At 33.4% G+C, this 72,089-nt stretch overlaps 1 pseudogene; it reads left to right on the top strand.

Moving 5' to 3' along the window:
* The first annotated feature begins 16,323 nt into the window (after positions 1 to 16,323).
* Positions 16,324 to 66,663, top strand: LOC149566494 (nucleobase-ascorbate transporter 5-like; annotated as a pseudogene).
* Positions 66,664 to 72,089: the final 5,426 nt, after the last annotated feature.

Below are 72,089 nucleotides of genomic sequence, written 5' to 3'. Positions count from 1 at the left end.
AACTGACAAAATGGATAGGAGAAGCAAAAGAATTAAGATTTTAACTCCCCCAAGGACCCTATCTATTATATCAGTAAGCATATTTGAAATAGGAAAAAAAATCATTGTAAAAAGCAACGACATTGGCATAAGGGTAAAACCTCTGCCAGAACCTTGTCCACAATTGCACGGGCATATTTTCTCCATTCTCCTTAGTTCCTTCAATGAAGTCAGGACTAATGTACCTTATGTTCTTGTAAAGGATGATGTGCATCAACGATGGATAGTTGTGGAACTTGAAGTTTCCCATCTCTTCCCTCTAGGCAACAACAATTTCATTGTGCATCACATTGATTATGTGTGTCACAATGTTATACTCGACATTGTGGTGTGAGTCCTAGATGTCTAGAGCCATGATATAGATATAGCTAGGAGCATTCATTGTTCAATCCAGTCCACTTAACTTATTCACTCCAAAATATCTGCTGGAGAACTCCAGATGTATGAAATCTCTTACCTTCTTTGGTAGCTCACAATTATCCTTTTTGGCCTTGGAGATATCCCTTCACATAACCTTCCCACTAAAGAAATTTTTTAAATTTTTTTGAAAGCCTCATTCATTTTCTCCTACTTAATGGGCCTTTTCATTGGTCCTCCAAGGCTGAAGACTTTAATGAAAGTTTCTCGATCCAATTTGCACAATATGCCCATATCTTTCCTATGAAATCCATGGGTGGTAGGATTATAAGACTTTATCAAAGCTTTCACTAGGTCCACAGCAACCATTACTTCTAGCATGACTGATTTTACCAAGTTCTTGATCCAAGGGCTACAGATTGTTGGCTTCTCAAATCTGTTATTGTAGAAATACCAAAACAACTCATTTCCATTGGTTTCTAGTATAGTGACATCTCTACAGAAGCTACATGTATCCTTGGAAATGTGGGAATACATCATCTATGCATGTGAGGATCTTGGTAAGAAATAGACCCATTCCTCAACATACAACCTGGCCAACTTTGTCTTGTGTTGCTCGGTACCATGAGTAGCCTCTTCTACACTCACTTAAGAAATAATCTTTCCCTCATCCTATGCCTTCTTCTCTGAATTCAAAATCTTACAACACTATCTTTTCAACTAAAAACTCTGAAAGATATTTTGTGCTCAGTCTTCTTTGCTCAGAATTATGTAAATGCAGTAATTAGAAATCTATTGCATCATTTTTTTAATAGTAGTTGAGAAAAATAAATAATTAATGGTGTCTTTAAGTTAGTATGCACAAGAATTCTCAAAATCTCCAAAAGTGTCACAATCTGGGTTTATAGCGCTTGTACTCCCAGCTTTCAAAATCCTTTTGTGCTTTTTTAGACATTACCTATCTTTTTGATAATCATGAGGTTTCAACAATCACTTTAATATTAAACTCTTATGTTGCAACCATGCAAATACTACATACTACTAGTTGTTCATGGCTTCACAAGGCTTATTTACTATTCTATGCTTCTTCTTATGATCGTGTGAATCCTTTAGTCATTGCTTCATAGTCTATTTCCATTTTTAACCTCTTATCCTTGAGACCTAGTGATTAGTTTCGTAAAAGACTTATCACCACTTTACAACTTTCTTTCTGATTTATGCACTTAATTGTATGATTGGGTGATGACACAAATCTTAATATCTTTTTGACCATGTCGCATGATCACAACTCAGTTTTGTTTTTAACTCTTAAGGATCGTGACCATGCAAAACCCTTTATGCGTGAGTGGTTGCTTGGTCACTTCTCTTAATTCCTTCTATTACTTTAGATGCACAACCACACAATTAATTGAAAAGTTAGTAGATCTTAACTATTTTTCTCAGTCGCAACCATCTATTCAACTTAAAGCTTAAAGTGTGTGACTATGCAATCAAAGGATCCTTCAGAGGTTACAAATACTTTCACCAGGTTATTGCTTCATTTAACCATTTACCTCTTAACTGTGTGACTAAAAACCTTTTGTGTTCTTCTTAATAGCTTTTCTAGGTCGCAACTTAAGTTTATCATGTGCTTTCAAATTGTGTGACCATGCGATTGAATAATACTTTACTATGTCACCCAATCACAACTCCTATCCTCTGTTACCTCTTAAGCCTTGTGACCGTGTGATCGAGGAAGTCAATCATCTGCACCAACTATTTTGTGTAATCATTGTTATCTCAAAACATTATATCTCTAAGCCTCTAACCATGCAATTCACAACTAGTCGCTGAGTTTCTCCATTATCTTGACCTTTTGAATTTTAAGTAGTGAAACAACAATTGACACCTTTTAACCTTGTTCTCATAGTCACACCATAACTTGACTATTACATGACAAATCATATCTTCTTAGATGCCACCATGTGTCAAAACTTTGAAATATTATGAGAGTCATGACTAAGCACTAACCTCTTTTCGTGTGGTCCCAACTTGAAACTCTAACTTCATATTTGACTACACGACCACACAACTTCTACTTTCTTAGTTTTTTCACTCATTTACTATCTATTATGACCTTTTTTCACAAACCATTGCTACCAAGAGATCAAAGATATTTTTAACTATTTCATGCAATCGCAACATAAAGATGTCAAGAGCCAAAACATGTAACGACCATGCGATCACTTTGGTCACATGGTTGCACCTTGAGAAATTTTTAAAATCTATTAAAAGCATGGAAATACATTTTAAAATATAAGGAGGGCTTCTAATTGAAATAAGGACATGAATTATGAACTATGGTTTTTCTAGGGTAACTTTACACATCAAATTTTCAAACCCTAATTGCATAGAAGAAAATTGGATCATTGCAATGAGTTTTCAAGATTTAAAGCAAGGTAAAAATTCAAGCCAGCAGTTCAGACATATGATCTATATAAATTTATTCGAGCTAAGTTATACAAGTTCTCACACTTTTCCAATTGGAAATGTCTACTAAATGCATGCGTTATACTAATTTCTATCCAATTACTTAAGATATAAAATTATTTTAGAAAAAATAAACTTCAATAACTCTAACTCCTTTTCATGATATTTTTTAATAACATATAAACACCATTTTGTAGAGGTCAAAGTCAATCATATTCTCATATAAACTTTATACTGTTTTATTTATATATACTATATTGTAATAAAATATACTACAAGTACATATTTTAACACTAAAGCAGATGTTGATTTTGAGAAAGAAAATTGAGTAAATCAAATTAAAAAATTAAAAATCGTACAATGTATAATTTTTCTTTTGGTTAGACTAGATTTGTTTTGAAAAATGTGGTGGGAGATAAAAGCTATCAATTTTAGGCAAGTTGAAATTTGAATTGATATAAAAGAGAAAGTATAGGTCAAAAACCAATTTTTATATTTTATTGAGCTAGCTATATATGTCATTTATAAAATAATATGAGATCAAAGGGAAAAATATTTATTTCCATATAGTTTTATGGTGGGAACTAAACATCTATTTTTTAGCACTTTTAGCAACTAAAAAATCATCCTTAAAAATTAGAAAAAAAATGATAGTTTTTATTCCAAGTATTCGTGAAATATAATAATCCTAAACTTCATTCATTTCTACACATTTCATCAGTGTACTTCATTTTCAAATTCTAAATAATAATTTTCCACTCTTATGTCTTGAAGTTGAACAATCATACTTTTGTTACCCTTTATCTTTATAAAAGGATGACACAGGTTTTTATTTTTACACATTGATTCAAAGTCATGAATCTTTAGACCTCTTGGCTTGAACTTGATCCTTCTCTAGAATAATCATAATTCTTCTCATCATGATAATTTCTCCCAGGTCTACTAAAAATTCTTATTCTGCTTATTGTGCTACATTTTCAATTTGAAGCAAAGTAACCATGAGTTGTCCTCCTTGATTTCTTTTTTTCATATTAAAGTTTGAAAAGTAAAATTACTTTATCCTTCCTCTCCACACCTAAAACAAGGGAAATACCTTCTTTGGTCTTCTCATCCTTTCCACTTCCATAACATCTTCCTCTCTGAAACCCCTTCCCTCTTTCTTGGTTGTGAGGATCTTGTTGGTTGTTTTCTTGTTTTTCAAAACCATGAGATGAATCTCCCATGATATAATTTGAATCTCCTCAAAATGACGTCTATGTGTCCCTTTACCATCCTTTATTCCTCTAAATTATTACCTACTTTATTTTTATTTAGCCTTTTGAGCCAATTGATAAGCCCCCTCCATTTTGTTGATGTGATGCAAGATCAACTAATCTCAAATAGTGAATTTTAGGCCATTCATAGACTTATCTTCCCTATTCTCATCATTTTCTTCATGTTTAAAATACATGTATAACTTGTACAGTACATTTTTGTAATCTTCATACAAGACAAGGTCTCCTTCAAATTTTGAAACCTATGAAAGAGGGTTTATGAATAATTAATGTGAAATAATTTTTCCCTTCCCTTTTTCTCCATCTTATTCCATGCATTGATCTTTTTCTTTTCTTTCGGAGATGATCTCACTATGTCATTGCATATCCTTTAAGTTTTGTAAATGCATACTTCATTGTCTTTTCCTCTGTCATAGGCTTCAATTAAGAGAACTTTCTCATCTTAGGCAACTAGTATATCAAGTCCTCTCACTTAAGACTACCTCTATATTATAAAACATCCATATTTATTTTTTCCTTCCAAGTATCTAAGCATCCTTTCTTCTAAGTTTTTATCTTTCACTTGTTCCTCTTTAGGTTAAGTATCTTGATTATCACCTCTTTGATTGCCTCTTTGTCAGATTCTCTTTCTCCTCCTTCTATCCTTTGATTTTCTAATCATTTTGTAAGTTTTGCAACTTTTCTTTATATATTCTATATTTCACTCTATATTTGGATAACACCCCCTCTTCCTTTTCCTACGCCAACCATCTTCCTACTCTGATACCAAATGATACAACATAGATATATATTCAAATTTATTGAACTAGAATCATGAAATGACAATGCAAATTAATACTCTAATTATTTTCATTTTAGAAACCTCCTTCTACAATGTTCAACAAGCCCTAAAATAACTAAAAATCTCCCAAAAAGAAATTACCCTTTTGGCATATTTTCACAATTGTTGCATTTTTCCATTTATGATAACTTCTGAAATAAAGTTATAGAAACATGGATTCTTTCCTAAGGTTTATTGAAACCAACATAAGGAAAATTATCAGCTAATCTTCAAAATTATAATTGTAATTTCAAAGTTATTACAAGAAACTTAGTGCAAAAAATGAAGAAAAACACTAAAAGAGCTAAGTTTGGGGGTCTAAATGAACTTTTGGGCTCTTGAAAAAATATTTAAATGGTCACCAACAAATAATAGCTATGTTGAAAACCCACACATGTTATCCTAACAAAGCCACCAATGAAATTTTAGCAAATCTTACATTGGAGTCAAAAGTTACGGCCCTCGGAAGTTCCTACAATACCTTCACCCTAGAGTCCATTTCCTTTTGTTGCTTCCTTATAAACATGTCTATATCTTTCAAATCAATACTTTTGGAATTCATTAAATTTTTTAATAATTTAGTATGCCCCACCTTGATTTTCAAAAATATTAATAAGTCCATTTATTACTTATTCATCACAATACAATTAGTTTCTCGTTAATCTATTAAAATATTATAATACAACTCTTGGTCATTTGATTAAGTTATTTCTTGGTACAAGTTTTATATACAATATGAACTTAATGAAATTGTATTTTGTTTTGTGATCCCCCTTTCTCACCATTCATATTTACTTCAATATTCTACTTATTGATTTCTTGTATGTTGAACATATATTACTTATTTTTGTCTCCTCATCTAGTTCTCTTATTTGAATCTTCATGATGTCAGTTTCATTCTTTCATTATATTCAATTGCAACATCATACTATTATCAATATGCAATGTTTTCACTCCCTGGAACATTCATTTTTGTATCCATTTATAAAACTATAAAAACTTCACTATTAATACACATGGAAGTTCCCTCTTCTAAGTTACGTATAGAATCCAAAATAATAATGGTATACTATAATTTGTGTATAGACTTTTTTTTTTTTTCATTACTTATAACTCTTGAAAATGATTAATGTCAAGAGGCAATCTGCAATGACAGAAATGGTGGAGTATGATGGTGTGAACTATTAAGGTTAACTATTGCCTTTCTGGCTTAAATCAGACATCCATCTACACGTCAAAATTTTCATATATAACACAATATACTTTAAAAAATAACTTAATCAACACCATATAAAAATAAAGATAAAATTCACTAAAATTATAAATTTTAGACATAAATTAACAATTTTTTAAAGTTCAAATAATAAATTGGTATAGTAAATTAAATTTTAACTTATTTTTAATTGATACATATCTTTAGATAAATTAATTTAAGATATTTATACTACTTTATATATCAGTTTAAGCCTCACTTTTTCTTTGAGAATTACACACAGTAACAATAAATCGTTATAATTCTTGACATATCTAGTTTGAGCAAACTAATTGAAATGTTTGTCTTTGTTACGCTCATTATTATTTTTATATCTATTTGAATTTTACGTGTTATTTTATTTAGCTTAAGATATTATATATTGAATAGAGAATTTAACACCTTTCACATTATTGAAGAGGAAAAAAATTTAAGCTCAAAAAAACTCTGAAATTAAATCCTCTCCTTGGTTGCCTTCGTTCTATTACAAAATATGGAAAGTTTCGCTTGATCTGCATTAGTCATTGAAATGTTTCTTGCCATATTGTTTTTAAACACTACGCATGTATTAAAACAATAACAAAGATTTCCACTGATAATTAAACAAGTCGAAGTAATTATCGAGTTAAACTGAACAACATCCCTGGTAAAACTTCCTCGGTTGAATGCAATTAACTAGTATTTTCTTGATATTTTTCACCTCTGAGCTTTTGCAGTTGAGTAATAATAGTAAATTCTAGATAGTTTATGAATTCTGCCACCTAACTAACTTCACCTTGCCTAATGGTTGAATTTTTTATTTCAAATTATATAGAACAACTCTAAAAAAGTTTTTAAGATATAAATGGTATTGGTTTGGCCACTATAGGCCGGTGGGTGCCATGATTGATAAACAAAGTTTCTCACAGTTAAAATCCACACTTTTTGTTTAAAGAATAGGTTTGAATAATCAAGTTATCATCATATTTTCTTTTGTATTTTGTCTTCGATTCTTACCCGCCATGGTAGAAAAAAACAATGCCTTCAATCCTCAGGATAATGTACATTTGAATGAATCATGGTTTGATTTCAATTGAAAGACCAAAAGAGAGTTTGAATGAATACACGGTCAAACATTGGGAAGTGATAAGAATGAATAGAAATGTAAAAAGGATATCAGATACGGTTGATCAGCATGAATTTGGATGGCACATAAAACAATATCAGCCTATGCAGGAAACCGAGAGAATGTAATTGAAATTTTATTGAGATAAAGTAGTTTAATTAATGGGTGCGGGCGTCAATCCCACGTTTTAACAATGATCTCTTTTTTATGGATAGTTATCAAAGCGTCCATTGTGCTACTGTCTTTGATTTTGTGGGCTACTTTATCCTTCGCTGTTTCATGAACATGCAGTGTATAACATGACTATGGCCTTAGCTCTTTAATTTCTTTTGACAAATTAGCTCCCCATTTAAACTTTTCTCATGCTATTTTGTCTATATCTTGATCAAGAAGGTGAAACGGAAAGATAATGTTGCTAAAAAGATGAAAAGGAGGGCCCAATTGATACCAACCCTATTCTTGTCTCAAAATAATCTTTGGTGGACTCGCTAAGTATAAATTAGCCATTCCACTAATGTTCCTGTGACATTCATTTTTGGGTAGAACTATTGATATGGTGAAGGCAAACGGTCACTTGTTTCTTCCCTCTAATAAGCATGTCTCTTGGTTTCCTGAAACTTTTCATATGTAATACTATTGGAGCCTTTTTATATGCTGCTCCTGCTCATTTGTAATTACCTTTTATATATTAATTCAATACTAGCCTGGACGTAGCCACTATTGTTTTGAACCAAGATAAATCTGGTGTTGCGTATTTTCTTATTGCATCTATTTTATTTCTCTATTTAAATCCTTTCAATTGGTATTAGAGCACGAGATGTATAGATTGGGAAATTGGTGATGAATTTTTTCGAAAAGATGGAGGATATGAAAATAGAGAAATTTATAGGCAAGAATTACAACCTAGGGAAAGAGCAAATGTGCTCCTTGTTGGTTAAGCAAGACTTGGCTCTCGCAATTGAAGGAAAGTCTAAGAAACCGTCTATAATGTCTAGTGAAGATTGGGAAAAGATGGATGAGAAGGCGATGGCATCCATTTTTCTCTCGCTAGCGAAAAATGTCTTGTTCAATGTCTCAAACGAGAAGTCAATGAAAGAAGTTTGGGACAAACTTCAGAATATGTATCAAACAAAATCTTCATTATGAAAAAAATCTACAAACCAAAAATGAAGGAAGGGACTATGATGTAAAATCATATAAATGATTTGAATACCCTATTATGTCAAGAAAGCTCAGTTGGTATGACTCAAGATGACGAAGCCTAAGCCATCATCTTGTTATGTTTGTTACCTAACAGTTGGGATCTCGTAGTTACAGCTATAAGTACTTCAAACTCTATGAAGTCAAAGATGGCCTACAATAAAGTTGTTGCCACTTTATTAAGTGAAGACATGAGAAGGAGTAACAAAGACTCCTCATTTGGTGATGCTCTCACCATGGTTAGCACTGAGCGAAGGGGAAGAAGCCATCATAGAGGTAATAACCATAACAATCAAAGGAAATCCAAATCACCCAATTGTCCAAGGTCAAGAGGTAGGAATGGAGAATGTTGGTTTTGTGGTAAACCTGCCCACACAAAGAGAATTTGTCAAGCTTATAGGAAAGCACAAGAAAATGTGAGAAACATTGAAGCAAATACAACCTATGAGAAAGATGAAAGTGCTCTAGTTCTTTCTACAAGTGACTCAAAATCAGATTCTTGGGTGATAGATTATGGAGCTTCCTTCCATGCCACTTCATGTATGGATTGTTTCACAAATTTCCATGAAGGTCAATTTGGAGAGGTATTTCTTGGAGACAACAAATCCTATGAAATAGTTGGCAAAGGTGACATTTTGTTACAGCTTGAAGATGGAGGGCAATGGTTGTTAAAAGATGTTCACCATGTTCCCAAATTAAAGCGAAATCTGATTTCTATCAGTCAGCTCTTTGCACAAGGATATTATCCATTCTTATATCTAGATACTTGGAAAGTTACCAAGGGATCAAGAATCATTGCCAAGGGAAAAAAAGTTGGTAATCTTTACCTTCTTGAGAACCCTACTGAAATAGGGGCTGCTATGATAGTCATGGGCAGTGATGCAACAATTTGGCATCAAAGATTAGGCCACATGAGCAAAAAGGGCCTTGAGGTAATGCTCAAAAGGGATCAACTACCGAGTCTCCAATTAGTAAATTTGGAATTTTGTGAACATTGCCTTTACAAAAAGAAAAAGTAGGTCAACTTCTTGAAAGATGGACATAATCTCAAGAAAAAACCATTGGAACTTGTACACTCGGATGTCTTTGGTCCGGTTGAGGTAAGCTCTTTAGGAGGTGCAAATTTTTTTGTTACTTTCCTTGATGATTGTACTAGGAAAGTATATCCATATACATGATGGCAAATAAATCTAAAGTTTTTTCTAAGTTTAAAGTTTTCAAAGCTCTTGTTGAAAACCAAAGGGGCCATAAGATCAAATGTTTAAAAAAAGATAATGGAGGTGAGTTTTGTTCGCTAGAGTTCAAAAATTATTGTGTAGATAATGGTATTCATAGGGTGAAAGTTGTAACCTACACCCCTCAAAAAATTGGGGCAGTAGAAAGACTCAACATGACAATAATGGAGAAAGCTTGGTGTATGCTCTCAAATGCAAGTTTGGGAAAAGAATTTTGGGTTGAGGCATGTAATATAACCGTATATCTCATTAATCAAATTCCTTCTTCAAGGTTGAACATTGGAATTCCAGAAGAGGAATGGCAAGGTAGAAGAATTTCTTACTCTAATCTTAAAGTTTTTAGTTGTCAGGCTTTCGTGCATGTGCCCAAAGAAAAGAGAAGCAAGCTTGATCCTAAATCCAAGCCTTGCATATTCATAGGATATGGAGAGGATTAGTTTGGCTTTAGGCTTTGGAGTTTAACTAAAAAGAAGATCATTAGGAGTAAAGATATTATCTTTAATGAGAAGGTATTCCTTCATTCTAAAGATGAGACTCCTAATAGAGAATTCATTCCTTTATTTGATATGATGAGTAATGGCACCCACCCTCAGCATGGTAATATGCAGTTGTTGTATCCCACAAATAATCTCTCTCCTACATTAGTTCTTACTCTTGCCCCTATCTCTTCCTTAGAGAATACATGGCATACTAAACAAGAAGATTCCCTCTTCAACTCAGGAAATTATGACAATGAAAGTGTAAACTCAGAATGGTTTACTAACATAAATAAATCAAATGCTCAACCTATATATTCACAATCTCACATCTTTGAAACATAATGCTTTCACTGCCAAGGTAATTTTCTAGGACTAAGACACAATGGAATAGACAAAGATTCTCAGCAATTTGGTTGGGATTTGATAGGTTACCAAGAAGGTTCTCCAATCTCCTAGGCCCGCACTCTGCTTCATACAATCAAAATAATTCTGCACAATATGAGACAATGTGTATGGATAGCAATAGACATCTACAGTCAAAGAAACATGGAAATAAAGATGTGGATGAACATACATGGCATAGTCAGGACAATGAAGACTTTGTCTTTGAGGGAAGACAACTTCATTTTGAACATGTTAATTCGTAGGGAAATTTGGAACACAAACTGTAGATTGAATATGTTCATACATATGCGTAGGGTAATCACATTAATTCATAGGATATCAACGATGAGGGTGTGAGTAATCCACATGGTCTGAGTAATCTGTATGTTGCAAAAACTAGTCAATCCATAGGTAATTAGCAGGGTCTAAGTAATCTGCATGTTGCAAAAGCTAGTCAATGGATGCAGGTTGCACAAGTTAATATGCAAGAACCAAATTTTGTTGTCAATCAAGCAGCTTGTGGTGCCAGCATAGGACATAGTTTTGATGTCGACAAACTACCAATCAGCAGTATCAATTATCACAAGGAGAAATCAGACCATGACTTGGGCCATGTAGGGACAATTGCAAAGAAAAATGGGCATCCACTCGATGATTCCTCTTATCCCTATCATCACAGGTCTGAGATTAACATCGATGCCAGAGAACTCAGACATGATCATGAGTGTGCTGAAATAGAGAGGTAGGGAATTATAAAATGTAGTCACATCAATAAAGAGGGAGTTAAAAATTTGAATGGGAAAACCTCTATCTCGGGTTCTCCATTTGAATTAGTTCAAGCTCAAACATAGAACTTAGAGCCACAATTAAGAAAGTCTACTAGAGAAAGGAGAATACCAGCCAAATACTCTAATTATGAATTATTGTATGATGAAGTATTAGAGCCTTCAATTCTAGTTTCAGAAATTTTAGAATTGTCTACACTCAAAGCAGCTCTCAAAGATGTCAATAGTGATAAATGGAAAACAACAATATGTGAAGATATGGATTCTTTACTCAAGAATCAAACCTAGAATTTGGTCTATCTTCCACCTAATCGAAGACCACTTAGGAACAAGTGGATATATCGCGTGAAAGACGAAGCGAAAGAAAATAAACACTTCAAAGCCAGATTGGTGGTAAAGGGATTTGATCAAGAAAAAAGGATAGATTTCAATGAAATCTTCTCATCAGTTGTGAAGATGACAACTATCTGAACTGTTTTGGGATTAGCAGCAGTGTGAGATCTTGAGTTATCAAAACTTGATGTGAAAATCACATTCGTACATGGTGTAGCCTCAAGGGTTAGTAAAGAAGGGACATGAACATCTTTATTGCAGATCGAATTAGAGCTTGTATGGCCTCAAGCAAGCCCTAAGATAGTGGTATGTAAAATTTGACCACTTCATGGCTGAGCATAATTTCACATTGAGATGTGAATCAGACCCATGTGTCTACTTCAAGAAACTTTTGAGTGGTGAGTTTGTCATCCTTCTTCTTTATGTCAATGACATGTTAGTAGCTGGCACAAACAAAAGAATAGTTAATGAGTTGAAGAAAAAATTGGCAAGCAAATTTGCAATGAAAGACTTAGGGGTGGCCAAAAAGATTCTTGGCATGACAATCACAAGGGATAGGAAAAAGAGGGAAATCACTTTGTCTCAAAAACAATACATTGACAAAGTTGTTGAAAGATTTGGCATGGCTGATGCAAAAGTAACTCTATTCCTCTTGCTGGTCACTTTCAATTAAGTTCTGAATTATGTCCTAAAACACAAGAAGAAAAAGAATTTATGGAGAAAATTCCCTACAAATCAGCCATTGGTAGCATTATATATGCTATGGTTTCTACTCGCCTTGACATTGCTCATGTAGTGAGAGTTGTGAGCAGGTTCATGAGCAATCCTAGAAAAGCTCATTGGGAAGTTCTCAAATGGATACTAAGGTATCTAAAGGGTACTTCAGATTATGTCTTATGTTTTGGTAGAAAAAAAGTTTAGCTACAAGGTTACATTGATTTTGATCTTGCCAGAGACTTGGATAAATGAAGGTCTACCACAGGTTACACCTTTACATTGGTTGGAGCTATGATTAGTTGGGCTTCACGGTTACAACATTGCATTGCTCTTTCTTCAGCTAAGTTTGAATACTTAGCTCTTTTCGAAGGTGCAAGGGAAATGATTTGGCTTTAGCGGTTACTTGGTGATCTGAAAGTTCATCAAAATGAATATAATTTGTTTTGTGATAGCCATAGTGCTATCTTCATGGCACATAATCACTCATCACAACGTCACTCCAAGCACATTGATGCACATGCTCACTTTGTTCATCATGCAGTTGAAGAGGGCAAGCTGAATGTTATCAAGATTGATACCAAGATCAATTTGGCTAATATATTCATGAAGGTTGTTGCCCAAGAGAAGTTTGAATGTGCTACAACTTCTCTTGGGCTTGTGAAGAAAAGATAGAGCATTCTTTGAGCAAGGTATCAAGTGATCAGTTGCAGCATTGGTTGTCCTTTAGGTGGGAGTTTGTTGATATGGTGAAGGCCAATGGTCACTTATTTCTTCCCTCCAATAAGTGTGTCTCTTGGTTTCCCAAAACCTTTCATATGTAATACTATTGGAGCCTTTTTATATGCTGCTCTTGCTCATTTCTAATTACCTTTTATATATTAATTCAATACTCTGCAGGTTGGATGTAGCCACTATTGTGGTGAACTAGGATAAATCTAGTGTGGCATATTTTTCTTATTGCATCTATTTTATTTCTCTATTTAAATCCTTTCAAGAACAAGTTTCTTGGACTCTATAAGAAATCTAACAAAAATTTGTCCAAGTAAAAGGTAGGTTTTGAATTATGAGTTGCGAGGAGAGAATATCATTAAATTGACTTAGGATTCTCGAATACTTATTATATATAAAGATCTTGTTGCTTGTATGCCACTCAAATATGTTGATCATGTGTTATTTACACTCTACCTGCCTACTAGAAGATATCTCTAACTTTGAATGCACAACTTATTTATTAAATCAATGAGAAACACCCTTTCCCATTTAACAAACTTATACAAGAATGATATTCTTGCATTTTTCTTAGATTTCAAGTTAGCAAGCCATGGAGCAAGATTTTTGGTAAAGAATCTCACGGACCATTCATCTATTAATATCTAACAAGAATATATGACAGTAAACACAAGCCTTTTTTGCTTTCCATTTCTTCTTCTATTAACAATATTTTTTATATTTTTTTAATGGAGGTTTAGATATGCTAGGCAGTCTACTAGAGGCAAGAAGCCTAATAGCTACCACTTAGCAAATGGCACTACAGAAATGTGACCCTGTATTAGCAATAATTTGATCTGCAAGCTAAGAAATAATTGAAAAAATGAAATTCTAAATTTAAAAACTTTGATATAAATTTTTTAGAATAATAAGAATTAAAGTGTCTAATGATTATATTACATTAATTTTTTAAAAAAAATCTATTAATAAGAAAGAAAAAACCTTCTAAAAGAATGGTTATATTAGAGGAACAATCAAGTTGAAACACAGTGATTTTAATAAAACAATAAAATTTGAGTTAAGCAAAAATATCACAAATTGTTTAACACAATTGTTACCTCTCACTTAGCTTCAACAAAATCTAGACTTGTTTTACCACATACTCCACCACAAAATATCTCTTTACATTTGATTTTTGCTTGAGTTATAGGCATAAAGTCCACCTAATCTAAACAATTTCCATAGTCTATATTGTTGAGAATATGTATTGTCATTGATGTCTATTTGACTTCAACTTGATGAGGAATTTATATAACTAAAGGCACTAAGAAATGATGTGTGGTCAACATTGTTAAGAGAGATATTTGAGAAAGATTGTTTGAGATAATAAATAACATGGGATTTACATGACTTAAGATATGAAAGTGATCTAAATACTATGTAATGTATTCATAACAACTTGACACTTTGGATGTATGGTATGCAATTGGTTACTCTTGTTACACATACCTCATTATTTGATTGATGTCTCATTTCTCTAGGAGCATTATGTTATTCAATCATACATAACAATTAAATTGGTTGCAATTCAATTATTTAAATGCTTAGTTTTATTTTTGTTTCATTCTTCTATATTTAGAGGTATTGAATTAAAATAAATAATTATTTTTATCTTGCATACTATCACCTAATTTGTTTCAAATTCATATATAGGTTGATGTTTTTCATCTGGCAATATAAAATTCATATGAAAATCTATTGAATATAAAGGAAAATACGAAGACATGAAAATCACACACACTTTTTAATGGCTCATACTTTTCAATCTTAGAAGATTCATATTATTTTTATAATGACCCATATGTTTTTACCTTGGCATGACTTCTCATAGATTTTTGAGCACACCAACCAAAGAGTGAGTACAAAGGGAAAAAATAAATAATCACTCTTTTGCTCCTCTATGGTTTGCAAAACTTTATATGAATATATGTAATGCTTTTCTTTAGCACTCAACTTGTCTCTTTTAATTCCTTAACTAACTTTTATCATAAACTTTGCAATCTATTATGTATATAGTCAACTTTAAAAAAATAATACTCTAGTTCCTCGAATTGTATCTTCCATGAATAGGACTGGTGGGATCATCTCTTAAACTAGATTGCAAGTAGGATCTAATCCCTTAGTTTCAAATTTTAAAAGTAAAAGTAAATCAAGAGATAGGACCCTTATCCATTAACAATTATGATTGGACATTTAAATTGCTTGTACAAGATTGTAGATTTAAGACACTTTTAATTCAAGTGAAAGAATCTTACTTTCATAGTTTGAATCACTCATGTATATTGGAGTTAATTTTAATTTTTTTTCCTACATTTATATTGTTAAATGAATCTTGCTATCTAATTGCCATCAATGAAGTTGATTTTTCTCCCCTCTATAAGTTTTATAGAAGACAAGATCATAACTAGAAAAAATATTGAGTGACTATATTAGAAGTTTGAACTAGTCTTTTATTTCTGAAAATTATCTCTTGATCTCTTATCATTAATTCAAATCAATATTTCAATCTCACGATCATAACAATCAATTGTCATATATTTAGGATGTTTGTCACTAGGTGTTGTTAATATGTTGTGTGATAGTATCTAATGTCTATTATTTGTAGCATGAGTGAGCACTCTCTTACTCTTTTCTATAATATAAAACAATCAATTGTCATATACCATAAAACTAAAGCAATCTTAATTCTTTTCATTTTCATTTATCACTTTTATCCAACTTTTAACAATATCACAAATCTCAATTCTAAAATTCAATTAATGTCTAACTCCAGTTTTACATATCATCCATCTAAACTTTCTAATTCAATCAAAAATTTAATTTTAGTTTTCTCTACAAAGATATTGAAAATTAATTGCGTAATATCTAATGACCAATTGAATATGAATCTAAGAAAATTTGAATCAGTCATAAGAAAGTATGGTCATACTCCTCTTATCCTTATATTCCTCGTAGGCCATTACATACATGGAAATCAAAGATATCTATATAAATATGCACGTGGGTAGCATGGACATTTCGCTCTATATACAGCTTAGAAACCTTTACAAACACTAAAATAAAAGAAATTAATATAGAAGGAGAAATCAATACGCATGAGCGCAACATGATTAGAAAAATCCAGGAGCATACAGACGTGTCTATATTGGGCGTAATGCTGTCTAATTTAACAGTAAAATCATCATCACAGGTTTTCCTTGTTGTCTTTGTCTTACCTGAACTATCAATGGAAAAAATACAGGTAACAGGTCTGTATAAGCACGAGATCTTTTATCAAAAGACCAAAAATACAATATAAACGAGTAACGGTCAAACATTGGGAACTGACAAAATGGATAGTAGAAGTAAAAGAATTCAGTATATACTACCCAGTCTCAGAATATAATTATTATTGTCCCATACACATTACAACGACATAGAAGCATACCCAATATAATATATAATACAAAGAAAGAAACCTTATACAACATACAATAAAATAATAATAAGAAGCCAGAAACCCAATACGCACTATAATACAAAGAAATATACCCAATATAATATATAGTACAGTTTAGAAACCCAATACCAAAATACGGTATAATAGCACAGGCCCAATAAAAATACAATACTCTTTGACCCAATACAAAGACATAGACCCAATACCAAAATAGGATATAATAACACAGGCTCAATACAATTACAATACGGATCCAATACAAATACAATACAGTGATACAGGCCCAGTAGAGAACTGAACACAATGTGAGAGACACAATACAATAGTAAATAGCACAGACCCAATACAGAGTACAATACAACGAGATATAATCGATACAAAATATAATACGAAGAGATAAACCCAATACAAAATACGATACATTGACATAGGCCCAAAACAGATACAATATAGTGACTCATGCCCAATGCAAATTGAATGCAATGTGATAGACCCACTACACAATACAATACAAAGACAAAGACCCGGTATACAGTACAAGAATACAAACCCAATACACAATACATTACAATGACATAGATTCAATAGTGTTTTGTATCAACTTCCAAAATACTACCCTCGTATATAGGCTTTTATATTGCAAAGAAAAAACTAAGATCCCCACATTGGTAGCAACTTACGAGGATATCTTTTATCTTTTTGCTATGAAAATCATAGGGGGAGAAATTTGCCTTTGAATGGACCCCTTCATTGAGTTTTCTGATTAAGCTTATCATATTGTGATTGAAGCTAATTATGAGGAAGCAGTATTTGGAGGAAAAAGAAAAAGATGGTTATTATTATTATTATTCAATTTACATCCTTCACATATCTATGAATGGAGGGAAGGGGAAAATGAAGGAAAAAAGGAAAAAGACGATCTTATCATGTTTGTGTGTAACCGTTTCCTTTTGTATATACATTGCATGTCACTCAAAGTGAGTAGGGACTTTCTCCATTTCTTTATGTAAATATGGGTCCAAAAGGGAATACTACCTAAATCTGAATCATATTTAGTGCATCTAATGATAAGGATTAATCATATTCATGCGATGAAATCTTTAAATTAGGATATTACTTTCATATCGATTGTGTAAAGTGGTAATATTTTACTGAATTAGTGCATTTAAAGAGTTAATGGGTTTAGAATAATACTTAAAAATATTAATTGATAGTAAATGCTTTGGATGTCAATGGGTAAGTACTATTATAACTCATCTTTCAAAATATAGAATTTAAAAGAATCATTGTTTAGTTCATGTCATGATATGAATGGAGCTGAGGAATTTCTTAGATGCACAAATGATAAAATTAGTCACCTATCTTATATATGTTGTATGTAAGGTAATTTTATTTTTATCACATATACAACTTCAAAGATTTTGGATTTATTTTTTCTAATGTTAGATAATTGAGAATAAATCTTTTGGATTCTTCTATGAAATGTTAATTAATTAAGAGAAAATGTTTAGGATTAATTAATTAACTTTTTTATATCATTTCTAAACAACTTTCAATAGAAAGTTGTAATTCTATGGAAGATTCTTATTTTAGTTATGGTTTTGAGAGTAGACCATTCTAGAATTGTCTTGACCTTCTTTGGATCATTTTGAACACTATCTGCAGAAATGACAAAGCCCGAAAAGGTCAAACTATTTTGCATGAATTTATACTTCTTCAAATTTGCATAGACCTTCTCCTTTCTTAGTACAACCAAGATAATCCTTACGGGTTGTAAGTGTTCTATGTTTTTTCTATAAACTAGGATGTTATTAAAATAAAATACCACAAACTTACCAATATAAAATCATTGTACAATATTAATCAACCACATGAATGTACTATGTGCATTAGATAGCCAAAATGGCTTAACCATCCATTCATACAAGCATCCCTAGTCTTAAAGTATGTCTTCCTCTCATACCTATCTCGAATGTAGATTGGGTGATAGCCACTTTGCAAATAAATCTTGCTAAAGTATTTGTGCCTTGCTTGTTCATATATCATGTCCTCTATGCAAGGAATTAGGAATTGGTACTTAATGGTAATCTATTAATTTTCCTGTCATCAGTGCTCATGCTTCACATTTTATCCTTCTTTAGATTCAATGATTAAGGCATTATACATGGACTCATAAGCTCTCTCTAACTAGACCTTTTGTCATGAGTTATGTTACCTGTTTGTTAAGTTCTTCATGTTGTGTTGGATACATCTAAAATGCTTCCTCGTTGGTTAGAGATGCCCCTAGAATCACATCAATATTGTGTTGAATGTCCTACTTTGGTAGTAGATAATTAGGTTATTTATCATGTACAACATCAACAAATTAATCTAGTATATATTCCATACTTCTAGTGGTACTAAATTTTCTAGATCTTCTCCTCTTTTGACTACTACTACATGAAAACATCATGTTACCTTTATTTATTTGACAATTTATTATGAAAATAAGATGGTCTCACTCTTCCCTCCATCCTTAAGAGGGAACAAAATCACCTTTGACCTATTCTTCCAAAAGGTCTGTATGTTTTTGTCTCCATCATGAATGCCTGAACTTTCTATTATATATTCATGTCTTTCCTAATAATATATGATAGGCACCCATTAGAATTACATTAAAAATTATCTCATCCTCTCCTTTCTTAAACCCTACATTGTGGTAAGAATGGAGATGTATCTCATAATGTGAGTTCAACTTTTCTATTGTCTCTTTAGATACCATATTTTCAAAACTAACCCCCTTAATAATATTTTGACACACCTTGCCACCTCAAACAAATCATGTTTTTAAAATATTGGTTTGAAGCCATGAATCTTCATAGCTCTTACTTTTAAATTAATATTTCTCTAGAGTAGCCATTGTTCTTCTAATTATGGCACCTTCTCCCACTTTTGGAGAAACTTATTATTCTACCCCTTGTGCTACATTTCCAATTTGAACCACATTCACCATAAGTTGTCCTCATTGATTCATTTATTTTATTTTATAATTTAAGAAATCAATAGCTCTCTGTCCTTCCTCTCCACATCTGAAACAAGAAAAATTTATTCTTTGGTTATTGCATTCTTCTCCATAACTATAACCTTTTCCTTTCTGAAACCACCTTCCCCTTTCTTTTTTCTGAAGATTTTGTTAGTTATATTCTTGTTTTTTAAATCCATGACGTGGGTCTCGCCTTCTATAATTTGAACTTCATAAAAATGGTTTTGATGTATCCCTTTATCATCCTGCATTCCTTTTAATTTATTTCCCACTTTAAGTTTCTTCTTCCTTTAGAGCCAACTAATAGGCCTCCATATCTTTGATGGGACACAAGCTCAACAAAGCTAATAGTGAATTTTAGGCCATTCATATACCTAGAAGCCATTTACTCATCATTTTATTGATGTTTTATATGCATGGATAAATTTTAGAACTCATTTTTGTAATCATGAGTGAAGACAAGTTCAACCTATGAAAGAGGGTTTATGATTAATCTATGGGTAAGAACTTTTCCCTCAACCTTTCCTCCATCTTATTCCATGCCCTAATCTTTCCTTTCCCTTTCTTGTCTATTCCTTTTGGAGACGATCCCACCATATCATTGCACGACCTTTTAGTTTTGTGCATACGAACCTCACCTTTTCCTCTATCATAGGCTCCTATTCAAAGAATTTTCCCATCTCATTCAAGCAATCCATCAATTTCTCTTGCTTAGACTACCTTTGTAGTCTCAAGCATCAATCTTGGTCTCTTCATTTTTTCCTTTTAAGGCTCTGAGAATCCTTTCTCCAAAGTAAATATCTTCCACTTGTTCCTCTTCAGGCTCTTCATCTTAGTTCGAACTACCTTGGTTTTCCTCTTCATCAAATTTGCTTTCTCCTCCTTGTATCCTTTGATTGTCTAATTGCTTTGTAAGTTCTATGTAACTTCCCTTTGTAGATTTTGTATTGCTCTCTACATTTGGGCAACAACTCCTCTTCCCCTTCCTTCCCCAACCATCTTCTTGCTCTAATACCCAATGATGTAACACAAATCATGTTTTCAAATTAATTCGATTATTATTGAATCAAAATCATGAAACAACAATAGAAATTCAAAGTCCAATTATGTTACATTATAAACTTAAAGAAATTTCATTTATTTTTCTAAATATCTTTTTTCACCATTGATATTTACTTCATTATTCTACTTATTGATTTCTTATAGGTTTAATATTTATTTCTTATTTTTTCCTTCATCTATTTTTCTTCTTTGAATATTGATGATGCTAGTTTTATTCTTTCATTATATTCAATTTTCAACATCATACTATTATCCACTTATAATGCCACCACTACTTGCAACATGCATTTTTGTATCCACTTATAAAATTATAGAAACTTCACTACTAATACATGTGTGATGTAGAACCCAAAATAATAATGATATACTATTATATGCATCATTTAAGTTACATTTCTTTTATTCTTCCTCTACTTTTACTACTTTGAAAGGAATTTATTTTAGCTTAAGCCTCACTTTTTCTTTTGAAAATCCTATACATGCTAACTTATTTTTTTTAATGATTCTTCACATATCTGCCTTGTCAAAAACAATTGAAATGTTGTTTGCCTTTGTTAACCTTATTATTATTTTTATATCTTTGAGTTATATGAGCTCTTTTATTGAAATTAAGACATTCTATATTGAATAGAGAACTCTATAACACCAAATAATTAAGCTTAAGAAATTAAAGCCTCTCCTTATTTGTCTGTGTTCTATTACAAAATACTGTAAAATTTTGCTTCATCTGCATTAGTGTCATTGAAATATTTTTTTCTTATATATTTAACCACACTTTTTTCAATCCATTATAGCTACTATATGTATTAAAACAATAACAAAGACGTCCATTGTTAATTGATTAAACAAGTTAAAGCGAGTAAGATCCTTGGCAAAACAAACTTGATCGTGTAATTAACTAGTATCTTCTTGATCTTTTACACCTCTGAACTTTTGCCATTATCATATCTTTTCTTCTAATAGTAAATTCTAGATAGTTTATGAATTTTGCCACACAATTAACAACGCTGTGCCCAATGGTTGAATTTTATTTTTATTTATATAAAACGACTCTAAAAGAGTTTTAACATGTGAATGGTATTGGTTTGGCCTCTATAGGCAGGTGGGTGCCATGATTAACAATCGAAGTTTCTCACTGTTAAAATCCACACTTTGAATAATCAAGTTATTATCATATTGTCTTGTTTTTTTCTTAGATTCTAATTCGCCATGGTAGCAAAAGCCAATGCTTTCAGTTGTGGGGAGAACGCACAGTTTGAATGAATCATGATTTAACTTCAACTGATAGATTAAAAGACAGTTTGAACGAATAAACAGTCAAACATTGGGAAGTGATAAGAATTAGTAGAGATGTAAAAAGAATATCAATTTGGGTTAGTAAGCTTTAACTTGAATGGCACATAAAACAATATCATCCCAAGAACAAAAGCGCGAAAGTTATCATTGCATTAAGAAGTAACAACAGAAAAAAGGTATATTGCATTAAATCCCAGGTGTTTTCCATGATCTCTTCCTTATGGATATTTATCAAAGCCTCCATTATGCTGATGTCTTAGATTTTTGCGGGCTAATTTATCCTTTGCCATTTCATGAATATTCAGTCTATAACTGTGAAAAATATTAAAAATCAAATTCACAACTTTAAAATTTTCACTTGGCACAAACTATTATCGAGTGTCAGTTTTGCTCAGCACTTTAATAAACCAAGTGGCAGGAGAGCCCCGAGTGAGCTCGGTAGATGGAAAGAAAACAACTCAGCAACAATGGATGCCGAGTGAGCTCAATAGATGAAGAACAACTTGGCAACAATGGATGCCAAGTGAGCTCAGTAGTGTGGATGCCGAGTAAACTCGGTAGCCACTGGAGGGTGGAGCTCGGTAGAAGAAGGTACCGAGTGGGCTCGGTAGACACTGCAAAAATGACTTCTACCAAAGACAATACCAAGTGACAGAACTATAACGTGAATATTTCCACAATTAAAACTAGAGATCCAAAGCTTGAAACACTCAACAATAATCTTCTTAAATGCAACAAATAAGTGAAGGGCAATGGATTCAAGTATGCCTGCTGCTTTCTATTCAACTTTGATTAAATCATTACAAAATCTGAGAGCATTCGACTTCAACCAGAAAACCCTAAAATAACCTTAAAACATTAAACAACTTCAAACTTTAAACTTACAAACTTGCAGCTCTAATGGCTGCATACAATAATGCCTAGAGCAATCACTATTTCACAGGTCAAATCAAGCAATAAACTAAGAATTTACAGAATGACCAGAGAAGAAACACGTGTATCTGCTGGCACGAAATAGACTTCCTTGTCTCTACACTCTGACGACTGGATCTGCTGATCAACTTCTTCCTTCTTCCTTCTCTGCAACTTCTGAGCTCTTCAACTTCTACTTCTGTCACTCTCTGGTCGAATGAATCTGACATGCCTTTTTACATACTTCCAAAAAACATTTTTCCCCTCATTTGCAAATTTGAAAAACTCACCTACTAGTAATAAATTTTTTGAACGTTCTGCAATCCGTAGGTGGTAGGTGGGCGTTTGACTCCAGAAGCAAGACAACTACCGCATTAAATTCCAACAATAACATGACACTCACCTTAGCCTTTTAATTTATTTTGACAAACCATCTCTCCATTTGAACTTTTGTCATGCCATTTTGTCTATATCTTGATGAACAAGGTGAAATGAAAAGATAAAGTTGACAAAAAGATGAGGAGGAGGGCTCGATTGATACTAACCCTATTCCTTTTTAATTAAGCCGATAGACTTCACTCCTTGAAAAACCTTAAATGGATTTTTCGGCAGTCGGACGTCAGGAAAGAAAGAATGACATCGGGAAACATTGTGCAATTCAGCTCATTTCATAGTGCTCTTACCATGTCAGATGGTGGTTTGAAAAACATGTCTAATTTACCACTCCACTGAAAGGCGTTCTTTATTAATTGAGATACGGGGGTCCACTATGGTGAACGATGCTTGGACTGGAGATACGGGATGAAACCTACGGAGGCTCTATAGAATGATGCCACCTGAAACAAATGGTTGCTGCGAACAACTTTGTACATGAATGACATGAATCTGATAAAAAGATTTCACCGGTAATCTTATACTAGACAAAAGAAAATATTGTTCACCCCTATGTACATACATCTAACACTCAAATCACAGTCTTCTTCCATCTGCCAACATATAAAATGAATCAGGTCAGTTCATGTAATGCAGATGGAAACACACAGTAGAGATTGTTTAATGTCTTTGTGTTATAAAATTTAAACAATCTAAATGACAAAAAAATCGAAATTTTATTGGCAAATTCTAAACTATCCTTCAAAATCTATTGAGAACTGACATAAAACTTTCTCACAAACAATCTTGTGACCAGAATAGAATTGAAAAGCTAAAAGATTGAACTTTTATTGAATAACTATTAAAAACTATTTGAAATCTATTTTAGAAACAATCGTGTGATCATGATTGCATTGTAGATGTGTAGTTTTTGTCATGAACTATTAATGTGAAGTCCAAGGTTGTCTCTATGAAAGATATAATGCTAGCATTCATGACAGTGAGATTAAGCCTTTCAAGCTCTACAAGAAATTTCACTAGCAACCCTTTTCTCCTTTTGCAATGGATTCAAGTTAGAATGTTTTTATTCACTTCTCGAGCCTCGATTTTGGGTATCAATACTCCTGTACTATCTTCCATAGCTAGGAATGAATACGAAGAGTAAATGAACATAGTTTGTCATCCTCAGGACTTAGAATGTTTTTACTTACATATGATAAATTAGTATATATCTTAAATACATCAGTCGAAAAGATATTCACATATATATATTTCTTAACATGTATATTAAATACACTACTTAAATATATTAATAATAATAAGAATCTAGAAATACTTCATAACCACCAGCTATATATTCCATAAATTAATTCCTCAACCCTATTCCATCTCCTTATCTTGGATTCAATTGATCTGCTAGCTTTATGATTGTATCTCTATGAAGTTTATTTCATAATGCAGACCTAATTCACATTGACTAAAAATCAGAAGTAATGTTTTGTATCGTTAACCCTTATGCAGCCTGCTAGATTCAAAGAAGAAAATGTAGAGATAAATGCATGTTAGCTCCTTATTTCTATCAAATGATCCATAAAAATTCTCAGTTGTACACAAATTACTTGGAATAGGAAACATCACAAATTTCACATGAAGGAGCTTTGCTTCATTACAAAGTACACTTCCATCAAAAAGCTTTTGGTCCCCTATTTGCCCATCACTCCATTTGCCTTTCTTAGTGGAACAACTTCAAAATTTTCAATGTCAAAGGTGGACCAATATAATTATTCCTAGCTCAAATTGTAATAGCAGCCACCATGGCCTTTTGAGAGTTCAGAACAATAACAATAACCTTTCAAAATTTTACTTATTCTTAGCTTTCTTGTTCTTACAAAATAATAATAAACCAAATCATTTAGTCTCTAATTTTTTCTTCATTTTAATTAATAAAATAATTTCTAAAAACTAATACATATTATATTAAACATTTATTAGTTTTATTTTCTTTGTGCTATAAACTAATTAAAAAGTATAACATAGTTTAATTGTTCAATGTTATACATGTCTAAGAAAATTAATATGGGGAGAGAAAGAGGTGATATAGAAGGAGAGAGGGGATGAGAAAGAAAGAGGAGTATATTAGATAGAGAGAGATAAAGACCAATAGATCAATAGATGGGAAAGATGGGAAAGATGGGTGATAGATAAATAGGTCAAATAGGAATAGACAAAATAAAGTACAGAAGTAGAGAGGCTAAAGTTCAAGAGATGGCGAAGATGGAACTAAGTAGGGAGAAACGAGTTCCTATGCATGTATGTAAGGAAGATATAAAGGTAGGGATGGGGAAGAGGATGTGTGTATGTAAAGGTGTGTATCTGGGGATGTGTGTATGTAAGAAATATATGAAGAGAGAGTGTAGATAAATGGATCAAAATCAAATATCAAAGTGAAGAAGAGGAGAGAGGATGGGGAGATGAAGAGATAATGATAAAGATTATGGGGTGATAGATAGATAAGTTAAAGAGAAATAGGAAAAATAAAGTATAGAAGTAGAGAGGATAAAGGTCAAGAGATGGGAAAGATGGAAATAGGGAGGGAGAAATGAGTGCCTATGTGTGTATGTAAGAAATATACAAAGGTAGGGGTAGGGATGCATATAGGGAAATTATAAGTCAAAAAAGGATAGGTGAATAGAGAAATAGAGAAGGATATATATCCAAAAATATGTCTCAATATAATCCTTTGATATATATTTCAATATACCCCTCAAAGGTGCAAGTTCTAGTGATAATCTTTGGTGAATTTGCTAAATATATTAGCCATTGCACTATAAGGTTCCTCAAACATTCATTGCGGGGTAGAATGAGTTTCTTGGACTCTTAAAAGTTGTCCATGTTAAAAGTAGGTTTTGAATTGCAATTTGCAAGGAGAGAATGTAATTGACATGTCTTGTGATTCTCTAATACTTGTTATATGTGAAGATTATGTTGCTTGTATGCCTCTAAAAAAAGGTTGTTAACAAATATGAGAGCAATTAATCATGTGTTACTTACACCGTGTCTGTCTCACAAAAAGGTATTTCTAACTTCAAAGAAAAAAATATTTATCTAATAAAAGAGAAACACCTTTTTCCATTTAACATATTTTTACAACAATAATATTCTTACATTTTTCTTAGATTTAAAATTAGTAAGCTATGGAGCCAAATTGTATATACGATAGTGAATATAATTTATTTTTTGTCTAGATTTCTCTAATATGGTAAACAAGAATATCTTTCTATATAAAAATAGTTAGATATATATTAAGGATTTTCCTTTTATTAACAATAATTTGATGTGTAACTAAGAAGTAATTGAAATAAAGAAAAAAAATCATATAAATTATTTAGAAGAACAAAATATATGAGTTTTATAATTATACTACATTAAATAAATTTTTAAAATAAAAATATTTTAAAGTTTTATAAATATTTAACCACAATTGGTAATTTTGTATTTATTAGAATTAAATAATCTTTTTTTACTAAGATTAGAAAGAAGTATTAAGGGGAACATAATATTTTAAAAATATAATAATAATAAGAAGAAAAACTTCTAGAAGAGAGGCAAGATTAAAGGATCAACCAAGTTGAAACAAAGTGATAGTACTACAACAATAAAATATGAGTTCGGTAACAAAATTATGAAGATAGGGAGATTGTGGGTAAGTATGTGGTTTGGGCCATCAACAAATTTATTACCTCTAAGGCCATTTTTAAGGAATTGAATAATACAATTAAAATTCTCATCCCCAAGGTTGTTGGGGCCAAGAATATGAAGGATTTCAGGCCTAGTAATTTATGTAATACTATCTATAAGATTTTATCTATGTTTTTGGTCTATCACATTAAACCAATCTTGGATTAGATTATCCACCCTTAGCAGTAAGGACTTTCTTTGGTAGGAAAATAGTGAATTTTATCCTCACTATTCATGAGGTTATTCAGTGAATGTATAAAGGGAGAAAGGAAAGTATGATACTCGAGTTAGACATCTTCAAAGCCTATGACATGGCCTCATGAGACTTTCTCATTAAGGTCCTCAAGAAAGTTGGGTTCAAAAGTAGAATCCTTCAATTGGTGGAAGTGTGTTTCAAAATACCTAAGTTCTTTGTCTTCATTAATGGTTCCCTACAAGGTATCTTTAGTTCTTTTGGTGATCTAAGACAAGGTGACACTTTACCTCCTTGTCTCTTTATCATTTTACTTAATGTTCTTGGTAGGAATTTTAGCATGATGGTAGGTACTAGTTTCATGATAGGATAAAAACCATCCTCCAACACTGATATTATTTCCCACCAGCAATTTATTGATGACATGATGATAGTGGGAGAAGCTACTACAATGAAAGTGAAACCCTAGAAGTGCATAGCTAGGGAGCATGTCCTTGCTTCTAGTCAAAGATTAAACCTTTCAAAAAGTGCACTTTATCTTTTAAACACTCCTAAGTGTAATCAAAATCAGATTTATATAATCATTGGTTTCCATATTTCTCTTCTTCCTATAGTTTATCTAGGTATGCATTTAGCTATGACCCAAGTGGACAATAGTGTTTGGGAAGTTTTGTTGTATAGGTTTCAACTAAAACTTGTAGCTTGGAAGGGATCTCTTCTAAGAAATGCTGGGAAACTTTAAATGCTCATCCTGATCATTCAAAGCATGACTCAGTATCTTATGTCTCTCTTTCGTATGCCTATTCTTTGGATATAAAACTAGATTCTATTCAAATAATGTTCCTATGTGTTGGTGTTGAAGACAAAAAGAAGCTTTCACTTGTCAACTGGGATATAATCTATTTCCCTATAGCTCAAGGTGGTCTTAATTTTAGGGATTCCCATCTCATGAATTTAGTATTTATCTCAAAAATTTTATGGAGTGTTATGAAGTCAGTTTTGGATTGGGTTAAGATCTTAAGACACCAAGTTTCATAATATTGAGATTCAAACTAGCTTTCTTAAGAACCCTCTTATTCGAGGGCTGATAATCTGGATTAACTTGAAGAATACTATCCCTCTTCTATCCCAAATTATTTCTTTGTTGGATGGAGATGAGAATACTATTGATTTCTAGGAGGAAATCTCAACATATATGCCTTCCTTGGTTTCTATCCACTACTCTTAAGAACATTCTAACAGTGCAATTGGGTTATAGTATTCATGACTATAGGGAGAAAATGGATAATGGGATTAGATGGAATATTGACATCAATTAGTTTGAAGCTATTTTGAAGCTCATTGCCTCCAAAATCCTCAAACATATTAAAACCTTAAGATTATGTGGATGTTGTGATTTGGACTAATCTATTTAAATGAGCTTTGACCTATTGTCTCCTAACTGGCCAAGTATGCTTGATTGGAATTTTTTTTGGAATAATAAGGTTATCCCTAGAGTCAATTTTTTCAACTAGACTATTTTTGTAAAAAGATAAACACTTTATATAATCTTCAAAAGAGATGCATCCATCTTGTTAATCATTATGTTCTATGTAAAAATGAAGTAGAAAATACTCATCATATTCTTTTTTCTTGCCCATTTTCTTGGGGAGTTAGAGAATGCACTATTTTTTAATTTGATTTGTAATGGTATTGGAACAATGATCTGAAGGAAGTGGTCAACCCATGGAAGTCTCCTTCCTCTCAACCTTACATAACAAAGGTCTAGTAGCATTGATTCCTTTGTAATAGTTCTAGTACATTTTGAAGGAACATAACAACATGATCTTCAAGCATTAAAAAAAAAATGCAAACTCTTAGTTATTGGGCCTTATTCAAAATGTGAAGGAAAACTTGAAGACTCTTAATCCCACTAATCCCTACTCTACCTATTGTCCTACGATTGGGAAGTGGGTCACCTTTGGCGATTGATAAGAAAATAGGAATTAAAAAAAATCCTACCACTATCATTTGTAGGAACATAAAATCCCCCCTTGACCTAGATTAGGCTAAGATTAACTTTGATGGGTCTTATATGAGTAACTTGGGTCTAGCATGATAGGGTGGCCTTTTGAGAGATTCAAACGACGAAATGATGGTAGCCTACTCTATTAACCTCAAAGTACAAACTAGTTACATGGAAAAGTTACTTTCCATTTATCATGGGGCCATTTTTCTAACAAGTAGAAATTTAAAATGGCAATAATTGAGGGAGATTACCTTAACATAATTAATATTTTAAAAAATGTAGGCAAAGATGGTTGGAATGGTAGCAATTCCATAAGCATTATTAGACAACTACTAGGAAATTTTGATGAGGTATCATTTTACACCACCTATCAAGAAGGAAATAATGTTGTATACATGATGATGAGTCTAGGAAGATTTATAGAGGGATTCATAATTTGGAAAGACACCTTGTCTATATCCTTGCAGAAGTGTACAAAGTTATCTGGCATGATTGTAGTAAAATCTTGCATTAATGATTATACGATTATTTCCTTTTATGGGGTCTATTTCTCACAACCCTTTTTTGGGTTGTTTATGCTTTGTCTTGGATTACTGAGCTTTCTTAGGAAGTTAAAAAAGTGGTGTTTATTTCTTTTTTCCCTAATTTTCTAGAGATAAGCTAAAGTGTTTAAGTATTATAGGTAGTTACATAATGAGAGGAAGATCATTGGGGATGACTCCATTTCAAGTTGATCCTAATGAATGAGGGGAATATCAAAATGATAAGAAGTTGTGAGAAACCCTTAAGTGAGGAGGGATTACCAAACACATTACATGAATGAAGGGTTAAAACCTAGAGCTCTCATACAAAAATTATGGAATTGTGGGATGTAGGAAAAGTTACTATGGGTTCTATTTATTTCGTTGTGATGCTAGCATTAATTTTTCCCATTTTTGGGTTGAGTATGGAAGGTGTGATAATTTTGTAGAATCCAAAGATGTGTTTAAAGGAGCCTTTGGATAATATTTTTAGAGTGTGGTGAGAGTTTGCATTCAGTTCATTAGTTGTGAAGGTAGGTATAAATAACTCCATTCTCAGTCATTTCATATACTTAATCATTTTTGGTGGAATTATTTATTCTATTTTTCTTTCAATATTTACTCCTCAATTTCCATTTCTATGGAAAAATTCAAGACAAAGGGTTCTCTTCCCAAATACAAAGAGCTTCTACTCATGATTTATGAGTACCATAGGAATTTGGTTCCTCTGATTTCTCCTCACATTATGGCTAAGCTTAATAGTCAAGTTTTCCTTGCCATTCTTTCATTTTTGAAGCAAGGTTGCATCCCTATTACTCCTAAGACCACCTCTATTTTGACTAGTAGGATTCTCCCCCTCCCTCCCAAAAGATGAAAACAAGAAAGATGATCTCCTTGAGAATTAGGAAGATTCTCTAGAAGTTTTGAAGGACTCTAAAAGAGGCTTTTCCTTTGCCATGAAGACTAAATAGACCCTAGAGAAATATTCCATGCTTTTCACTCCCATTTTACTAGGCTTAACTATGTATCCTCCTTCCCCATTCATTGATTTAAACTATCCAGGTGACCCACTGGTATCTATGGAACACTCCATAGACCTAGTTCCTAAAGAGTATGTCAACTCTATAGATTTGGAAACCCTCATCTTACATTAAAAAAAGTTTGGCTTATGTTATAACAAGTTGGAAGTTATTGCTAAGGTAGAGAAAAAAATGTGTTGAGTGGACTTTGGGTTACAAGGATGAAGCATGGTGGGAAGTGGGCTGAGAGATGGGTGATAAATGACACACTTGGAAATAAATTAAGGACAAGGTGGTGAAACATTAGAATTGTGTTCCATTAGAGAATGAAAATAATTAAAATTTGAAGGTTCTTATGACCATATAAATGATCAGGAGTAGCTTGAGTATCAAATTAATAAATAAGTTTCCCACAATGATTAGGTTTAGGTAATAATGGAGGCTGATGTTGGAGGTCTAAAATTCCAATTTGAAGAAAGTTTGGCGAAGAGGAAGTGCAAGGAGGAGACTTTGAGAAAAGTAGATGGTAATATGGTGGCCTTCTAGGGGACAAGTGAGACAATATTTTGTTGGAAACTACAATTGGAATAATTGTAATGTTGTCATTGATGTCAAACCTATTGGAGAGACATTTACTAATAGTGTAGAGTGCCATATCTATTGATTGATAAAGAGGATTTGAAAAGAGAGATGACTAGATGAACTAGTGATGTTGTTGATTGACGAGGAGCAATAATGATGGAATAAAAATGGTAACTTAATAAGTTAGTCTTTGAGAAGATGGTGTATTGTTTAATCATCCTATAAAGTATAGACATGTTGAGTGAAACACAAGAAAAGACTAGTAAAATATGGTTCGTCAATAAAGGAACTAAAATAAAAGATTAAGGAACTTAAGAGTTTGTTGAGAAAACAAGTATTAACCAAGCACTAGTTATGGCCAAATAACTTGATGATGAAAAATGTAGTAGCAACCAAGTGTAATGATGACCAAGCAAGCCAGTGAAAGCCAAACTAGATATAATAGTAGAGACTATGCTACACACTAATAGCCAAGTACCAACAATAGTTACAATTCGTGAAAAAATCAAATTTGAGGTCGACATAGTTGAATTTTTTGATTAGTCAAAATAAATGGATGATAAGGATTAATGAGCTAGAGCATTTAATGCACAAATTGAGTTTTTTATGTGATCAAAGGAAAGGATTTAAAGAAAAGTATCAAGAATAGAGTAGAAGGAAAAAATGATGAATAGATTTGATAGATCTAAGATCTATAGTGATGTTTAAGGAAAAAATATCAAAATGAACTATTTAGGGAGGCATAGGAAATGTTTTCTAAGGAGGAAATTTTAAGGAGAACTTATGAAGAACATAGTAGCAAAAAAGAAGTGAGGGGATTGGTGAAGTGTGATTGTTTGAAGAGTTTCTAACTAGATTAGTGATAGAGATGTTAATGAAGTCTAGTTGATAAACCAATAAATGAATTGAATGGAGATCTAAATTTGTAAAGTGAGATGTATCTTTACAAATCAAACTTGTTATTACTTTATAACCATTGTGGTAGTCAAAATATTTTAATCAAGGTTGACCTAACAATAATTTTGTAAGTCCTTTAATAAAGGTGACATCTTAATGGAATGATCCAATGTTGTCTAAATAGGCCACCCCTAATAGGGTTATTAAATCCTTTAACAAGGTCACACACAACATTGTGTTTTATAACTTTTAATAGAGGGGGATCTTAACCAAGATCACTTCAGAAGATTGAAAAGTGGTAGCATTTTACTTGGTTTTTTTTCCCAAACTGGGTTTTCACATTAAGTACAGGTGTCATATATGTGTGAATGTTATAAGTGTGATGCACGTTATTTACTATAATTTATATTTCTATTAGTTGGCATAAAGTTAAATAGAGAGTTGAGAAACTATATAAATAAGTTGATTTACTATTAAGTTTCTATATAGATGAAGTGATTGAATGAGATTCTTTGAGTTGTTGGAAGTTAGTAAAAGTTGAATTGGTACATCTAGACATGAGGATAAGTGATTCATACCCACTCTTAATTATTCTTAATATTGTAACAATTGGTATTAGAGCATAATGTGCTTGGTTTGAAGGACTTAAGCCAAGGATCAAGATGTATAAGAGAGAGGTACCTAAGTTAAACAAGAAGAACTTCCTAGCATGGCAATGACTAATGAAATTGCATCTATCTAGAGATGGAGATTCTACATTTTACTATCTAGAAAATGAATATATTGAAGTTTCTAGACCTATGAATATTTAGAAAATGAAGGTAAAGTAGGAACATAATCAAATGATGATAGATCTAGAACCTCTTTTGATTTATGCTAAATTTGATGATGTGGAGGAATGTACTACGACAAATAAAATGTCAGACAAGTTGGCTCAGATCCATGGCAGAGATAAAAATATGTTAAGAGCTAAAGATGAAATTTTGAGAGGCAAATTGGATGACATGAGAATGAAAGAAGGTGAAATTGTTTCTCAATATTGTCACCAAATAAAGGAGGTTGTTAGTTCTATTAGAGGAGCCGGAGGCATCATATCTGATGAGATTGTGATAAGTAAGGTATTGAGGACTTTACTTCCTATCTATGCAATTAGAGTTTGTAAAATTCAAGAAATGAGATGTACAGTTGGAAAAGGTATGACCTAGATAGTCTAATTGGTAAACTCACTATTTGAACTATTAGATTTTGATAATTATTCCTCTGCTAGTAGTGAATATGCTTTGAAGTCTCAACTAACCCTTGATAGATCTAAGAAAAAGAATAAAAGAAGATATATGGATATTGATAGTGAATCAAAGGATGATTCTGATGATCTTGAAGCATTCTTGGAAAGAAGGTTACTAAGAGGAAAATGAAGATACAATTTATGTAAACTCCCTATTATCTATTTTATATGTAACAAAGTTTTTCATATTGTTGCTTGCAAGATGTCTAGACAAAGATGGAAAGGAAGAGAGGAAGAATAATAGGTATAGAGGAAGAAGAGAAACTAGAGGAAATAGAGTTAATAAAGACTACAAAGGAAAACATAAGAAATCCTATTATATTTCTAAAAAAGATGGTTTTGATAGTGATTCTCATGAAAATGATGATGAAGTTGTTTGTGTTGCAATGAAAGATGAATCCAATGAAGGTGAAAAAACACCATTAATTTCACATGTGAAGAAGAATGATAGATGGATAATTGATAGTAGTTTTTCACATCATATGACTGGTGATATAAGCATGTTTGAAAAGTTAGAACATCATAATGGAAGTAGTGTTAAGTTTGGGAATGATACAGCATGTTATGTGAAAGGTAAGGGATCAATTATACTAAATCACAAGATCAAATGTGAAAATGCATATTGGGTTGATGGTTTAAAATATAACTTGTTGAGTGTGGCATAGTTAATTAGTTTAAGATACCAAGTTGAGTTCCAAAATAAGCAGGAAAATATCTATGATGCTACTTGTGAACTAATTGGATATGGTGATCAAAGAAGAGGTAGATTTTTTCTATCTAAACCTATCTAAAGATACCTTTTTATTTGCAAAATTTGAAGATATGTGGTTATGAAATAAGAGGCTATTTCATGTGAAATTTGATAACTTGGCAATCATTAGTAAGATTAAAAGAGTAAGAACATTACCAAGATTGAGCAAACCTGATAAAGTGGTGCACAAAAAATGTAAAATGGGAAAAATGACAATCTAGTTTCAAGAGAAAGACTTATTGCTCTAATGATATTTTGGAATCGGTTCATACTAATTTATGTGGTCCTATTGGAGTGAAAAGCTATTATGATGACAAATATTTCATTCTATTTGTTGATAATTTTTCCAAAATGATGAATGTGATGTTTATAAATGAAAAATATGATGCATTTAAAATCTTAAAGTGGTATTTGACTAGGGTTGTTAGGAAACATGAAAGAGTATTAAGTGCTTGAGATCAGATAGAGGAGTTGAAGTCATATTAGATAAGTTCAACATATTATGCAATGAAAAAGGGATCACAAGACAAATGAGTGCACCAAGGAAACTATCATAGAATGATATATCTTAAAGAAGTAATAGATCAATCATGGGCTATGCAAGGATGCTAATGATGGGGAATAATGTTTCACAAAATTACTAGAGAGAAGCTACAATTATTGTAGTTTATACTCTAAACTAAGTTCAAATGATGAAAGACACAAACAAAACACTTTTTGAACTATGGCATGTTTATGCACCTAATGTCAATTATTTCAAAGTTTTTGGAAGAAATGTTATATATTAAAGTATATAAGGAAATTAAAACTTGATGCAAAAAGTGATGAAGGTATATTTATGGGATATTCTATTAAAAAAAAGGCATACAAGTGTTTGGACTCTAATCCTAATAAAATTGTGGAAAGTGAAAATGTTAGATTTTATGAATTTGCAAAGAAGACTGAGGAGGAATGAAAGAGAGAACCTAAATATTATAGAAATTTTGTTTATGTTTATGAAGGTGAACCTAGCACCTTACCTAAACCATAGAAATAGGTTTTTGAGCATTAGCAAGACACTATTGAGGTTCAAACAAAGAGCTCTATTGAGCATCAGACTATAGGAGCTATGTCACAAACAACATAAGAAAAAAATAAGAGAAAGGAAATCAGACAGTAGATAGGCCAAGTGGAGTTGTAGCCAGAGATACTTGTAGAGGAAGAGCAAGAAGAACCAAGTGAAATACAAAAAAGGAGGAAAGAAGATTTGAATTTATCTTAGCCAAGTATGTAAGGAAGAATCATATGTTAGAAACAATAGTCCACAAAGATAACTAGGGGGGGTGGTGGTGAATCCATTATCCAATTAAAACTTTTATCAACCTTAATTAATCTTAACCATTCAATCAAAGTAAATGACGACCATACTAATATGCACATACACAATTACACTAGATTTGTTAACTAGGGAAACCCTTGATCAGAGGGAAAACCTTGGGGGGAATGGTACCCACAAGATGATGTATTAATATAAATATTCCTTCTTAGAGGATGGACCCTATTAAGAGTCTATTGCAACATTTAGTACATATGAGTCCCTATTAGGAGACTTTGAATCCTTGTTAGGAGATTCCAACCTAGTTAGGAGTTGTAGAAAGTAGAAGGATCCACTTTCAAAACAACTTCTAGGGCAAGACCACTAAACTCATAGTGCAACTAATCTTTCAAAAATTCCTTGCAAAATAATTGTTTGTACTGTGTTTTAACTTATTTCCTCTATCCTGTCAACTAGACCAATCATTGTCAGACTTTGTAGACTACGTCACAAACCTCGAATCCAAAAATTAAACTTCAAAATACATAATAAAACCTCGACAATGAAGTTTTTTCCAAATTCACTTTGCTCTACTTATCTTTGGGGTATGTGCAGGATCATGGTCAACCAAACTATGGCCTTAACCAAACTATGGCCTTAAAAAGTAGTGAAAAACTAGAAAATTAGGGTTATGTCAACTTGACAGATAATTTTAAAGTGGTACTAGACTTTATATTAAAAATTTGTAAGAAAATAATTTGTAGGAAATTGAATGTAGTTTCTAAACTACTAGGCATTATCTAGAGAAAAAAATATTTGATTGGTCAAAAGTTTGGATTTTAATGCAGTACTACAAAATTTTTAGGGTGAAAATTAAAAGTAGGTGTATGTCTAACCAGCTTAATCAAAATCAAATGATACTATTTTTTAATATAATTATAGTTATAAAAAGTAGACTCATGCCTGGATGTGACACACATTTTTGGGTATTGTTATTCCAAATAAATAATTAAATATAAATTTTCTCCTATAACTTTTTCTAGAATAAAAAAAACTCTCGTGTTTGACCACCTTAAATAATTCAAAACTTTACCAATTCTTTTTCTCCTTATACTAGGTGAAGCATAGAATGTGATGCAACTTTTGGATTTCAAAAATGTTATACCATTTGAAAGTTATAACTGTTTTTCAATCAATATGTCAATCAACACTTTACAATCATCTTCATTAAAAAATAACTAATAAATACTTATCAAACTTAGAATTTGACAACAATTATATTGATGGACTCTTGAGAGTGTTATATAAACACCCTTTTTATTTCATTGAATTTTGATGAAAATAATATTGCCAAATGGCTACTTGAAGTCTAAATTTTATTGAAACCTTTTTCAAACACATTTTTTGAGTTGACCAAATATTGGGTACCCAATTTCAAATTGAGTATCCAATACCAAAACAGATACTAGATATGAAACTGGGTACCTAAAAAGTAGCTGCAAAAATTCTTTCATGCATTCATAGCCCAACCCAAACTTTTGAAATTTTGAAGGGACACCACCCAAATTTTGGAGGGAAATCAAAATTTGGAAAGTGTGGGCATTATTATGATTAACTGTTATTATTAAATATGATTATGATTATTATTATTAAATATAATATAGTAATATATATAATTAAATATAATATAGTAATAAATATGATTATTATTATAACTAAATATAATATAGTAATATATATGATAATTATTATCAATATTAAATATATATAGTAATTTTATATTATTATTATTATTAGTAGTAGTAATATATACAATTATTATTATGAAATCTAATATTGTCATGAAATGCATTGAAAGGGGTCATAGGTTAACCTATGACTACTTTGAATGCAGTTGAACCAACCAAATATGTGCTTAGTGCTCCTAGGACTCCTAGGGACATATGTTATCATTAAAAGCATCAAAAATGTTCGATGCATTCAAACAAACCAAATAAGTATTATATTAAAATATATAGTATTATATTATTATTATTAAATAAAATATTATCATGAAATGCATACCCCTTTTGACACATTCAAACCAACCAAATAAGTCCCTAGGGGTCCTATGGCCTCTACGAACATTTGTTGTCATGAAATGTATCAAAAGGGTTCATAGGTTAACCTATGACCCCTTTTGACGCATTTGAACCAACCAAATGGGTCCCTAGGGGTCCTAGGGCCCCTAGGGACATATGTTGCCATGAAATAAGTTGAAAAGGGTCATAGGTTAACCAATGACCCCTTTCAACGCATTCAAACAAACCAAATAGGTCCTTAGGGGTCCTAAGGTCCTTAGGGACATATGTTGTCATGAAATGTGTTAAAAGATCTCATAGGTTAACCTATGACCCCTTTCGATGCATTTGAACCAACCAATTGGGTTCCTAGGGTTCCTAGGGCCCCTAAGGACATATGTTGTTATGAAATGCATTGAAAGGGGTCATAGTTTAACCTATGACCCCTTTCAATGCATTTGAACCAACAAAAAGGGTCGCTAGGGGTCCTAGGGGCCCTTAGGGAATATGTTGTCATGAAATACATAGAAAGCAGTCATAGGTTAACCTATGACTCCTTTTGCCATGTTCGAACCAACCAAATGAGTCTCTAGGGGTCCTATGGCCCCTAGAGACATATGTTGTCATGAAATGTGTTGAAAGGGGTCATACATTAACCTATGAACCCTTTCGATGCATTCGAACCAACCAAATGGGTCCCTATGGGTCCTAGGCACCCTAGAGACATATGTTGTCATGAAATGCAATGAAAGGGGGTCATAGAAACCCTAGGGACATATTTGGTTGATTCAAATGTGGTGAATGTTAGATTGTGGTGACTGATCAGGAAAGCGGTTTAATACTTGTATTAAAAGGGCTTAGGGTTGGGTATTTTTTATGTGTGGTGATACGAAATTGGTTCTTGCGGCGGTATTGAGCTGTAAGGGATTACAGATTGTAATCAGGTTGTAATCACTGGATTGTAATAAGATCGGACTTGCTATTTGGTGGATGTAGCCCAGGGATTGGGTGAACCACATTAAATCTTGGTGCCTTCTGTTCATTTCTGTGTGTTCTATTATTTTCTGTTATTGGTTATATTTGCATTTAGTTTTTTATTTCTGTCCGTGGTTTATCCTAACAAGTGGTATCAGAGCCTAGTTGTTTCTCAGTTATCCTCTGCAGGAAAGTCTCACGGTTGAGTGGGAGCAATGGTAGATGAGGGTAAGTTGAGGGTTGACAGGTTTAATGGGCAGAACTTCCAGTTATGGAAGATGCAAATGGAAGACTATTTATATCAGAAGGATTTATGGAAGCCGTTGGAAGGAAAAGCCAAGAATCAGGGAACTATGTCAGAGGCTGAATGGGATCTTTTAGACAGAAAGGCACTCGGAAGCATTCGGTTATGCTTGGAACCATCAGTGGCATTTAATATTACAAAAGCAAAGATGACAGAAGATTTGATGAAAACCCTAGCGACACTGTATGAAAAGCCCTCCGCTTCAAATAAGGTATTTCTCATGAAGCATTTATTTAATATGAAAATGGCAGAAGGTGGATCTGTTGCAGATCATTTAAATGAGTTTAATACTATTACTAGTCAATTATCTTCTGTGGGTATCAATTTTGATGAAGAAATTAGGGCTCTCTTGATTTTGTGTTCTTTGCCTGAAAGCTGGAATGGCTTGGTAATGGCGGTGAGTAATTCTGTTCCTGGATCAAGTACCCTAAAATATGATGATGTGATCGGTGTTATTTTAAGTGAGGAAACTCATAGAAAATCCTCAGGTCGATCTACATCAGGAAGTGCTTTAAATGCACAAAGCAGGGGCAGAACGACTGAAAGAGGAAGTAACTCTGGAAATCGTGGGAAATCAAGAGGAAAGTCAAAGGGGAGGAGGTCTCAATCGAGAGGACCAAATGATTGCTGGTACTGTGGGAAACCAGGGCACAAAAAGAAAGATTGCTGGACTCGAAAGAAAAATGAAGGAGATAAATCAGATGGAGACAAAGAGGCAAATGTGGTAAGTAACAAATCTGAAGAGGATGCTTTGCTTCTATCTTTAGAGAATGTTGATGATTCATGGGTTTTAGATTCTGGTGCTTCTTTTCATGCTACACCTCATAGAGGTTATTTCATCGATTATGTCCAAGGGGATTTTGGGCTTGTTTATTTGGGGGATAATGAACCCTGTCAGATTGTTGGAAAGGGAAAAATTAAGATTAAGTTGCAGAATGGGAATCATTGGCTACTACATGAGGTAAGACATGTTCCAAAATTAAGTAGAAACTTAATTTTAGTAGGGCAACTCGGTGATGAGGGTTGTGTAGTTACTTTTAATGATAAAAATTGGAAGGTTTCAAAAGGTTCCCTTGTAGTAGCAAGAGGTGTGAAAGTAGGCACCTTATATCTTTGTACAAGTCATATTGTTCCTTCTACTTTAATTGTTTCAGAGAAAAATGAATATTCAGGAACAATTACTGCAGTTGAGCAGGGAGAACAAATAGCTGCTGTAGATTCTGATACAGCGCTGTGGCACAATAGACTTGGGCACATGAGTGAGAAAGGTATGAAAGTACTTCATTCAAGGAAAGCTTTACCAGGTCTAAAATGTGTAAATATGGATTTCTGTGAAAGTTGTGTGTATGGAAAACAAAAGAGAGTGAGTTTTGTAAAGACAGGGAAGGAAAACAAAAAGGAGAAATTAGAGCTTGTGCATACAGATGTATGGGGACTGGCTCAGGTATCTTCCCTTGGTGGCTCTCATTATTATGTGACATTTATTGATGACGCAACTACAAAAGTATGGGTTTATTTCCTTAGACAGAAATCTGATGTATTTCAAACTTTTAAGAAATGGAAATGCTTGGTTGAAAATGAGACTGGTAAGAAATTAAAATGTCTCAGATCTGATAATGGTGGTGAGTATTGCAGTCATGAATTTGAATATTATTGCTCCACTAATGGTATTCGTAGAAAAAAAACTATTCCAAGGACTCCACAGGAAAATGGAGTGGCTGAACGCATGAACAGGACTATAATGGAGCGCGCAAGGAGCATGAGGTTGCATGCTGGGTTGCCCTTACACATGTGGGCGGAGGCTATCAATACTGCATTATATTTGATTAATAGAGGTCCCTCTACTCCTTTGGACTGTGGTATTCCAGAGGAAGCATGGACTGGTAAGAAGGTGAGTTATTCTTTTCTCAAGACCTTCGGTTGTGAAGCTTTTGCTCATATAGACTCTGAAAATAGAACCAAGCTAGAAGCTAAATCAAAGAAATGTGTCTTTTTTGGATATGGCATTAATGAATTTGGCTATAGGCTTTGGGATTTTGAAAATCATAAAATTATAAGAAGCCGAGATGTCATATTCAATGAAAAAGTGTTGTACAAAGATCTGTTGCAGCAACATGAGAAGAAAGAAGATGATTATGTAGTGCTGGATGATACTCCAAAAGATGATGTTCCAGCCATTCCTCATGATGTGCAACAACTGCAACAACAAATATCACACACACCAATGAATGTTAGACGGTCAACAAGACAAATTAGACCTCCACAAAGGTTTTCTCCCTCTTTGTATTCTATTTTACTTATTGATGCTGGTGAACCTGAAAGTTATGATGAAGCTATGTAGGTGGGTACTAAGATTCAGTGGGAGTCTGCCATGAAAGATGAAATGGACTCTTTGCTGAAAAATAAGACATGGGATTTATGCAAGTTGCCTGCAAGTAAAAAGGCTTTACAGAATAAATGGGTTTACAGGTTGAAAGAAGAGGAAGGAGGTAAGAAAAGATTTAAGGCCAGGTTAGTTGTAAAAGGATTTGCACAGAAAAAGGGAATTGATTTTGATGAGATATTTTCTCTTGTTGTTAAAATGACTTCTATTCGTACTGTTTTAAGTCTTGTGGCTACTGAAGATTTGTATTTAGAGCAGATGGATGTTAAAACAACCTTTCTTCATGGTGATTTGGATGAAGAAATATATATGGCTCAGCCACAGGGTTTTGAGGTCAAAGGTAAGGAGAACTTAGTGTGCAAATTGAAGAAAAGTTTATATGGCCTGAAGCAAGCACCTCGGCAATGGTATCTGAAATTTGACAGTTTTATGCATGAGCATGGATATAACAGGTGTCATTCAGATTACTGTGTTTATTTTAAGAGGTTGGATGATGATAGCTACATTATTTTATGTCTATATGTTGATGATATGCTTATAGCTGGGTCTAACATGCATCATATTAAGGGGCTAAAATGCCAGTTAGCACAAGCATTTCCTATGAAGGATTTGGGGGCAGCAAAACAAATCCTTGGTATGAAGATTTGCAGAGATAGGAAGAACAGAACATTGACGCTATCTCAAGCTGATTATGTTGAGAAGGTGTTGCAACGTTTCTCTATGGAGAATGCTAAAGCTGTCAGCACACCTTTACCTGGTCATTTGAAATTGACTAAGGAGATGTGTCCCAAGACACAGGAAGAGGAGGATAAGATGTCCAAGGTACCCTATGCTTCAGCTATAGGAAGTTTGATGTATGCTATGGTATGCACTAGGCTAGATATTGCACATGCAGTGGGAGTCGTTAGCAGGTATATGAGTCATCCAGGTCTTGAGCATTGGAATTTTGTCAAGTGGATTCTCAGATATTTGAGAGGAACATCCAATAAGTGTTTACACTTTGGGGGCTCTACTACTAATTTGCAGGGCTATGTTGACTCAGATTTGGCTGGGGATATTGATACCAGGCGGAGTACTACAGGTTATGTCTTTACTGTTGGTGGGGCAGCCGTGAGCTGGGTTTCTAGGCTACAGAAGATTAATGCTCTCTCCACTACAGAGGCAGAGTATGTTGCTGCTACAGAGGCAGCCAAAGAGATGATATGGCTTCAGTTCTTCTTGGAAGAATTGGGACATCCTCAGAAGGATAATTATTTGTTCACAGATAGTCAGAGTGCCATTCATCTTGCTAAGAATTCAGCTCTGCATTCTAAGACCAAACACATACAGTTGCAGTACCATTTCATTCGGTCAGTTTTGGAGGATGGACAGTTAAAGCTAGAGAAGATACATACCAATGAAAATTCAGCAGATATGTTGACAAAGGTTGTCACAAGGGAGAAGTTGAACTCCTCTTCAGCTTCAGTTGGTCTTTTAGACTAAATGTGAATAAAAGAATAGCAGAGTCCAGGGTGGTTTGATCCAGTGGGAGCCCCATGTGGTAGTTGTATTGCTACAGGATCAGTCTCCAAGTGGGAGATTGTTGTTTAGTGTGGAGCCTAATCAGTCCCCAAGTGGGAGATTGTTAGATTGTGGTGACTGATCAGGAAAGTACTGTACATACTTCATAAATAGTGGGGTTCGGAGCATTGCCCCGAATAAATTTTTTTTTTTGGAAGTAGCCGACATGGTAGCCGACATGGTAGCCGACATGGTAGCCAACATATTATGGCCGACATATGGCCGACATGTTATAACCCTAAAGCAGTTTAATACTTGTATAAAAAGGGCTTAGGGTTGGGTATTTTTTATGTGTGGTGATACGAAATTGGTTCTTGCGGTGGTATTGAGCTGTAAGGGATTACGGATTGTAATCAGGTTGTAATCATTGGATTGTAATAAGATCAAACTTGCTGTTTGGTGGATGTAGCCCAGGGATTGGGTGAACCACGTTAAATCTTGGTGCCTTCTGTTCATTTCTGTGTGTTCTATTATTTTCTGTTATTGGTTATATTTGCATGTAGTTTTTTATTTCTGTCCGTGGTTTATCCTAACAGTGAAAGGGGTTAGAGTGGTCATAGATTAACCTATGACCCCTTTCAATCCATTTGAACCAACCAAATGGGTCCCTAGAAGTCCTAGGGCTTCTAGGGACCCATTTGGTTGGTTCAAATGTGTTGAAAGTTAGGCACTCATTTGGTTGGTTCGAATGCATTAAAAGAGGTCATAGGTTAACCTATGATCCCTTTAAAAACTTTTGAATGAACCAAATAGGGTCCTAGGGGTCCTAGGGCCCCTAGGGACATATGTTGTCATGAAATGCATCTAAAGGGGTCATATACTATCATATGACCCCTAATCGACGCATTTGAAACAACCAAAGAGGTCCCTAGGGGTCCTAGTGCCCCTAGGGACATATGTTATCATGAAATGTGTAGAAGGGGGTCAAAGGTTAACCTATGACTCCTTTTGATGCATTTGAACCAATCAAATAGGTCCCTAGGGATCTTATATCCCCTAGGGACATATGTTGTCATGAAATGTGTTAAATGGGATCATAGGTTAACCTATGATGCCTTTCGACATCCCTAGGGATCCTAGGGTCCCTACAGGCATATGTTGTCATGAAATGTATTGAAAGGGATCATAGGTTATTGTATGACCCTTTTTGACATATTTGAAACAACCAAATAGGTCCCTAGGGGTCCTAGGGCCCCTAGTGACATATGTTGTCATGTAATGCATCGAAAGGGGTCATAGGTTAAACTATGACCCCTTTCAATGCATTCTAAATAACCAAATAGGTCCCTAGGGGTCCTTGGGCCCCTAGGGACACATATTTTCATGAAATGCATTGAAAGTGATCATAGGTTATCATACCATACCTTATAACATATTTGAACCAACCAACTAGGTCCCTAGGGGTCCTAGGGTCCCTAAGGACATATATTGTCATGAAATGCATCAAAAGGGGTCATAGTTCGATACATTCAAACCAAGAAAATTGGTACATAGGGGTCCTAGGATCCCTAGGGACAAATGTTGTCAGAAAATGTGTCGAAAAGGGTCATAGGTTAACCTATGACTCCTTTCAATACATTCAATCCAACCAAATAGGTCCCTAGGGGTCCTAGGGCCCCTAAGGAAATATCTTTTCATGAAATGCATCGAAAGGAGCCATAGGTTAACCTATGAAACCTTTTGACACATTTGAACCAACTAAATCATTCCCTAGGGGTCCTAGGGCCCCTAGGGACACATGTCACAAAATACATCAAAATTGGTCATAGGTTAACCTATGACCCTTAGGACCCCTAGGGACTTATGTTGTCATGAAATGCATTGAAAGGGGTCATAGGTTATCGTGTGGCCACTTTCAATGCATTTGAACCAACCATATAGATCCTAGGGCCCCTAGGGACATATGTTGTCATTAAATACATTGAAAGGGGTCATAGGTAAAGCTATGACCCCTTTTGATGCATTCAAACCAACCAAATAGTTTCCTAGGGGTCCTAGGGCCCCTAGGGACATATGTTGTCATGAAATGCATGAAAAGGGGTCATAGATTATTGTATGACCCCTTTTGACACATTCAAAACAATGAAATAGGTCTCTAGTAATCCTCGGGCCTCTAGGGACATATGTTGTCATGAAATGCATCGAAAGTGGTCATAGGTTAACCTATGACCCCTTTCAACATATTTGAACCAACCAAATAGGTCCCTATGGCCCCTAGGGCCCCTAGGGACATATGTTGTCATGGAATGCATCAAAAGGGGTCATAGGTTATCGTATGACTCCTTTCGATGCATTTGAAACAACCAAATAGGTCCCTAGCACTAGTACATTTGACCCCATTTTTAGACCAAATTTTTTGAGCATCTATTAAAATGTTTTAGATTAGTTAGAATATGGAAGGAAAAATATCTTTTTTTTAAAAAAATCCATGCCTATGTTGGTTGAAATTTTTACCAACACAAGCTTAACATGAATGAAAAAGGGTTTCAGCTTATTATGTTTAACACAGAGCGCCCGTGGGAGCTACACAAGCACAAGAATTGGTGAATGTGATTGACTATATTTTGAGGCTCTTAGCATGTGAATGAAGGCCATTAATTTTCAAATGATAGTGAATGGAAATGAGTTTGTTTTCTCACACTTGCAGATGGATGTGGATTTCAAATTTCAAAGTGGTGATTACTGTGCAGAGCATTTATGATCAATTTCCCATCGTGACAGTATGGAATCATGAGGTTATGGATATCAAGAAATCTATCATCCAAAGGAGTTTGAGGTTCCTCAAGAGGCTTATGAGTTTTGTGGAGAGTGGATTTCTGACTAAAATTATTGTTGTTAGAGTTGGAGATGGAGGATGCAAGAACACTGCCACTAGCGAAGATGGGATTTCGCTAGCCACTGGGGTGTAATGAATCTGGTCCTTCCTCAGCTCATTAGGGACTACAATAACCCTAATCTCTTTCTTTTTCTCATTAGAGTTGGTAAATACTCTGTTTAAAGGTTTAAGCATGGATTTTCATTAGTCACTTTGAAAGTTTTGAAGTGTAGTTAAACAAGGATATGAAAATATTACATTCTACTACAAAATCTAGGATTCGATAGTAGATAGCACAAAATGATTTTTCCATTTTATTGTTTTTAGGCCTTGATGATAAACTCTGCAATTTGAATAGAAAAAACAAGGCTATTATAAAACCAAAAGGCAAGTGATTCTTAGCGCTATTCTGTATATATTTCTTATTTTGTGTGGGTGGGTAGTCAGTGTTTAGGACATGTTGCTTATTTATTGGCTAACTGATCATTCTCTATTGAAAATAGTCTACAAAACTCATGCATATCTTTAATTTTTACTTTTAAGGTCAATACAAAACTTCCTAACTTTGTCATCTTATCAATCCAAACCAAACAAGAAAAAACCCAAAAATAGAAAATATTCATTTAGCAAATGACTTATACATAATGATTTACAAGGTCTAATGTTGAATTTAGAGTATGTGATAGATAAGTTGAAAATGAGGCAGATGGCATGACCTTTTACTTTCAATCCATCAATTTGATTCAAACTTCATTCTCTACTCTTTCATTTTCTCTTCTTTCATTCACTTGGTTGTCATTGATATCCCTTGTTACTATCATCTCCATTAGTTCTATGAGCTTTTATGCTATCTACAGAGCCTTTCTTATCTTGTCTTCCTAGAATTCTCTAGCCCACTTGTTATAGTGTTTTATCAACAAATCTACTAATTTCTGAACATAGCCCTAAATAAGCTCTCTGAAGTAACCGATCATCTCATTTCCCAAGCCAGTGATTGCAATGTTACCATCCTTAGAATTATTATCATTTTCCAATTCAAAAATGTAAGAATCTAAGATAGTGATGTAGAAAAAATGTTGGCTCTTGTTTAGTGCATGTTTCTTATAGTATCCATACTTTTATTTTTCATCTCTCTAGAGGAACATAATTGTTATTGAAATTAGGACAAATAATAGTAAGTATAGTATCATTATTGCAATTACGATCATGCAAATTAGAAGTAGGACTCCAAGTCATCCGACTACATACCCAAAGACACACTGCAATAAAGTCAACTACATATCCATCTACACCGGTCAATGATTCAATCATAGGCTCCTACAATTCATTCACAAGCTCCTGTGATTCATTAGTAAGCTCCTCTGACTCATTTTTAGGCTCCTGCAATTCATTCACAAGCTCCCATTTCTATTCCCATTCATGCAACCATTCATCTAGGAATTTCCACATTTCCAGAATCAAGATGAACAATCAAATGAGTGTGAGAACAAATCCTAAAAGTGTCACATAGGAAACATTATCTCCAATTTTACACTCTGAGTTTTTCATCTCCTTCTCTAATTCTTCTTTCCCTTCCCTGAGGAAATAAAAAAGGTGTTGACTCATTGCAGTCCATTGAGCATCTCCTCCTCCATGCTACTTAATTTTCTTTTCTAACCATCTCATGTGCTTGTCAGCTTCCAAACTCATCTCAAAAGCTTCAAAGTTACATGAACCAAACATATCCATTAGTTGAATGACTATGTTCTCAGGGAAGTCCACAAATTTTGATAGATATTTTATTTCTTTATAAGCTTTGATCATATCCTTCACACCAACATCCATCTTCAAATCCAACTCAAACTTTGTCAATAGCCTCACCACAATATCAATTAAGGCCACTGCTGTCATCTTAAATGACCAATTGGAATTCTAAAGCTATTTCAGAAAAATTCCACCTTTTCCACCAACATTTAATACCTTGAACAATTCCTGGCTCTCTTGGATTTCTTGATAAGCTTCTTTCATGCAAGGCTTTCTTTGATATAAAATTTTAGATGATATTTCCATAAATGGTCTATTTCTTTATCTAATTGTACATTTTGAAACATTTTCTATAGACAATCCTTGCATTTTAGAAACTCTTCATCTTCTCTTGTAGTTTCTGACGATTCCTAACCATCCATCATATTCTCCAGCATGCTGTGCAATCTAGTAATACAACTAAGACAAAACATAATCCCATAGTCGATGAACAAAATCCTCTAGCAAAGCCAAGATAAGTAGCTGAATATGAATAGTAAGTGAAGAACTACAATAAAAATGACAAGTGGAATCAACACCATGAAGAAGATTGTCCAAGTTAATAGTGCCACCATTACCATGACAATTGTGGAAGGTTTAAATTTCAAATAAGATTCATTGATAAGCCTCTTGGGATGCAATTCAACTGACATATATAGAAAGAGTAGATCTATGAAGTGATTTGTATAGTGGAAGATATCACTAAGTTTTTTGTTTGTAGAAATCCCATAGCAAGTCACTGCCAAAGACCATCTGTAGAGAATGGAGATCTAGCCTAAAATGAAAAAAGCATACTAAAGATAAGATGCCAATCCCAAATCACTACCATGATGCAAAAGATGTCTAGCTTTGTTTCCCACCACTGCAACACAGATCGTCACAATCAGTCCAACTGCTGGAACAAAAGCTAAACTGGCTAACTTGTATTGTGCCTTCCATGCAAAACCTACAGTCCAAGTTTTCAGCATCTCTAATTTAAATCTAGAAGAACTATTCTCTTTGGGGAGATTTTTTGAAAGCATCTAAGAGATCTTTTCTTTTAAGTTACCCAATGTATTGCCTTCTATCGTATTTTTTGATAGGATCTGGGAGATCTTTTCTCTAAAGCTGGACAAATTATCTTCATCTGACATATTTTTTGAAAGTATCTAAGACAAATTTTGAGAGAGAGAGTCTAGAATGAACTTACCCACTAAGATTTTTAAGCCAAAATAAATCACAAGATAAGTAGCTCCCACAAAGAAAACCACATTGGAAGAAACATTTTCTTCATTTCTAAGTTCTTTGGCTTCACTAACATTCTCGAGGGAAAAATTTTAAGTAGCAACATGGAGAGATAAACTTAATACCAATGCTGCAATGTTGGTCCATCTCCCTCCAAACTTGACAGATGCCATCTATAGCTATATAAATCCCAAAAGTATGCAAAAACAAAGCCTAGCACCATTAATAAACAATTGATTGTCAATAAGGAGTTTCACCTACTACTCTTTGGACTTGCCAAAAATATTAATATTTTTCCTATCAAAATATCCTACAAGTTGGACTGTAAGAGCACTTTAAACAAGTGCCTTGCTAGGAATGTAGTTCACCCCTTTTACCAAAAGCTTGACTATGTCCCAACTAATATCCCATACAATTAAGGCTATGAAAACCCCCATTACAACAATTGCCTACCACTCTCTAAAGTCCATTTTCTTTTCTTCCCCAATAGCTGAAATTACAGAAGATGATTTTTCACTTTTCTGTTGAGCCTTTCTTAAGTATTCTATCCTTTTGTAATGACTCTAGAACCCTACTTGACACAACATTCATGCAAGAGATAAATACCTTTTTTGATCAGAACACACAACAAAGCCATTAAAAAGAACATAAAAGGTATATGCCTATTTGCTAGGTCAATTGAAAATGAGCCTTTACAAGGCTATAGCATGATTATAAAGAAAAAGCAAAAAAAAGAGAACAAATTGGTAATTCTTTAATGATAAGCGAACACATTATATATTAAATTTTAAATTTGGTTTGATGTAAATTAACATCTGCTGCAATAAGTTTGCCTCAGAACTTCATACTCTAATTCGTCAAATATTTTTTAATAGATTATAATGTAATCAAGCTATGAGTTGTTAGCCATGCTATTGACATCAATTGCCTACCTTAGGCATCTTTGTTATAGTTTTATTTTATTTGAAAGGCACCCTTTCTTTCTCAATCAGCTTTAAATGTACATGTAATATTCAAGAGTAAAAGATGAACATAAAACACATGAAACTCCAACATCCAACAAGTAGTGTAGGTTAGAGAAATAACTTTCATAGACCTTGCTAGATATGGAGAGGTATATGATAGAAATATTTTGAATTTATCAAACAATGAATTAAATGAATATAAGGTGATTAGAAGTGTTTGGAACTATTGATAAAATTTAAACAAAAACAAAAAAAAACACATTATTCAACATCTTCTTTTTCTCCTATTAATGTTATATGGTTTATGTTTCATCTTTACCATTTGCCTCACTACAACCTAGGACCTTGTGTCCATGCTCTTTCCTGATATTATCTATTATACATGAAATGCCTTTTTAACCATGTTTTTCTCCTCTTTACTCTTGACAACATCCCATCCACATATGCAAATATAATTCCTATTATCTATAAATATAGGTTACTCTGTATCTTACACTTGACATAAAAGACCTACACAAAAACCAATTTCAGCATATTAGCATGCCTAACCTTTAGATAACATGAATAGATGAGTAAATGGACAAATTACCCAAATAGGGCCCCACTAAATCATGTCCACTCTTCACAATTTTTTTCCATGGGTACAAAATAAGGAGAACAAATAGAAAAAATGTGCATAGAAGTTATCCACACCATATCAGCTGCCCACAACAAAAAAGAGCTTGAATAGGATTTTTTCATGTTTCTAATCATAGAAACCCACAAATTTTATTTGACAAACATTAATATATATTGAAGCATATCTGCACAATGTTTAATTACAAAAAACATCAGAATGTGCATATAAATCTAGAAATGATATTTTTGCATGAGACAAATTTTAGGAGTCATATGAAGCCTTTGACTACAGGTCTTTAATATAAAAAAGAAATAGCTAGGATTGTCTATAAGGTGTGATATTTTCATCGCTAAGGTAGGAGAATTTGGTGGAATTTACTGGTGATTTGTAAAAAGTTTCATTCCACAGTCAATTGGCCATCCATAATGAAATCAATGAGCAACACAAAATATAGTATCAGTCTCAGAAACTTTAGGTTTTTCACTAGGGATGCATCCTTGGGGTAGGTAGGTTTTATTGTACAACAATAATGTCAACATTATCACAATCAATAATCATCAAAAACTATCAAGCAAATCATCAACATTCCGCTATTGCTAATTAGAAGCACAAAAAGTAATGTTATAGGCCTTTTTAAGGCCAAGGTTGAGATTGTTGTGATATTATAAGCTTCACACATTAATTATCATACTAGATAAGAAAGCAACATGAGATCTATTTGGGTTTTGTTCAATCCATAGTTTTATATACATATTAGCCTATATGCACTAATTCTAGTGTATTATATACATTCCATAATAGATGTGTAGAAATTTTATTCATTCTGATTCTTCTCTAGTCTAGCATTTAATTCAAATTAAATATGATTTGTAATTTGACTCTTATCACAATAGCAACTAAGGGTGTGGCTAATCCTTTGTACCACATAGTTATGTCTCTTCTCTAGGATTATATTTCTTGCTGTAGTCTAGATATGAAACATCTTCATTCATTGTAAAGGTTATTTTTTTTGGGGTTTGGCTAATTAGAGTCATCTAGGGTTTCAAATGTTGGTAGTGTATCTACCATAAAATCTCTCATTAAGTTGCAGAGAAATACTATTACCATAGATATTTGTAAACAATTGTATTCTTGGCTTGGTATTAATATTTTAAAGGGTTTCTAAGGTTTCAAGGTGTGATAGGCCCTTGTGAAATTCTCTTCCACCACATATGCTAGTGCTCTTGTAAAGAGGAATTTGAAGATGTTATAGAATTTAATCAATGACATATTTGTTATATATGATTGACTTTTACTTGTTATAAAGAAATATTGATTAATTCAGAGAAGGATTGCAAGTAGAAATGTTTATTTGCATCACATCTCTATTGTTTCTTGTGATCATTTCTTTAATTTGTTGGATATGACTTTGTTACACACGTAAGACATGTAAGATATCATGTTGGGTACTTATGGAATTTGATGAGGGGGAAAATATAACCCTGTACTATTGAGGGCAATTTTTGTGTGATATGGACACTAGTTGTGGAGTTCACATTGGTTTAGTTTGTAATTTATATGTTAATTAGAATTATAATTCTAAAACATATATGCCAATGCATAATATGCTATATATGTTTTATAGTAATTTTTTGCTATTTTATATTTTATAATGCAGCTTCAATTGCAAAACCAACAAAACCTTCTGTGTCCCCTACCATGACACTCGAGACACATACATACCACATTCACAGATAAGAAAGGTGATATTTAATGTAGAGTTCATGTTATTGATTTTACTATGTCTGTATATTTCTACTAAAGAAGATGGTGACATTAAAACTTTCAAGTATAAACTAGATCAATTGAGTTTTTCCTAGCTTCATCCTCATATTGGCTGAAAATAAACATTCACATTGCTTATTCAGATCATAGCTTCACAACTTCTTCTTTCTAAATAGACAATTCCTCACTACTATTTGACAGTTGATACCCGTGTTGACAAGCTTATGGAGTAAGGACATTAATTCTTAATTTTGAGTTTTATTTGTTTAGTGACCTGTATACATTTTCCATGGGATCATATTTTTGATTGCAGTGAAATCCACGGTGACTTAAATCCTTTGAGGAAATTTAAAGTTTTTCTAATTAATTTTTATGCTAGTTTATGGAGTCACCTCAATGCTACACAAGAAGCATCTGGTGGGAAAAGGATTTATGTCAATGATTTTTTCATAAAAGTAAGTTGTGGTTAATCTATGAGTAGTTCCTATGACATAACTTTTTCCTATTTCAAAATCCACATTGTACAAATTGGGATGAAAATGGGAATATACTATTCTAATAATAGCTTGGGTTCAATTTGGGTGATGCAATAAGTTGATAGCTAGATTTTATGTTACTTTTTAGAGTTGCAAAGGTTTGTGACACTTAATATTTTGAGTTACCACATGCTTGAAAATAATTGTGCAAGTTTGTTCTTTACTTTTTTTGCATCAATGTTTTGGATCACATTCAGCACAATGTTTTGGATCACTTTCAGCAATCCATTGTTAGGATTAGTAGAAAAGAGCTAAAATAATGTTTATGTTGACTATTCATATGTTTTTGCCTACCACTTTGTCCCCATGTAATTATTGCTGAAGTGCACTATCTTGTCCACATGGACTATAGAGAAATCATATCTAACACCTATCTTTTTTTGGGGGCTTTGGAAATATTTCTCTTCTAGGATTCTTGGAGAGCCTAAAGCATCTAAGGGCTGGCTTTTCTTGGTGCATCCTATACCCAAGTATATGAAATCTAGATTTCCTATACCCTCCAAAATAACTTCAAATTTAAATCCTATGTTAGTGATGAAATGTGGTTTCTATTTCCACTCATTAAAATTTGATGTCTTATTTTTGTCTTTTTTGTTATGTTATAAGTTTTCATTTAGCATAATTAGGCTTCTATCTTACATCAATTTATTGTATCTCAGTTACCAATGAAGATTTTCCAAACAAAGCAATTGTTTGATAAATCATCAACTAAGGTTCAAATAGGCATAGAAGCAACTCAGTTAGAGAATGGCTAGGTATTGCATGATGAGGTTAAGGATGTTGTGATTAATAAAAATTTTATTTTTGAATCCCAACAATGTTCTAGTTTTGTGACTCATGAATTTGAACATGAATTTGAACATCTGGGGGATAGATTGATCAAATTAATGGATTGTGATACAAAGTTTGTAGCTATGAAGAATTGTTTCCTTATTGGCCTAAATAAAATTGGACTTGCAACTAGTGTTATTGGTATTTATCAAAATTCACATACAAGTAGGTTGGGATGGGCTCGACTACAGATTTTCAACAAACAAGTTGAGATAACAAGAAATTCTCATGGTAAAGAAAATGTCAAATATGTATAGCATGGGGGATCCGATACAAGTATATCATCAATTATACTACATGTTTTTAGCAATAAGAGATTAATGAATGGTGGTTTGGCATATGGTGTTGGTGTTTATCTTGCTCCTAAAGATTGCTCCTACTTGAGGTATGAAAGATTATGTTCAAAGATGATGTCTTTTGTGGGGATTTCTTTTAAATGTTTGAATTCCATAATATTCTTTCCTTTAATATGCATATTCTTTATTTAAGAAGGAATGTTTGACTAACTATTATTGCTTATTCTTTACAATGTTCCATTTTTAGACTTGGACATTAATGGGGAACAATATATTGTGTTGTGCCAAGTTATTTTGGGGAATGTTGAGGAAGTTCCTCTTGGCTCTCTTCAGTTTCATCTGAGTTGTGAAAAGTTTGATTCTGGCATTAACGATATCACCAATCCAAAGCATTACATTATTTGGGGCACTCACATGAATACACACATTCTACCAGAATATGTTGTCATTTTTAAGCCTCCTCACCAGTCTCCTGGTATTGTTGAATTGTGCTTTTTAATACCATCTCAATTATGCTAAGCAATCTGCACTCTAGATAGTTGTACATTTTGTTTACCTAGAGTAATAACATGTTTTGAATGTTATAGCTTGTTCAGATGGATTGGGAGCAAGTGAACCTACTTCTAATGTTTGCAAAAATATGAGGAGTGATGCTCATGTAGCTAGTGGATTTTCTGTTTATGAGATGGTAATATGAAATGGTCTAATTTCATAATTATGTTGATTAATATGTGTCACATGCTTATTTTTTGTAAGAGGTTTACCATAGGTGGCTTATTGAGCATGTACTTTCTTAATTGGTTTCTAGGAGCCATGTGCAAACACAAACAAAGAAAACCAATATAAGGTAGAGGCATTTAGAAGAGAATATATGTGAGATCCCAACATGGGGAACATGTCATTTATGGAGTCACTGTCTATCATTGGAAATTTCTTCCCATAGCTAAAATTAAATTATTGGAACATCAATACAATGCGTACAAGGTAGATCATTATTTATCAGAGTTTCTATTGTCATTGAGGTAGTGTTATAGTTTGAAGAGAAAATGCACATAAGACTAGATCTATACACTACCTATAATTTTTAGGTAGGAAGAATTAGCAAAGATACATTCATAAGGAGGGTGAGGATACTTGCCACTAATAAGTTGTTGATTGAAGTTATTCAAAACTTAAAAGAGCAAGTAGTTTAGTTTTAAGCATAATTTGATATGGGTTTACTGATTGCATTGAGTTATTCTCCTTGAAATCTTGTGGAAGTTGATTAAAAGGGATGTTGGATTTTTTTCCTATCTAGGTTGAAGACCTGGTGAAATTGTCTATACGTAAATACACTAAATAACTGGTGGTTGAACATAACTATCCATGTCTTGGCACATTGTTGCTTAAAGTTAAGATGCTTTTCATTTAGTGTTATTTGCAACTTTGTACATGGTTATTGTGATGTACTTACAATCAATAATATTTGTCTGTTTATTTCTTTCAACAAGGTTATATCAATTTGTTTTTAATTTGTAGGTTATAGTAAATTTTTATATACACATATACAAGTCCATAAAAATGGTTGTCAAACATTATAATGCATAGTAGTAATTTTTGGGAATATTTTGAATTAAACATCACTTTTGAATTGTTTAGCATCTTATTTGAATAAGATTTCCACCTTGTTCTTCACTTTTGGGTACAAATCCCAAATCTCAAGAAAATCATAAAAAAAGTAGGATCTAATCCCAATTTTGTTTGCAAAATTGCTCTTTAATCCCAATTTGTCTTAAAATGATAAGAACAATATGTTTTCTCTATTTTTAAGAATCAATATATTTTTAAAGTCCCAATGTTTTCCTAATTAGTTGAATATATCTGATCTTTTAGTTTGCCAAGTCAATCTCAAGAAATTTTTTTGCTACTAAAGTATGAAGCATTCATTGGTATGTTTGGAAGAAGTTATTTTTGATAATAAAATGAATAACTCTTAAAAGGTTGAATGCTCTTAGGTCTGAGAAACCATTTTGCTAGTATTTGAAATAAGTTATGGCTCCATGGATAATATACTTGACTATAGCTATTTCTTTTTGGAATTATATTTGCATACAGAACATTCACTTAGGGATACTCAACTCTTTGTTAATTGGTTTTTGTGGTTGCATGCAGGTAAGTGTATTAGCTAGTGCAACCTATAACAATCAGACTCAGGATATTGAAAGTTCTGTAGTTATAATGAGATACAATTGGAGGGTAGAAGTCTCACTTGGGGCACCATTGTCTGAGAGTAATACTGTGCCTCTATTTATTTTTCAACAATTTCCATTATTTGTTGTGTGAGATACAACTCTACTCTTAAATCTTCACTCGTCAGAGCAACACAGTCTTTGGTATGGTTTTGATGGGAAGGTAAATATTTAACCTATTGGTAGAGTTATATTCTGGCTAGAAATATGCTTCTAGACATCATTGTGGCCCTATCACCTTTAAGTTTACTATGTTCCTTTGCCACAAAATTGATATTTTAGTCTTATGATCAGTTTCATTTTAGATGAGCTTGGCATTGGTAATTCCAACTCAAGTGAACAGGGATTTTATCTGGTTGCAATTAGGTTCTTGATCCTGAGTATGTGCTATGAAAAATACCAAAAAAACAATGAAAAAATTTGTAGGTTATCAACATGATTCACTTTCCTCATACCAAATTTTTGTAGCTAATCATACTAATGAGGGTGACAAGCACATACAATGCAATAGCATAATGATTAAAATCTCCTACCTATTTTGTTCACTATCATTTTGATAAAGAAATTTCCCAAGTTCTTAGCTATTTTAAGTGTAAGAATTAGTAAACTTGTATTACTTCATGCAACTTCGAATAATTGTATAGTAATTTTTTTTTAAAAGATAACATTTTTGAAAATAGTTTTAACTCATTCTTGTTATTCTATAGGATATGGATTCCCTATCCATTCCAATGGGGAGCGCCCATATTTGATGTAGGACAAGCATTTGCAATGATGGCTGCTACTTTTGTCTCACTTGTTGAGGTTAGCTTGTCAAATTCCAAATTCTAGTCTTTATATTTAATTTTTTTTGTAGTTGCTAACTACTTTGTTAATTATCCATATACTGCAAAGTGTATTGATTGTTGTGCTTTGAATTGGCAGTCTAGTGGTGCATTTTATGTTGTGTCAAGGTACACAAACGCCAAAACTCCTCCTCCATCTATCCTAAGCCGAGGTATAGGTTGGCAAGTGAGGAGTGGACTTTTTCTTCTTTACTTCTCTCATTCCTCTTTTCCTTGTGTTTGGACATTAGCAATATTAGAGGAAGGTTAGGGAGGAGATCTAATAGGTATTTTTGTAGGGAATTGGAATCTTGTTGGATGGGATGTTTGGAACTCTAAATGGGTCCATTGTATTAGTGTAAGAAGCCTGGCACTTTCAGCTATTCCTTGGCCCTCATGAACAAGGACTAATTTAGAACTCTAAATTGTGTGTTTTATGCATGTAGTGAGAATGTTGGTCTTTTGGCATTGACACAAGTTGGAAGTCATAGGGTGATATAGATAGCAGCAAGATTTATGATATTCTTCTCTATTCTTGGTGATAATCATCTTCAGCTGGGCTCTCTATTCTCTATAGTATTTGGATATTATATTTTAAACTTGATAATTTACAGAGCTGATTTTATGCTTTTGTCATTCTAGGAAAATTTGGAGCAATCTTTTCCTCCATTCCAATATCTATTGTTGCTACTTTATATTGCCTTTTCTTTGCTTATGTTGGTATGTATGAGCAACACATATTTCCATTATGTTGCAATGTTAGTCAAGTTTCAACTATTGACTCATTTCAGTATCTTGGTTTTTGCAATTTATGAGAAAGCCTTGGATAAGCTTATGATTAGTTTGCACAAATTAATACTTGTAGTTAGAAAAATAGTAACTCCATGTTGTTTTCTAAGTTTTTGTGATTTTGATGAGCATTTGTCAAAGGGCTTAGCTTTCTCCAATATTGCAACCTAAATAGTTTTAGAACAATTCTTATCTTCTGTTTCTCTTTGTTTTTGGGCTTATCTTTACCTCATTATTTCAATGAGTTAATGCTTTTGGGCATGGTCTAGGCCACATTGGATCCTGATGGGTAGGATTTCTTGTTGGAATTATGATATATTTGTCATTAGTGTAAACACTTATTCGATTCTAAATGCTTACCGAGCTCATCAATTAGTCTATAGTATATACCAAGCATTCAGTGGCTAGCTTATAAGTTCAATAGGTAAACAGTTCTTACCAAGCATTCCAAAGGATACTGAGTGAATGGGTAGTTCAGCAGTGTTCACCAACTAAAGGAAGGTAAATGAAGAACTCAGTGCTCACCAAGCAAAGGAAAGTAAATGAAGAACTTATTGTTCATCGAGCAAAGGAAGGTAAATGAAGAACTCAGTGTTCACCAAGCAAAGAAAGGTAAATAAAGAACCCAGTGTTCACTGAGCAAAGAAAGGTAAATGAAGAACTCAGTGTTCACCGAGAAAAGGAAGGTAAATGAAGAACTTAGTGTTCACTGAACAAAGCAAGGTAAATGAAGAACTTACTGTTCATCCAGAAAAGAAAGGTAAATGAAGACCTCAGTGTTCACCAAGCACAAGAAGGTAAATGAAGGACTAGTGTTCGTCGAGCACAGCAAGGTAAACATAAGAAGTTAGCTTTTACTGAGTGACACTATATCCACCAAGTCACCAATGGTTACCGAGTTCCAAGCAGTATTGTGTGGCTAGTATGAATCGAGCCTCTACTTCTACCAAGTGCATGATGATGCCTAGTAATCTAGTGGATTTCGAGTATCAAAAGGTCACCAAATCAGCTTGAGGAACCCGAGTCTTCTACTATCTAGCCGACTCAGTAATGTTCTGTTCACTTGTGTTTTGGCCGACCTTGTAGTTGTAAATATTGAAATGGTATATATGTAATGTATGATATCATTTGTAATATGGTATGGTGTGTTAAAAAAAGGCGTAATTTTTGCATATGAAGAAGGTATTGATATATTTTGAGAAAAGTAAAAGCAAATCAGTAGTAGAATAAAAGGGAATACAACAAGGTCAACATAGGAGCAAAAGAGTTATACCTATCACATCAGGTGATCAATGCAAGAAGGATCTTATTAGAAAATAGTTGTAAGTAGATCCACTACTTCATCCTAACAGGTGAATCAATTTATAAATCCTTTAACTGGGTGGACCTAGCAGTCTTTTTGTAAATCTCCTAACAGAGTACATACTTCACTGTATGTTTGTAAATCCTCTAACAACGTGGATCTAGCAGTCCTACTTGCTCCTAACAGGGAAGATTACTAGAAGTGATCATTGTAAGCCTTAATAGGCCAACTTTATACTGCAGTATTGAAGTTTTGTGGGTATCATCCCCACCCCAGTTTTACTTTCTATTTGGAAGGTTTCTGGGTCACCAAATCTTTGTGTAAATGTGCAATAAATGTTTGTTTCTCCAGTTATGCAGTAGATTAGATAAATGACTAAAATGCTAAATTATTTAAAAGTTTTATAAGTTACTGATTCACCCCTCCACTCTCAGTAACCTACCTTATCCTGAATATTTTGAATAACTGGTATCGAAGCTTTGTGGCTCTCAAGATAAAGTTTGATAGCTTGAGCAAAGATCAAGGACAATGGAGATATTCAGACTTGACAAATCTATTGAAAATGAAAAGCTAGATCGTGAAATGGCCATGGCTCAACTCAAAGAAGCAAAGGAGCATCTTTCTCAATCTCTAAAAAGAAGAAAGGAACTTGCAAGACAAATGAATGATCATCAATATGTTGAAGAAAATATTGAAGACCTTTTACCATCAAGTAGTTCAAATGAAGCTAATGAAGCAATCAAGGAACTCCTAGCTAAAAATGGTTCTTTGTAGGAAGAAGTAAGGAAGCTTAAAAGAGAACAAGAAATCCAATCCATCAGGCTATGTGAAGTTTTGGAATAGAGAAACAAGGAAAATGAAGACCTAGAGGTAAGAAATAATCAATCCCTTTAGGATGAAAATCTTGTAGGTCAACTATCTAATGCAAATGAAGCAATTATGAATCTAAGATCTGACAATGAAAGTTTGAGAAATGATTTAATTACTAAAAGACAAATCAATGCAAGCTTACAAAGTGATCTAAGATCTGAAAGACAAATCAATGAAAGTTTGAAAAATGACTTGATTACTGAAAAGCAAGTCAATAAGAGAATGATGAAATCTCAAGTAGACATGACTCAATTAACTCAGCAAAGTGAGCAAAAATTTCATAGACAAAAAGGTAAAGCTGCTCTTGGATATAAGGAAGAAGGTGAATCCTCTAGACAAGGTGCCCAAAGGAATCAAAGACCCACTTGCAATCACTATGGAAAGATAGGTCATACATTAAACAAATGTTGGAGTAATGGAAAGGCAAAATTCAATGTTAAATGCTTCAACCGCAATTAGCATGGTCACAAAGCTAATGAATGCAAAGAAAAACCAAAATTTGAAGGCAAATGTCACAAATGCAAGAAACATGGTCACAAGGCATTCCAATGCAGATCCAAATCATTCAATCCAGCTGAACAACTTGTCAAAGCAATATTTTGATGGGACTACAATACTTGGTGTAGATGTCATTATTGTGGAGAATATGGACATGTTGGCAAAGACTGTTCAAGGCATCATTTAAGGAAAAGAGACACAACAGTAAGATGCTATACATGTACAGAACTTGGTCATATAGCTAAGAATTGCATGAATACTGAAAGAATTGAAGATGAAAAGAAAGCTAAAGTTGATAACATTCGAAAGCAGATGAGACAACAATGGATTCCTAAATCTATCAAGCAAGACAGTTCAAATAATGGTTATGTCACTCAAGAAATGGGTGACTCCACCATTTCTAATTAAATTTAAGAAATATCAAGAACTACATCATCAAGCCATATCTTAAGCAGTTCCAGAATAAAACAAAGTGCAAATGATCAAATCAGTATTTTAGGTTCAAGAACCAAAGGAAAGTTATCATTCACCGTGTTGCATTTACCGAGCAAGGTTGGTTAAAGAGTTTATCGAGCTAGGTCGGGAGTATCAAAGATTTTGTTTGATCATCGAGTTGCAAAGCTTTACTGAGTAGAGTGATGACAGATTGGCAAGAACTATGTCATCTCATCTACCTTTGTACTAAGCATTAATGATAGTATTTCCATTAAAAGGGCAAAATTTGATTTCATTTTTCACCGCGACTTAAGAATACTCAGAGCTAAAAGATTTTCAGTGAATCCTGAGAAAATTCCAAGCGATTTGAAGTGAATTTCTTGCAAAGAATTTGTTCAAGATTTTCTTATATTTACTGAGCAGCAATGGCATCTGCAAGCACCAGCAGCAGTAAGGTGAAAAGAGGTTAAGAGATGTTAATAAAGGGTACAGAATGGAAAGCACCCAATTTCAAGATTGTTTCGATCGTTGCTGAATCACTCGACCCAACTGGAGCTCAATCACAAATACCCCCCAAGGTACTTCTTATCAATGATATTCATACTCATTTCAAATGTTCTATTCAAGAAATTAGAAACCTAGAAATGGACAGTGCCCTAGGTGAAATGAGTGTAGATGGCTCTCTAAAACTTGAGTTCAGGCATCTTGAAACCAAAGGCTTGACACATATCTTGCATATGCCTAGAAACTTCCAAAACAAATGGATTAGGTATATCTTGAGTCAGGTACATAATGGACAATTTTGGTTAGAGTAGCCAGTGCTAATCACTAAGAAAATTATTCACAAAATCATGGGTCTCCCTATGCTCAACAAAGCCAAAAGCACCAAAACCCTAAGTCGGGAGGAGTTACAAAGACAAACCCTAGCCAAATGGGATGGTAGAGGTTTAAAGGTAAACACTGTATCTGATGTCGCACTAAGATTTGGCATTCATGTAATTGCATATAAATTATATAGTTCTAGTAGACTAAATAGTGTACCTTGTGAAGCTGTGGATTTGGCCCTCAAGGTTGTGAAGAAAAACCTTGAACTTGATCTATCTGAAGTATTCCTGAAACAATTGAATAAAAATATGGATAGTATAAGGACTTCCAAGAATAACCCTTGTAAATTCAGTTCTTTGTTGATTTTTTTATTTTTCTATATTCAAAAAAAAAAATCGTCAAAAGGAACTATCGTATGGAGAAAATACACTCCAATTTTGTATCAAATAAATGAGTTTGTAGCAGAGATGGGTGAGAATTTTGATAGCATCATGGACAACTATTTTGAAGATTTCAAGGAAAGAATGAATAACAGGTTCTAGATTCCTCCTAAGCTTGTTGAAGATTATAAGGATGATGTATGCTTCATGGTTGACTATGATAAGGTGTACATCTAGGTAGTCAGACCTCGAGTTGCATGGGTAAAACCTCTTCCCTATGAGGTAAATATTAATGAAGCTAGGGACATAATAGAAGTACTGGTAAATGAGCTAGTAGACCCAAGGAAACAAATTTTTGGAACCTATAATGAAGCAAAGGCCAGAATTGAGCTTGAAATCAAGCTACGACAAGCCATAAGCAAAGGCAAGAGGAAGATAGCAAAATTGAAAACTGTATCTAGCCCTCTTATGCTAACAGAAGGAAAAGATGAGGATGAAGGAGATGATGAAGAAGGAGGAGAAGAAGAAAAAGAAGAAGAAGAAAAAGAAGAAGAAGAAACTGAAGAAGAACCTCTAAAGAAGAAGGGTAGGGTAATAATTACCAAACCTAAAAAGAAACCTATTGCAGTATTTACCAGAAGGACCAAAAAAAGTAAGTAGGAACCTATATTGGTCAGGTCTACACCTACATTTGAGGAAAGGCTCAAACAATTGGAAGAAGGAGCTGGCATCACAAATTTCAAAGCATTGAAATTTGAAACTAGAATAGATGCTGAGAAGATGCAGATAGAGGAGCTGGTACTAAGCAAGATGGGTAAATGGAAATACTCTTCGGACTAGCTTGCCTCCCAAATCTCAAAGGAACTATTGGAGAGATTGTAACCAATATGGGAATCAACAACCCAAACAGTAACAGATATCTATGAGAAATCTCTAAAGAATCTTCAACCAAGTCTCACTAGAGCAGAAGTAAAAATATCAATGAAAAACCATGAAGGTAAAATGATGATCAGATTCCACACATGTTTAATTTTGATCAAAGACATTGAGCATATTGTAAATGATGCTAGAAACATGTGGAAAAACATCTATCATCTTCATAAGCCCAGTGAAGACCCAGTGGAAATCAAAGATGATGACAACAGTGATAGTGATGATATTGATGGCACTCCATCCATCACAGTTTCACCAGGTGAGCTTCATGCATTAATGAGAGAAGACAAGGAGGAAGAAGCTAAGGAGGAAGATAATGAGGAAGATGATCCAGTAAAAATTGCAGCAGTAGTGATTACATCCCTTCCTCACTCTCCACCTAAAACTGTCACATCATCAAGGTTGGAGTCAAATTTAGCAGGTTTGATAGCATCCACATCAGATTTATCATCTGCACTTGCCACATCACAGCTCCAGGTATCATCAATGGAAGTGTCTACCACTTCATCTACTAATTTGCAACCCTCTCCTTCATCTACTGAGCCAGCCTCCTCAGCTCCATCATCTTCAGGCGGTATAGTAGTAAGTTCGACAATTTTGTCAGCTACATTAGCACCAATTTTTGCACCAGTTAGTCTTCCCATTATAAATATTCCAGCTTGTTCTACAATTTTGTCTACATTATCTACATCTACTTCAAATCTAGTTAGATCAAATACTTCATTACTGAGTGTATCACCATTTTTGGGAAGTACTCCAATTTTTGATCTGGTAAATACTCCTATTGGCACTCAACCCTTAAGTATACCAGTCTTCACTACTAGCCCTTCCATCTCCACTATTGTGTCCACTCCCAAGGTCAAATCAGTCATCATAGAAGCCAAACTAAAGCAACCATTAAGACTTCTGCTCACTGAAAAAGAAATTTTAGAGGATATTGACCTAGATGCAGAAATAGTGATTCTAAAATTGACTATGAAAATGCTACCATTGAAGAAATGAGGTATGCTAGTCAACTAATAGAGATGAAGGCTACGTAAAAGTAGTTAAGGTCTAAAAGGGATAAGGAGTATATAATAATTGAGAATGCCAGAAATATAATTATAGAAGCTATAGGTGTTGAAGTAGATTCTACTCAACACATTTTGATTCAATTAGAAGAGGCTATAAATAAATTCAATGAGGGCACCTCCGGTAAAGAAAAATTGATTGAAAAGGTTGAAAGAAAATTTGATAATAAGGTGCTTGAGCACATTGCTCAGCAGATTGCAATAAAATAGATAGAATTGTCCACAATTCTAGTCAATCTTGAAAATTCTTTTAATAATGTAACTTCACTTTTTGCCAAACTTTGTGATGTTACCGAATATACCAAGGAGATTAAGGAAAAATTAAATAAAATTGATGAGGATATGAAGGCCAGTGCCCAAAAGCTACAACTTGACCCCAATTCAAATTCATCCCATCATCTCAGAATCAGATTTTTGTCAGAAAAGCATGCAAAACTATTGAGAGAGGATGCTTGGATCAGATCTACACTGATTGACATCTAGAATATGATTCTTCCTATCATGGACACAATGTAGAAACACATTTCCTACTCCAAAACATTGATCCATGACAACAATTTCTTAGTTGCAGATCATGTGATTGAACTTTTAGCTGAAGTTTAGATAGCACTCTCCATCTACAAAATTTTGCAAGAAAATTGGGATAAGACTTTAGCTCTTATTCTCAAGGTACATTCTGATTTTATCTCTCATTTTGGTGTTTCTGTGTAAATATATATTGTTTAATTTGGCATTATTGTTAAAAAGGGGGAGATAGAGTACCAAAGAAGAGATGGAGACATATGTATATAATGAAGCCATGTGTATAGATAAGAGATATTTGTAAATACTTTGTGCATATTGTATGGGGGAGATATATGTAAATCAAGATGTCAAATTTTGCACATAAGTTTTGGCTCATAAGTGTTTTTGTCACTAATGCCAAAGGGGGAGATTGTTGGAGTTATGATATATTTTTCATTAGTGCAAAAACTTATTTGATTCTGAATGCTTACTGATCTAATCAATTAGTCTACAGTATATACCAAGCATTCACTGGCTACCTTATAAGTTTAGCATGTAAACAGTTCTTACCAAGCATTTCAAAGGATACTGAGTGAATGGGCAGTTCAACAGTGTTCTCTGAGAAAAGGAAGGTAAATGAAGAACTTAGTGTTCACTGAGCAAAGGAAGGTAAATGAAGAACTCAGTGTTCACTGAGAAAAGGAAGGTAAATGAAGAACTCAGTGTTCACCAAGAAAAGCAAGGTAAATGAACTCAGTGTTCACCGAGCAAAGGACGGTAAATGAAGAACTCAACATTCACCGAGCAAAGAAAGGTAAATGAAGAACTCAGTGTTCACCAAGAAAAGGAAGGTAAATGAAGAACTCAGTGTTCACCGAGCAAAGCAAGGTAAATGAAGAACGTGTTCACCGAGAAAAGAAAGGTAAATGAAGAGCTTAGTGTTCACCAAGCATAGGAAGGTAAATAAAGGACTTAGTGTTCACCGAGCACAGAAAGGTAAACGTAAGAAGTTAGCTTTTATCGAGTGACACTATATCTACCGAGTCACCAATGGTTACCGAGTTCCAAGCAGTATTGTGTGGCTAGTATGAACCAAGCCTCTACTTCTATAGAGTGCATGATGATGCCGAGTAATCTAGTGGATGTTGAGTATCAAAAGGTCACCAATTTAGCTTGAGGAACCCGAGTCTTCTACTATCTGGCTAACTTAGTAATGTTCTGTTCACTTGTGTTTTGGCCGACCTTGTAGTTGTAAATATTGAAATGGTATATATGTAATGTATGATATCATTTGTAATATGGTATGGTGTGTAAAAAAAAAGGGGGGGTAATTTTTTCATATGAAGAAGGTATTGATATATTTTGAGAAAAGTAAAAGCGAATCGATAGCAGAATAAAAGGGAATACAACAAGGTCAACATAGGAGCAGAAAAGTTATACCTATCACATCAGGTGATCAATGCAACAAGGATCTTATCAGCAAACAGTTGTAAGTAGATCCAATGGTTCATCCTAATAGGTGAATTAGTTTATAAATCTTTTAACTGGGTGGACCTAACAATCTTTTTGTAAATCTCCTAATAGAGTGCATACTTCACTGTATGTTTGTAAATCCTGTAACAAGGTGGATCTAGCAGTCCTACTTGCTCCTAACAGGGAAAATTACTAGAAGTGATCATTGTAAGCCTTAACAGGCCAAATTTATACTGTAGTACTGAAGTTTTATGGGTATCATCCCCACCCTAATTTTACTTTCTATTTGGAAGGTTTCTGGGTCACCAAATCTCTATGTACATGTGCAATAAATGTTTATTCCTTCAGTTATGCAGTAGTTTAGATGAATGAATGATGAATAGCTAAAATGTTGAATTGTTAAAAGTTTTATAAGTTACTGATTCACCCCTCCCCTTCTTCGTAACCTACCTTATCCTAAATATTTCCAAAATTTCTATTCCTCTTTTTGAGGAGCTAGAGAAAGTTGATATCACATTTATTTTGGTGATATTGAGTTGAGCTATGACATTTTGGAACTAAATTATTTTTCTAACTAGATTATCTTGTAGTTCAATGACATTTTGAATGTGATTTTCTCATCACCAGCAATAGTTGTTGGATTTGTAGCAATAGTATTGGTTAGCACTTTGCATGTACATGAGAGTTCAAAAAGGAAAGACCAAGGTTGGAATTGGTGGGAAAAGTCACATAAATTGAAAATTGACCCTAGAAGTGAAGAATTTTATGCTCTTCCTTTCAAACTAAATAAGTTTTTCCCATCTATCTAAAGAATCAACTCTATTATGTTAAGGTTGGGAATACCTCTATTATGGGCATGTAGGAAAATAATAATTTTGTATTCGTTGGATATAATTTCATAGTAAGAAAGCCTTAGGTGTTAATATTTTGCTAACTTTCCCCATATAGTGAAAAATTTGGAGAACTACCTTAAATAAGTCTATGCCCTAATCAACAATCATTTAGATCTTTTTGATGGCATCTGCTTCATACACAAAAAAAAATTATAATCTTTGCAATATTCTTGGCTATTGGAATGGTACTGAACCTTCTTTTAGATTGTGTAGTGATAAATTTACTTGTAGTGTAGTCTTTTCTTCTAGAATCCATTTATGGAAATAGTAATTGCTTTTAAAAAAAAATTGATTTTGGCTTATAGACAGGGGAATTGGTTTGTCCCATCATCAAAACAATATGTTTTGAATATATTACTATTAAGGTCCTAAAGTTGTATTGGTTGCTTATGAGTTTATCATTTGTGAATGCATGTTATTACTATTTTGGTGGTGCGAAGGTAATTATATAGAATAGATCATGGCTTGCAAAGAGACCACATTTCTTTGAGGCATTATATAAAATAGTTCACATGCCTTACCTATGATTTGACATTTTGCATGCATCCTGCACTCTCTCATCCTGATGATGGATTACAAAGAGTGATCTGAAATGATGATGCTTAAAAATACACACAATTAAATCCAAAATGAACTTGCATTACAAGTGGATTGTGGAAATCTAATATTGTTTATTTTGCATGCATGTCTACTACGAAAATCACAACTTAAACACACACACACACACACACACACACACACACACACACACACACACACATATAATAGATTTGATGAGATTATATATATGTTTAAGTTGTGATTGTCCTGGTAGACATGCATTCAAAATTAACAATATCGGATTTCCACAATCTATTTGTAATGCAAGTTCATTTTGGATTTGATTGTGTGTGTTTTTTAGCATCATCATTTCAGATCACTCTCTGTAATCCATCACCAAGATGAGAAAGTGCAGGATGCATGCAAAATGTCAAATCATAGGCAAGGCATGTGAACTATTTTATAAAATTCCTTAAAAAAAATTCAACCAAGCATTGGTTGAAATTTTGACCAATGCCTAAAATTTTTTGACCAAGCATTGATCAAAATTTCAACCAATGCTTGGAAGTTCTCTACCAAGCATTGGTCAAAATTTTGACCAATGCCTGGAAGTTTTCTACCAAGCATTGGTCAAAATTTTGACCAATGCTTGGTAGTTTTCAACCAAGCATTGGTCAAAATTTTGACCAATGTCTCATAGAAATTGTACCAAGGCTTTGGAAAGTTTTCAACCAATGGATTGGTTGAAATTTTGACCAACAAGTAATTTGGTCAAAATTTTGATGAGAAAAACTTTGATCAATTGGTTAGTCCAAATTTTGACCAACCTAGGTTGAAATTTTGACAAATATTGGTCAAAAAAAAGGTCAAATGTACTAGTGTAGGGGTCCTAGGGCCCCTAGGGACATATGTTGTCATGAAATGCATTGAAAGGGGTCATATGTTAACCTATGACCCCTTTCAACTCATCAAACCACTCAAATAGGTCCCTAGGTGTCCTAGGACACCTAGGGACATATGTTGTCATGAAATGCATTGAAAGGGGTCATAGGTTAACCTATGACCCCTTTTGATGCATTCAAACGAGCCAAATGGTTCCCAAGTGTTGAGATCTGATTGAAAGAGATCATTGAAAGAGGGAGATTATTGAAGATGACTATGTGTTTCAATCATTGTTTTTTCACTGATGTCAAACCTACTATTTGCACGTAAGGTAATTGCTTCTAAGATTCAAGTAATATCACTTAGTTGATTGATGAAGAGGATTTGATCAATAAGATGTAACAAAAGCACCTAGAGGAAAGGTTGAGTTATGATTATGGAATGAAGTACTAGGGTTAGTTAAGTCAATGATGACATGATGTATTGATAATCTACTTAAGGTTACAAATGTTGGCTACATTTAGGTATTTTAGAAGAACAAGTTACATAAAGTTTTTCTACCAAGATTGACCGAGTGGATATTAGGTGCTGAGAAAAGATAGTGCAAGCCAGGCAGAAATTTAGTTGGACTTGAGTGAAAGAAAATTCTAGTGGATGTCGAGCAAGATAGTTAATGCTAAGTAAAGTATAATTGATTCTGAGCATAAGTAAACTTTAGTTCATGCTATTGGAAATAAAGATGGAGTAACTAAGAGCGGGGTGGGGGGGGGGGGGTGGGGGATGAATCAGTTATCACAAAAATTATTTCCATAGATCCTTTAGATGTTTGACAAAACTAATTGCTGCTATCACTTAGTAAACATACAAAAATTGTTGTAACTTGGTAAATGCAAAGCATGTTTAACTTTAGCTGATCTAACATCAATATAATTAATTTGCAAGCATGAGAGAAAAGAAATGAACACAAGAGACACAAGATTTAATGTGGAAACCCAATATGGTAAAAACCACCAATGTAACTAGTTACTATTTTCACTCTTCTGAAGTGAACCCTGTTAGGAGCCAACCTGGTTAAAGGTTAAAAAACACACTATTAGGTGTGACCTTGTTAGAGGATTTAATCACCCTATAAGGAGTGGCCTTGCAAAAGGTCTTAAAACAATTTAATGGAATTGTCACCTTGTTAGAGGATTTACAACTAGCTGTTAAACCAACTCTACTAAGAGATTTAGGATCACTACTACAATAGTAAGAGAGTAACAATGAAATGACCTAAATGAGATGCAACTGAATTTTTGATTAGAGATCTCTATTTTTCTTCACACTAGATCCTTCTTGATCAAATATAATTTTTTTTCTCCTCAAGGATATTTAACCATCCTTCAAATTCATTCACACACTTTCCTTCTTAATTTATACACTTGCATACTCACTCATACACTTTAGAATCTGAACTTGATCTTTCATATATACCATTCAGAGTATCAAGTTAGCTCAGTTACAACTTACAATTACCAATAAGTATTATCACAGTCAGCTAGAATTAATATTTGAAACAATTAAGCTTCATTACTCAAAATTAACAAAATCCTTCATTAGTCGACCCTATGTAGTAAACACTAATCCTGAGATGATTTCTTGTGTTAATCAACCAAAGCTCGATTAACATCGTAAACCTGCAAAGTCTTTTGGAGACCGAGTTAACTTAGTGAACACTAACTCTAACCAAATTTCCTTTATTCACCATGAGAGCTCAGTAGACACTATCTCTGTAGAGTAGATTCCAAGAATGCTTGGTAGACAAAGAAAATTGCCATGCTGACCAATTGAGCTCAGTAAGCACAGACTAAAAATTGATATGACATTTGTGTAACATCAAAGACAACACACAATTAGTCAATTGTATCCAAAAATCTCCCTCTTTGGAATTGATGGAAACAAAACATGTCACAGCATATTGAAATTTCAAAAGAAAATATCCTTAGTTTAATTTTGATTCTCATCTAACCTTTTAAACTTCTTCAATTAGCAAAAATTGCCTACTTCTCCCTCTATTGAAATTTCTTATGAGATATGATAGTAAACTTCTCCCTCTTTGACAACACATACCCAATGAGTATCAATGTACCTTAAGTACTAGTTCATATGCAATATTCCCTTGATTATCGTACATCAACTGATAGATCTTCAACTTGGTTCCTATTGATGCATCACTAACACTTATTTAGTGAACTTCAGATAGGGGAAAGACCCCTAACTTACCTCTTAGATACAAGAATGCATCCTTAGGTAATGTCTTGGTAAATATGTCTACAATTTTCTCTTTTGTATGGACATATTCCAGTATGATTTCTTTATCCTACACCAATTCTCTAACAAAATGATATTTTATTGCAATATGCTTGGTTTTGGAATGCATCATTAGATTCTTTGATATGTTAATTGCACTTGTATTATCACAAAACATGACAACTGGTTCTTTGATCTCAACCTTCATGCCTTCCAACAACTATTTGAACCAAAAAATGTTAAAGCAATTTATTGCTACTGCGACATATTCTACTTCTATTGTGGATTGGGATGTGTAGCTTGTCTTCTTGCTTGTCCAAGATACCAACCTCTTTCCAAGAAAGAATGCTCCACCACTTGTACTCTTTCTCTCATAAATATTTCTTGCCCAATCAGCATGAGTAAACACTTGTAAGTCCATACTTCCTCCATGTTCATACCATAAGCCATAATCTTCAATGTCTTTCAAGTATCTCAAGATTCTTTTGATTGCAATCATATGATTTTCTTTAGGTTTGTCAAGAATCTTCCCACTATACCAACTACAAGAGCAATATTAGGCCTTGTATGAACAACAGACTATAATTTTCCAATCATTGATCTATATAAGATCTAATCTACCTCTTTTGAATCATCATCTTTGGTAAGTTTTAGTCCAGTACACATGGGGTTTCCAACTGGTTTTGAATCTTCCATACCAAACTTTTTGAGTATCTCCTTGATATACTTAGACTGAGTAATGTAGATACCATTCTTGCTCTACTGAATCTAAAGACCAACAAAGAAATTAATCTCACCAAACATAGACATTTTAAATTCATTGTTCATTTGCTCTAAAAATTCTTTGCATGGATCATCATTCCCTATAAACAAAGTATCATCTACAACTATTTTTTCCAAAATAATCTTGTTGTCTAATCCTTCCTTGATATATAAACTATTGTTATCATTAGTTCTCTAGAAACCAATCTGAATAAGGTAGTTATGCAATCTCTCATACCATGCTCTAGGAGCTTGTTTCAGACCATACAATGCTTTGTGTAATTTGTAGACCATGTCTCTTTTATTTGGATCAACAAATCCTTCTGCTTGTTCAATGCAGACTTCTTCATCAAGAATACCATTGAGGAATGCATATTTAACATCCATTTGATATACCTTTAATCCTTTATGTGTTGCATATGCAAGTAAGGTCCTAATACCTTCCAATCTTGCAATAGGAGCAAAAGTCTCACCATAATCAATTCCTTCTTCTTGAGAATATCCTTTACACACCAATCTAGCTTCGCTTCTTGATACTTGACCATCTTCATTCAACTTATTCTTAAATACCCATATTTTTCCAATTACATTTTTATCTTTAGGCCTAGGAACAAGAGTCTAGGTTTTGTTCTTCTCTATTTGATATATTTCTTCATTCATAGCCTCGGTCCAACTTTCATTCTACAATGCATCTTTGACATTTCTAGGTTCAAAATCAGCAAGTAAACATGTACCTTTTAGCTTACTTTTTGTTATAGTACCTTCTGATTTGTCTCCAATAATCTAACCTAGTGCATAAAGCCTCCTGATATACTTGTCCAATATAGGTTCCTTTCCTTTTGAATGAATTTCATTGTCATCCTCTTGCG

This window comes from Cupressus sempervirens, chromosome 3, assembly GCF_028749045.1.
Source record: "Cupressus sempervirens isolate cs-2001-9-10 chromosome 3, ASM2874904v1, whole genome shotgun sequence".
Taxonomy (NCBI): domain Eukaryota; kingdom Viridiplantae; phylum Streptophyta; class Pinopsida; order Cupressales; family Cupressaceae; genus Cupressus; species Cupressus sempervirens.
Note: the sequence above shows the minus strand (reverse complement) of the source record. Positions and strands in the feature narration are given on the sequence as shown.